Raw genomic sequence first — 72,089 nt, forward strand, 5'->3', positions numbered from 1 at the left:
ATATTGTAGGAAAACTTGTCCTCTACAACTTTCAATAAAAAAGTTCCTAATATTTTCGCATAAAATACATGTTTTGTCCTTATTTGAAAATTTTGTTTTTTTAACCTACTAAAGCTATTTTCTGGTAGGTGATAAGTAGTATAGATAAGTTAAAGTATACGTAATCAAGTAATTTAGTAAATAAAAGATCTTTATTTAACAAAAGCTTTAGAATAGTTGTAAAGTTAAAAAATTGAAATTTCAACAAAAAAAATTTTTTGGTTTATTTCACGTGAACGATTCTGTTTTTTGAGAGTACTTGCTCAATGTCAAATAAATAATTTTTAAACAAATAAACTCAAAAAAACGAAAAATAAAAAAAAATTTTAACAGCATGTATAAAAATACATTTAACTTTTCGCCCCAAGGTACATTTTTGGCTTTAACAACAAATATAAAAAATCTGACTAAAGATATTTAGTAAATACCTTCAGGTATCTCTTCAGGAGACCCAAATAAGGATCTAAAAAAATCGCGATGAGAATAAATTCAAAAAATATACTTAAAAGTTGATATTTTCTTTTTCGAAAAAATTTTCAAAAGTAGGTTGAAAAAAAACTTTCAATATAGACACCACAAAAATGAACAGAATTGCACACAACTCCGGACATTTATTTAGGGTGATAACACTCTTCTATAATTAAAATTACAATGCTCTAACTATTTCCGTTCGAAAGATAATGAATTTTAACTGTTTTCACAATTTAACTTTTCGCCCCAGTCTCCCCTACTATTCCAACACTTCAAGCAAAACATAATATTACCTTAATATTAAACAAATTATTAACATAATGTTACACGTAATATTTTTTCTTAAACTGAAAAATTTAAATAAAATAAGAAAAAATGAAAATAAAAATCCATTGATAATTTTTTGGTGTTAGAAAAACACAAAGTATCTTAGTTCACTATGTAATATTACCTCAATATCAACGTATAACATTAAAATTATTATTTTAATGTTATACATGCTGCTTATTTTAACATATAGTAATGGACAAAAATGAAAAATAATTAAATTTTCAATGAAATTCAAAACCATCTTAAAAGAAACCTCGATCAAATACATATCAAAATAAATATAAATTTTAAATTCATCAATGATTCAAAGAGAAAAAATGTTAACAATATGAACTAGGGGAGAGTGGGGCAAGACGGGGTACTTAAGGTTTAAAGCGCAAAAAAACGAAAATTATCGAATATATACTTTACTATTATTTTTAATTATCATCTTTGGGAATCAGTCTTTCGTAAAAAAGCCATACAAAGGCCATCTGTTTCTTAAAAAAACTTATAATTAATAATATTGAAAAAATTGCAAATCTCCCCATCTTGCCCCACCGGCAAGTAAGATAGGGTACCTTTAGGGACAAGATGGGGTACTAAAAGAAACAACCTATTTCCGTCGCCAAATTTCACAAGTAAAGGTTGCATCTTCATCTTCATGCATAACTGCAGTGAGCCCATTGGCCGCAGACAAAAAAAGCAGCCCAGCCTTCATTTGAGTCTAAATAATACCCAGTGGGCACAAGGACAAAAAACGTTCTTTAAACGTCTGTAGAACGTTTAATGTCTGACAATTTACGTTCAAAGAACATCCGAATGTTCCGAAACATTTTTGGAACAGTCGGACGTTCTTAAAACATAAATTGGCAGACATTAAACGTTCTACAGACGTTTAAAGAACGTTTTTTGTCTTTGTGCCCACTGGGTAACCATTACAATAGAGACAAGGTGTATTTTCCACTTTACCATCGCTAATTGATGATTTAACCTGAAAAGCTTTTTCTTTTTGGTCACTCTTATTTTATTCAGTCTTGATTTTAGTAGTTTTCTTAACTTCTCTTATTTCTCTTTTTTTTTGCTTAATTTGTGAACCCCATCTTGCCCGCACCTACGAAATTGAATAAAACGATTAATTACTACAATTTACGATTCAACAAAGAAAAAAAGCTTCCCTTCTTCTGTAACCTTTGACAGTTAGAAAAAAATTAATACAGTTCATTAACTGTTATTATTAAGTAATAAACACCTCCTAAAAAGTGAAAAAATGACAAGAAAATCGTCAAAAACAGTTTTTTTTAGTAAAACAGATACCGTCAACAGGGGTAATTATGGAACTAAAGAACGCGATTTTTTGAGTTTCTTCTTCACTAAAAATCTAAAGTGTACAAAAAAATTTTATTTGCTATTCAAATATATTGTGAACATTCTTCTGAAGAACTAATTCTGATTCTTTAAAACTAATGTAAAAACTAATGTTGATTAATTAATAAATTAATTTAACAAATTCATTAACTGTTACTCAAAAAAATATAAAGATTGATTATGTTTAAATTGTGTACCTACTTTTTACTTACTAGTTAAATAAAACAGAATTAACTTTCATTATAACCAACTCACGAAAAATAATACTTATTTTTTACAACGATAACAACTTACTAAATGTAATATATCAATTAAGAATAAATTAAAACAAAAAATTAAAGAAATAAACAATCCTCACATGACTAAAATATGAAAAAAACAATTTAAAAACTAATTAACTACTTAACAATAAACGTCCTCAAAAAATGTAATTATAACGATTTTGTCAAAATCTTGGTAATAAAATCAAATTAAATTAATATTTTGACTATATTTTATTTCACATTTCTAAAATTTAAGAGAAACTATCTCTTCTCCATAAAAAAAATTCAATACTTCAAAACCGTTGGTTGAAATAATATTTTAAGTTTTGAAAAATTTTAGACTCCGTTTACACCTTAAATTCAGCCCATGTATTTCACATAAGTCTGTCCTTGTTTAATGGGGCTGACTCCGTTTAGGCACCTTAAATTCAACCTCGAAAACAGGCTAAAAGTAAAACTTTTTTTTAGTGTGTATTTGAGTACTTTTTTAGATTTCAGCCACTAAAAGCTACTATATCTGATTTTTTTAAAGTTTCACTATGGGAGCGTTCACAAATGATGTCACGTTTTTGGGGGTACGGGGGCCCGTCTCTACTAAACGTGACACAATGTATTTTTACATGTGAAATTGCGTGACAGGAGGGGGGTCTAAAATCCCGAAAAATTGCGTGACATCATTTGTGAACGCTCTCTATTTTAAATTCCCTAATACTATAAATCAAAAAACTATTCTCAAAAATTATAATCAAATTCTTTAAAACGATTCAATTATTTTCGAAAAATATTCGTAATTCAATTAATTTCAATATCTAGTATTTTCATAAAGTTTAACAAAAGAATTCAATTATTTAGAAAAAAAATTGATAAAATTCATCCAAAATTCAATTATTTCCATAATGAATAAAATTTCCACATGAATTCAATTAATTTAGAATAGCATTTTAAACAAAATTTAGAAAAATCAATTATTTACCAAAACTTTTGTACAATTCTTCACAATAATTTAATTGTTATCACTAATAATAACATTTTTCCTGAAAATTCGATTTTTTAAAAAACATTTGATAAAATTCTAAGCAAGAATTCAATTATTTTCATAAATAAAGTTTTCCACAAGAATTCAATTATTTAAAATAAAATTTTCATGACATTTATTATATTTCGACAAAAATTAATTATTTAAAACAATGTTTATACAATTCTTATGAAGGATTCAATTATTTTCAAATATTTTAATAAAATTGTTCGAAAGAAATCAATTTTTTAAAATACAATTTAAATTAAATTTTTTTGAATAATTTAATTATTTCTTTTAAATTTTAATAAAATCCTTCTTAAGAATTCAATTATTTACATAAATAATTCTTTGAAACACTTCAATTATGTCGATAAACTTTAAAGCATTTAATTATTTGTGAAAACTTTTCAGAATTAAATGATTATCAACATCTACAGAATTAAATTATTTAAAATTTTTTTGTAAAAATCTTCGTAAATATTCACTTCTTTTCATGAATAACAAAAATTTCTCAGGAATTCAATTATTTAATTTAGGATTTGCATAAATTGAGTCGAAAAAAATTAATTAATTAAAAATTTTTATAAAATTCTTAGCAACTATTCAATTATTTTTATAAATACTTTGGACGAATTCGATTATTTACAAAAATTTTTGGATTTTTTAAAAGGAATTCAATTATTTTTAAATATTTTAAGGTACTACTACACTTTAGAAGGTCAAAAAACAGCAAATTTTTAAGAATTATTTTCTCAGCTCCTTTATTAAATATTAAAGTAAAACTTTTTTTAAAACATTGTTACATTCGTCGAGATTACAAAACTACAAAATTTTTTCGATTGTACATTTTTCTCTATTTTATAGAGGGCGCTAAAATTAAGTCGTTGAAAAATCCTCGCCGCATTGCGGACAGTTTATCTCAGGATTGGGTGGTTCAAAACAAAAAATTCAAAAAGCTTCTTAAAGTGGAAGGTTTCTCACATGACAATCTACCACAATTAGTAAAAAAATCCATTAAAAAAAAATGCGAAAGTTAAAAAAAAAAGTGTAAAATTTGACCTTTTTTTCAGCTGTTTTTTCTTGCTAAAAATTTTTTTTTTGTTTATTTTGGTCAAATCGTGGTAGATTGTCACACAGGACGTGTTAACAAATCGAACGCATTGTGAATCATAAAAATCGGTTCAGCCAATCCAGAGATAAACTGTCCGCAATTTGAGAAAACGTTATTTTGAGAAAAACGCGTTTAAACTTATATGTATCGTTAGAGGCCATCCATAAATTACCTAAAATTCTTTTGCAAATTGAAACCCCACCATTTTTTTTATTTCAGACACTGTTACATACATTAGCACCAATGTTTCTAGTGGTCGTAACAAAAAGCTGGACCCCACCATCCCCTTAAAGACTTACTTAATTTGTCAATAACTTTTTACATTAATTGAATATTTTTTGAAAAATTTACTTTTATTTTTTACAATTGGTTATAAATACTTTAGGAGGTGTTTTCTGAAGTCATAAAGAGTTAAAAAATACAATAAAAAAAAATAAAATTTTTTAAAATTCTAAAGTGTAGTAGTACCTTAATAAAATTGTTCAAAAGAAATGAATTATTTTATATACAAGTTTAATTAAATTTTTTTGAAATAGTTCAATTATTCTTTTAGATTTTAATAAAATTCATGACAAGAATTCAATTATTTTTAATAGTAATAAATTTTTTTCTAGGAAATCCAATTATTTTTAAAAAAAATTCTATAATAGAATAGTTCGCAAGAATTCAATTATTATAAAAAATTTTAATTGAATTCTTTGTAAAATTTAATTATTTTTAAAAACTTTTTACAATTTAGTAATTTTTGATATCTACTATTTTCATAAAATTTCAAAACAGAATTCAATTATTTAACATTTTTTTTTTTGTAAAAATCTTCGTAAGAATTCAATTTTTTTCATAACTATAATAAAAATTTCTCAGGAATTCAATGCTTTAAATTCGAAAAATTTTATAAAATTCTTCGCAAGAATTAAAATATTTTTATAAGTATTTAAATTCTGTCATGAATAAAAAAATCCTTTGCTGGAATTCAATTTATTAGCAGGTTAAGAAAGAAGTAAACATTCTTTTTTTGAAAATTAGGAAAAAGTCAAAAAAATAAAATATAGAATGGGATTTTTGTCAGTTTTGTTAAGTATCTAAAACGAGTTTTTTTGATCATCAAGTTCAATTTTTCGATGGCTAATTTTTACTACTTTTTTTTAGTTTAAAAGATACTTTTTATTAATTTTTTAAAATTAATTATCGAGTGCAAAGTCTGTAAGTGTTTTCGTCTTTAACATGGAAAATAAAAATTTTGTAATGAATAATTTACTATTATTTAAACATAAATTGAAACATCCACTCATTAGTGAAATGCAAATTTTTCAGGGAAATTTTTTTAAAATCAGGAAAATGTCAGGGAATTTGGAAAAGTAATTCTTATAATAACCTTGTTAATTATTTAATAAATGTAAGGAATAAAAAAATTTGAATTTATCACTAATGAACAATATCCTTCTCAATAGAACCTTTTAAGAAACCAATACTTACCTTCTCTTCAATAAACTTTAAAAAATGTATTAAAACAGCATGAAATTAATTTTATATTATGTTTATACTCTAAAATTGTATTTATTATTTACCCTTTAAAATTTTAACATCAAAACTTACATTCATATTTTTTACAGAATTATACTTTTATATTTAAAAAAATGAAAAATTTAAATCAAAAACTTATTATTAATAAACATTAAATGAAATAGACTTCAATTTACATTTCTTCCCCCTCTTCCTTCAGTAGAACCTCGTCCTCTTTGACCATTTGACTGTCGTCTACGTCTTCCGTCTTCTGGTGAATTAGGCACCACCAAATTTCTGAAAAACTGAGCTAAAACATTTGCTCTATCATTCTGAGCCTGTCTCGCTCGTCTATTTCTCACAGCATACCCAGCTCTTACACTATGCCCTATAAAATAAATATCTTAATAACATAATATGTTTATTTAAAGAATAAAATTATTTTAGGGGACATTCCAGTTCAAAATGTGAAAAAATAGATTTTTTTATTTTCGGATTTCTTAGTTTCAAGAATACTCTCCTAACATTTTATTGCAGAACCAAATAAAATAATTTAAATGTTTTCTTATTTGCATTTTGTAAAAAAGACAAAAATGTATTTGAAGTTACTAATCATAAATTAAATATGAAATTTTCAAAATTCAAAATGGCGGATCCAATATGGCGGCCAACTTTTTTTTAAATCATCAGATTTGCTTGAAAATCGGTACACGGGGGTTTATAGAGTTATTGATTACGAATCTAACGTCAGTTTTTAAAAATTCAAAATAGCAAATGCAATATAGCAGACGATAAAATTTTTTTTATTTTAATTCTATTGTCCACCATATTGCATTCGCCATTTTTAATTTTGAAAAAATAATGTCAGATTCGTAATTAGCGACCCCAAATCCCCCCACTAACGATTTTCAAACAAATCCGATAATTTAAAAAAAAATTTCGACCATATTAGATCCGCCATTTTGAATTTTAAAAATCTGATACCATATTCGTCTTGCCATAAAAATGGACATTTTTGAAAATGGAATATATCGCCGCCAATTTAAAGTAAAAATGAAAAAAAATTTGTTTGCATATTCTTAACCCTTTAACGACGAGATATGCTACTTTTCAACATGAAATTCAATCTCTTACAATTAGTAGAAAAAAGCCATAAAAGTTTTTAAAAGTCCATACCCTACTATTTTTGGGGTCGCTCTTTCGAATGGTGTGGTCAAAATTTTCAAAAAATGATATTTAACCCTTGTTTTTTCAAAAATACTAAAAAAAGTCAAGTTTTGTTAATGTAATTTTTTTCAAAAGAATTTTTTTCTGTGTCTTAACGCTTTTCAAATAGAACAAAAAGTATCAAAAACGTGTTACCGATAGTTGTACTTGAAAAATATTCATTTCTAAATTTTATTTTTTTCGATTTTGAATTTAAAATGGCGCTTGAAGGACAAAAATTTTTTCTTATTTTACGTAAGATGACAAACTTTTTCAAAATTGCTCAAATCTGATTAAAATTTGTTGCTCAGGGGTTTTCGTGGTCGCTGATTACGAATCTGATGTCCATTTGCCAAAATTCAAAATGGCGGATCCAATATGGCGGATGACTTTTTTAAAAAATTGATCGAATTCGCTTGAAACTCGTTACTCAGGGGTTATCGGGGTCGCTGGTTACGAATCCGATGTCAGTTTTTCAAAATTCAAAATGGCGGATCTAATATGGCGGACGAAATACAAAAATTGTTCAGATTTGCTTGAATCTTGTTACTCGGGGGTTTTTGGGGTAGCTGATTACGAGTTTGATATCAGATTTTCAAAATTCAAAATGGCGGATCCAATATGACAGATGACTTTTTTAAGAATTAATCGGATTCGCTTGAAATTTGTTACTCTGCGGTTTTTGGGTTCGATAATGACGAATCTGACGTTAGATTAAAAAAATTCAATATGCCGGATCCAGAATGGCGGACAAATTTTTCAAAATATCTCAAACCTGATTGAAACACGTTACTCGTGGGTTTTTGGAGTTGCTGGTTGCGAATCCGATGTTAGTTTTTCAAAATTCAAAATGGTGGAATCGATGAGGCAGACGAGGTGTAAAAAATATCCTTACCAATTCTTCTAGCTATTTTATACCAAGCATTTTGAATTTTTAAAAACGAACATCGGATTCGCAATCAGTGGACCCGACTACCCTAGAGTAACAAAATTCAAGTGAATCCGACTAATTTTTTAATTTCGTCTGCCATATTCGTTCCGCCATTTTGAATTTTGAAAAACTAACATCGATTTTCTCATACCATAGATCACTTTTAAATTTTCCTGTCACATATTGTGAAATATAGATAAGTTGATACTGGTAGAGTCAGAGCAAAAAGAGTATAATAATTCCGCCATTTTGAATTTTTGGAATGTGACTTCATATTCGTAATCAGCCACCCTAAAAATACCACACTAACAAATTTCAAGCAAACCTGAGTAAATTAAAAAAATTAGTCTTTCATTATACTTTGGCCACTTTGAATTTGTTGAATCTAACGTCAGATTCGTCATTATCGAACCCAAAAACCGCAGAGTAACAAATTTCAAGCGAATCCAATCAATTTTTAAAAAAGTCATCTGTCGTATTGGATCCGCCATTTTGAATTTTGAAAATCTGATATCAAATTCGTAATCAGCTACCCCAAAAACCCCCGAGTAACAAGATTCAAGCAAATCTGAACAATTTTTGTATTTCGTCCGCCATATTAGATCCGCCATTTTGAATTTTTAAAAACTAACATCGGATTTGTAACCAGCGACCCCGAAAACCCCCGAGTAACGAGTTTCAAGCGAATCCGATCAATTTTTTAAAAAGTCATCTGCCATATTGGATCCGCCATTTTGAATTTTTGAAATCAGACTTCAAATTCGTAATCAGCGACCACGAAAACCCCTGAGTAACAAATTTCAATCAGATTTGAGCAATTTTGAAAAAGTTTGTCATCTTACGTAAAATAAGAAAAATTTTTTGTCCTTCAAGCGCCATTTTAAATTTAAAATCGAAAAAAATAAAATTTAGAAATTAATATTTTTCAAGTACAACTATCGGGAACACGTTTTTGATACTTTTTGTTCTATTTGAAAAGCGTTATGACATAGAAAAAAATTCTTTTGAAAAAAATTACATTAAAAAAACTTGACTTTTTTTAGTATTTTTGAAAAAACAAGGGTTAAATATCATTTTTTGAAAATTTTGACCACACCATTCGAAAGAGCGACCCCAAAAATAGTAGGGTATGGACTTTTAAAAACTTTTATGGCTTTTTTCTACTAATTGTAAGAGATTGAATTTCATGTTGAAAAGTAGCACATCTCGTCGTTAAAGGGTTAAATAAATTATTTGTTATATGAAAAAGAAATTTTACAAATAATTGTCAGTTATTTTAATAATATATACTAAAAAAGCCGTATTTTTCCTTGTTTTAAACTAGAATGTACCCTTAATTAAACAACAACTACCTCTATCTCTTGCATTTGAATTTTGCCCACTTGTCCCAGGATTATTATTTCCATTTTGCGGTATCTAAAAAAAATTATACATTACACAAATATTTTTAAAAAATTTGCACCAAATAAATTTTTCGGGTTTAAAATACTAATAATTTTTTTATTTCTGATCAAATTAGATTGAATAGATCAATGAAAATGTTTTTTAATGCTATACAAGTTACTTATGAGACATTTTAAGTTACTTCTAAACTTTTAAAACAGTTTTACTTTTTAAAATCTTAAAGTATTTGTCGTGCAACTAGTCACTCTCAAAAGTGTGTCTCCGATGACTACTTATGAAACGTTTATTGTAGTAACGTCGCAAATTAGGCATATGGCCGTCTTTAAAATTTTGCACTGAAAGTATCAGGCAAAATGTTTGTATTTCTTAACACATTTACACATTTACAAATTTGCCTCTCATTTACAGAAAATGTTTCAATAAACGATACGAAACAAAATTTTTATTTTTTTTATAAAAGTTCACTTTAGTTCAATAAAAAAACTTTAGTTTTTCTTAAATCTGACGATTAGTATAAACGCAAAAATTAAAAATTGACACGACAAATACCTTAAGTTTTTTTATAGATAAAAGCAATTTTTCCTGTAATCTCTCCAGATAAAAATATATGAACATAAAAAAGAATAAGTGCATTTTTTGGAGAAATATCTCTAAATTTAATTTTTCACAAAAAAATTTGACTGCGTTGTTCACTAAATTCTTTTGACTAAATAAATGTGAAAATACATATTTATGTTATTTTAACACATATGTATATAAAACTGTAAGCGTTTTAAGAGGAGAACGTACATTGGTTTTGTTATGCTATAACTATTAAAAATGAAGTATTTTAAATTTTAGCTGCTATAGCTAAGCCAACCGTAGCCATAGTTAGGCCGACAGGCGCTCCAATTATGATTGCAAACTTTTTCAGTCATCGTTAAGCTAACTTTGGATGAAAATATGTACTAAAGTTAGGCCAACTATAACTGTCGTAATTAGGCCAATCATGGGTGTTCTACATGTTTTATATCAATTTCAAAACAAGTCTAAAAATCACAGAATCAAAACAAAATTAAAAAATACTTTTGTTTTGATTCGGATATGGGTATCAGAATCAAAAGTAGTCTTTATTTAGTTTCGATTTACATTACCGAATCAAAAATAAATATTGTTTATGTTCTGATTCCTATATCAAAATCAAAATTCCACCCTGCTTAGTTTTAATTCCAATATCAAAATCAAAAGTATTTTCTTTTTAATTATGATATGAATATCTAAATATTATTCAATACCAAATCAGAAGTAGAAATTCGAATCAAATTCTGTTTCCACAAGAAAATCGAATGTAATTTGAAGTAGACTTTTGTTTCGTTACTGTATCAGAATCAAAATAGAAAGTGACTTTTGTTTCTATATTAGCAAACAAAACTAAAGTGAAATGGACTTTTGTTCCGTTACCAAATCAAAATCAAAATACATTAATAATTTCGTTTTGCTATAATATATCATAACGAAATCAAAATTCGATTTCCGTGAAAGTCCCTGCTAAAAACAACAGTCTATTTAAAAATTCGTTTTTAATAAAAAAAAATTAAAAACACACATATCTTTAAACAAATATTATAAAATTTTTACCTGTTGAGGGGGAACACTAGATGTTGAAGAGCAATTCCACGCCAAGTGATCATAAGAATTTTCGATGATTTTAGCAATATTAAAAATACTTTCAGAATTTGTTCCTTTTTATACATGGAATAAAAGTGTATAAAATTTTTTTCAAAATTTTCAAAATTTTTTGAGTTACCTCTTACTCAAAATTTTGGTCGGTTTTTCAAAAAAGGCACATAACTTTTTTTCTTGTTAACCGATTAAGATAATTTTTTTTGGAAAATACTCATAATAAGAAGTACTTTAAAGAAAAAAATAAAAATTTAAAAAAAGAATTTTTTTTGCCCGAAAAAAATTTCAAAAAATTTTTTGAATTAAAATTTTGAAAAAAATATATCTTCGATTTGAAATTTTTTTTTTGGTAAATATTGTCAATAAAGTAAAGAATACTTCCTGTGAATTTAATTATGGGACAACAATAACTTTACGAGAAAAAAAATAAAGTGTCCAGCGCGGCGTGCTGGGACTTGTGCATGTATTCACATATGGCGGCGCAAGTTTCGTTTCAAATCACTCTACAGGTCACAATTCTTTACCAAAACGCTTTTTCTTTTTTTCTAAATCTTCGTAATTAAATTCTCTATCGATCTCTCGAGCCTTATTTTTGAATTTTTGTTTTTAAACATTTTTTAAATAACAATAAGTATTAAAATAATCAAAAAATCGTAAAATATATTTTCCTTAGTTTTATTGATTAAAAAAACTATTTAAAAAACCTATTAAAATAATGTTTGATTGATAAAAAATAAAAAATTATTTAGTTAAAAATTGTTATACAATAAAAAGTTATTATTTTGTTATAAACGGTACTTAGGGTTAAAAATTTATATTTTTTCTGAATTGTGCAATTTTTCGTGAGTAATACATCTACTGATGATAAAAAAACAATTATTTATTAAAACATTGTTTAAACAGTTTATAGTTACTATTTTTTACATAAAATATTTATACTTAGGGTAAGAAATTTATATTTGTTTCTTATGTAATTTTTTTAATTTTTTCATAAGTTTCATTTGGGTTAGAAATTTCTAATTTTTTCTAAACAATTAATTGAAAAGTTGAAAACTATAAACTGTTTAAACAAGGGTTAAATAATTAATTTTTAGTTTTTCTTTTATACTTGAATACTTTACTTATGAAAAATTGCACAATTCAGAAAAAATATAAATTTTTAACCCTAAGTACCGTTTATAACAAAATAATAACTTTTTATTGTATAACAATTTTTAACTAAATAATTTTTTATTTTTTATCAATCAAACATTATTTTAATAGGTTTTTTAAATAGTTTTTTTAATCAATAAAACTAAGGAAAATATATTTTACGATTTTTTGATTATTTTAATACTTATTGTTATTTAAAAAATGTTTAAAAACAAAAATTCAAAAATAAGGCTCGAGAGATCGATAGAGAATTTAATTACGAAGATTTAGAAAAAAAGAAAAAGCGTTTTGGTAAAGAATTGTGACCTGTAGAGTGATTTGAAACGAAACTTGCGCCGCCATAAGTGAATACATGCACAAGTCCCAGCACGCCGCGCTGGACACTTTATTTTTTTTCTCGTAAAGTTATTGTTGTCCCATAATTAAATTTACAGGAAGTATTCTTTACTTTATTGACAATATTTACCAAAAAAAAAATTTCAAATCGAAGATATATTTTTTTCAAAATTTTAATTCAAAAAATTTTTTGAAATTTTTTTCGGGCAAAAAAAATTCTTTTTTTAAATTTTTATTTTTTTCTTTAAAGTACTTCTTATTATGAGTATTTTCCAAAAAAAATTATCTTAATCGGTTAACAAGAAAAAAAGTTATGTGCCTTTTTTGAAAAACCGACCAAAATTTTGAGTAAGAGGTAACTCAAAAAATTTTGAAAATTTTGAAAAAACTTTTATACACTTTTATTCCATGTATAAAAAGGAACAAATTCTGAAAGTATTTTTAATATTGCTAAAATCATCGAAAATTCTTATGATCACTTGGCGTGGAATTGCTCTGAAGGAAAAACGTCATTATTCCTGGAAACGGAAGAACTGGCTTGCTGCATCTAAAATATAACAAAAAATAAAAATTAATTTTACAAAAAATTTGTCATTATAATGAATATATCTAAACAAAAATAAAAATTAAAAACACATATATATCTTTAAACAAATTTTATAAAATTTTTACCTGTGGAGGAGGAACACCATAATTCATAGGAACGGAAGAACTGGCTTGCTGCATCTAAAATATATCAAAAAATAAAAATTAATTTTATAAAAAATTTGTCATTATAATTAATATATCCAAACAAAAATAAAAATTAAAAACACATATATATCTTTAAACAAATTTTATAAAATTTTTACCTGTGGAGGAGGAACACCATAATTCATAGGAACGGAAGAACTGGCTTGCTGCATCTAAAATTTAACAAAAAATAAAAATTAATTTTATAAAAAAAAATTGTCATTATAATTAACATATCCAAACAAAAATAAAAATTAAAAACACATATATATCTTTAAACCAATTTTATAAAATTTTTACCTGTGGAGGAGGAACACCATAATTCATAGGAACGGAAGAACTGGCTTGCTGCATCTAAAATATAACAAAAAATAAAAATTAATTTTATAAAAAAAATTTGTCATTATAATTAACATATCCAAACAAAAATAAAAATTAAAAACACATATATATCTTTAAACAAATTTTATAAAATTTTTACCTGTGGAGGAAAAACGCCATAATTCCTGGGAACGGAAGAACTGGCTTTCTGCATCTAAAATATAACAAAAAATAAAAATTAATTTTATAAAAAAAATTTGTCATTATAATTAACATATCCAAACAAAAATAAAAATTAAAAACACATATATATCTTTAAACAAATTTTATAAAATTTTTACCTGTGGAGGAAGAACACCATAATTCATGGGAACGGAAGAACTGGCTTGCCGCATCTAAAATATAACAACAAATAAAAATTGATTTTACAAAAAATTTGTTATTATAATTAACATATATAAACAAAAATAAAAAGTAACAAATTTCAAGAAACCCAAAATTTAAAAAACTTTACTAAACAAGAAAAAATCATAAAAAAAAATTTAAAATTGTTTCTTTCATTCAAAGAACTATACTTTTTAATAAAGTTTCTAAAATTTACTCTAAAACAAATAGAAACCACATTTTTGCTACATACCCTAACAAACTGTGATCGCTGAACGATCACTGCTACGGTGATGGGCGGTGATCTGGTACTATATATATAAAAAAACATGGCGGATCTGTCAGTGGAACAGTAGAAATAGATTACAGCGCCAAAGTGGTAGCTCATTACTTACCGACATGCAATAGATCTAGAATTAATTGTTTACAAATAAAGACGATAAAGCGACTATATTTTCGTAATTGTCTATTAATAAGACTAATTAGACAATAAAACTTGTAATTATGTTAAATGCCAATAGTAAAGTGATATTAAAATAATATCTACTTTACCAACAACTCTTTCTATTTCAGCAGTAGAAGGAAACTAGAAACAATCAAAAGTCCCTATAACTACAGATTTTCTCGTGCGGCGTTTGTCGCAATATGCTATAGTATGTGCTGTTTTCAATTATGACAGAGAAATAATATTTTTATATCAAAGTTACTTTTTTAAAAAATTAAATATTCTCACCTTTTTTCAGTGCACGCAACAAATAAAATAAATGCGTTTAGTAAAAAGGAGGAGTGTAAAACTTATTTTTATTAGCCAAAAGTCTCCTTTTTCTCTTTAGAGGTTAACACACAACGTTATGTTTCTTAAACATTAAATATTCTGACAAGTTTTTTAATAGATGAAAGGAATAAAAAAGTTGCCTTTTGTAAATAGAAGGAGTTTAAATCATACTTTTATGTGTCAAGAGTCTTTATTTTATTTTTAGAGGTTTAATCTAAAATGATCCTTTTTCAAAATTAAATATTTTCATCAATTTTTTCAATATTGACACAGCGCATAAAAAATTGTGATTTGAAAATAGGAGGAGATTAAATCTCATTTTTGTATAGGCAAAGATCTTTATTTTCTTTAAGAGTTGAAACTAAATTTATCATTTTTAAATATTGAATACAGTGAAACCTCGATTATTCGAACTAACCTAGGCAAGGCTGGGTTCGGATAATCGAAAGTTCAGATAATAGAAATGTTAATTTTGCTATAATTTATTAAGTAAAAAAATTGTACAGTTGAACTATATATATTTAATTTAATAAATTTTTTATGTAAATACATACATTGATTCATAATAATATATTAATAAAACAGAAAATTCAGGGTATTAAAAAAATTTGTTGGCATAAATTTCGTTATTTGGTTTTGAAAGATTCGGAAGGCCAAAAAAAGTTGGGATACAATGGTTTTCGGTTCGGATAATCGAGGTTCCATTGTATTCTTACCATTGTTTCCAATGAACGCATCGAATAAAAAATTGCGTTTTGTAAATAGAGAAGAAGTTTAAATTATATTTTTATTTCACAAAAGTCATTATTTTGTTTTTAGGGGTTAAAACTTAAATTCGCTGAGTTATGGTTAGTAGGAAAATAGGACAACACCTCGAATTTTAGTGGAAAAAGAGGACACCTCGAAAATATTCATTTTACATAAATTTTTGTTTGGAGATAAATGTGTATTGTATTTATTGAAAAACTAAAGAACCTATAAAGATAACATGTTAAATGCTTTAACACAAAAACTCATAAAACTGCATTACACATGGTATCGCCAAACAAAAATTGCAATAATTCATTTAAAATTAATATTTTCGAGATCCTTTTCTTCGACTATAAAAAGCGAGGTATCGTGTGATTTGAAAATAAAAGGAGATCAAATATTATTTTTATTGGACAAGAATCATTATTTTCTTTTTAGGAGTTGAAACTAAATTTGTCATTTTTAAAAATTGAATATTCTCACTACTTTTTCCAATGCACACAACGAATAAAAAAATTGTTTTTTTTATCTAGGAGGAAATATTTAATTTTTAAAAAATAAAACATATAGTCCCAACCTCTTTAGAAAAAATGTTGCTTCAGACCAATTAAAATAAGATTCAAACTCCTCCTACTTAAAGAAAGCAATTTTTTATTCGTTGATTTAGTTGAACAAAATGGTGAAAATACTTAATTTTTAAAAAATAATACATAATTATTCTTCCAACCCCTAAATAAAAACGGATGTTTCAGATCAATATTCAAAAAGGTTTTAAACTCCTCCTGAGTAGAAATTTCCCTAGCATTGCTTGATAATAATTAATTGTGGGCCATGCATGCAAGCTGTCCGTGGCCCATGTCAGTTTTGTAACCGACAATGATTTTTTGTCATCAATGTATGAACTTGATTGTTTATGTAAACCCGAAAATTAAATTATTAAAATAATATCTGTTTTAAATTTTTTGTGTCACGGATTTTCCAGAAATTTCAACTTAATTAATGATTTCTCGACTCAGAAGCATTTTGATTTTTTTTTATAATGGCTTGCATTAATATAACATTAGACGCTATTTAAAATATATTCCAAGAGGATCCAAGATGGGGAAGGGAGTAATTTTGAATTTTTTGTCACGAATATTCCCAAAACGCAGAATTTCAAGTAAATTGTTAATTACTCGACTTGTAAGTAATTTTTTTCTTTTAATAATTTTTTTTTTATTATTAATTATTCTTTTTTTCTTTTTAACCCTCCGTCACACACATGAGAAAAAATTACGACTTTACACACGTTTAGAGGGAATTCCTCACCACATTGTAAAATAAGCAATATTACAACATAAACAAAGGAATCAACAAAAATTTAGTTTTAACACAAACTTACAAATATGTAGTAAATTATTCTAAATTATAAAATTAATAAAATTAATTTTCGGTCTCAAAAATAAAAATTAATTACACGAATGCACATCGATACCTCAGTGTGATACAATCCTATCTTCTGGTAATACTTTAAACTGTCCCATCTCGAGGTGATGTTTTGTATCGTGCTATCTCTAATTTGACAGATTGTGGTGTGAATAAATAAAATAAATTACGGTACTTAAAATATTGATTACATTCAAAACAATAATTTTTTTATATTTTAAGAGATACTTTTTATCATAATATATAAAAATTTAGTGTAAATTAATAAAATTTAACCACTTAAATGCATTTAGAAAACAGCTAATACATTAACCCTACTTTTTGACAGCACGATACAAAGTATCACCTGAAGATAGGACTGTACAAAATATTACCAGAAGATAGGACTGTATTACACTGAAGTTTCGACATCATCTTCGAAGGAATTCCACTTGACATGTAAAAATAATGTAACATTAACAAATAAGCAAAAATAATCATTAAACAATTCATTTTAATTATATTTATAATCTAATTTTCCCATTAACCAACAGTGGAACAAAAAATGTTTTGAAAACATTATTTTTTTATTTAACATAACCTCACTTTTTCGAGTTTTTTCTTGTTTTGAAGCTTCATAATTAAATATTAATTATGTTTAAACTAAATGTTTTTTTAGAAATGTGTTGAGGAGTAAATTGTCGAAAGGTATATAGAAACTGATTTTATTTTGCAATGAGGAAAACAAAAGTTATTTAAGAAATACTGAAACCGTAGAGGGAATCCCTCCCTTGGTGTGTGACGGAGGGTTAATAATTATTTATTTTAATCTCTAAAGCCCTTAAAAAATTCCCAAGAGGTTCAAGTCAAGAAAAGGAGTGATTTTGATTTTTTTGTGACGGATTTTCCAAAAAGCTAAAAATTTCAACGTAATTAATAATTCCTCGTTTTTAAATGGCTTTTGATATTAAAATAAATTATTATCAGAAGAAAAAATTTGCTTTCGAGGCGAGAAATTATTAATTAAGTAGAAATTTTTTTATTTTTGAAAAAAATACGACAAAAAAATTCAAAATACTTTCCCCGGTTTCGATCCTTTTAGAATCTTTTTTAAATAGCTTCTGACATTAAAATAAATAATTTTTAAGAAACAGTCAATGTTCATACTATTGTTTAAAATAAATATTACAATTTTTTGTAATTTACTATTTTTTAATTGGAGCCGCATCCATTCGGAATTGAAAGCAATTTTTCGTAAATTAATTGGTCAACTTTTATAAGAATTACATAAAATTTTGTAAAGGGGACATATCCCTGGTTAAAAAACCGGACAGATTTCGGACTAATCCGAAATTTGTCCGAAACAATGCGGTTTATGGTCAGGTTTTTGTCACCCGAAATTAATCCGGAAAAATCCGAACTCCATACGGTTTGTGAACAACTAGTGAAACCGGAGTTGGTCCGATAAAGTCCGAAATTAATCAGTTAATTTTAACTAGTGAAACCGGAATTAGTCTGAAACAGTCAAAAATTAGTAGTGAATGTTAATAAAAAAATAATTATACAAGTTACACATATTAATTATTATTATTACTTTATGTTACATTCAACATATTTTTTGATTTACCTATCGCAATTTTATTTACATTAACTTAAATTTTCTAACGCTTGGGGATTCGAACCTACACCTATCTAACATTATATCGCACCGAAATCGAATACACTAACCACTATACCACGCTCGCATGGGAGTTCAAATTCATAATAGAATTTATGAAGTGCCACGAAAAGAAATGACAAGAAAATAACACATTAGTGTTAATTTTAATATTTAAACAAGATAACTAATAATACTAGTAAATTTGTAAAAACAAATTGACTGTAGAATTAAATATTTTATTTACCATAAGTAAATACCCTGAATAAAAAGTGGGACCGATTTCGGACTAATCCGGAATTTGTCCGCAACAGTTCGGTTTATTGTGGAGTTTTTTCACACCATGAATTAAGTTTGAAATCAATATTGTTTTTATAACTATTGAATCGGTAATTAGTCTGGTTTAGTCTGCAGTTAGTCAGATCATATGCGACTAGTAAATGCAAAAGTAATCCGGTTGGTAGTTAATCCGAAACAGTCTACTCATGAACAGGTTTTTGTCGCTCGGAATTTGTCTGTATAAATTCAAACTCAATGCGGTTTGTGTATAACGAGTGAATCTGGAATTAGTCTATCTAATCCGAAGTTAGTCTGATAATACGCAACTTACAAATATGAAATTATTAAATCCGGAATTAATCTGGTTTTTGTCAGGTTTTTGTCCTACGAAATTATAATTATAGTTTGAATTTAGCTGCATTTAATACAAATTGTTTTTAATATACAAATTCAATATTATACCAAAATCATTCTGGATTAAGTCTTTGAATTGGATTGAATATGGATTGTTTTGAACTGTTTCTGGATTGTATATATATTTACAAATTCTTATAATAATAAGACTTATTTTCGGGCTGGGGTGTTTTGATAGGATATTACTCGGATTGACGCTGACTATTACCGGATTCTTTGCATTCTTGATTTTGGATTTCTCCATACTTGATTCGGATTAAATTTTTTAACTGGATTAAATTCGGATTATTGCGCGGACTGAAGTCGTATTCTTTACATATTGATTTCGGATTATTTCGTATTTATTTTAGATGAGTTTTTTGACGGACATAATTTCGGATTTTTGCGTAATAATTACGGACTTAATTCATAGACATTTAAGATTACTCCAGACTGATTTTTAGGATTCACAATTGAAGGGCTACATAAAATAAGGGGACGAACGCATGGTTGAAAGGGATAATATCAGTCAGGTAGCAGCGAGCGGCTCAAGGCTTGTCACTGCTACCTGACTGGTAGTGTCGCTTCCAAGCCTCGCGTTCGTCCCCTTATTTTATGTAGCCCTTCAATTTCACTCGGATTGATGTTAGATTAACGCGGATCATTTTCGTACAATTATTAAACTATCCACACTAATATACCCGGATTTAATCCGGATTAGTCCGAAATTTTTACCAGGGATATAATATGATTCGGGTGGCCGTCTATTTCCGGATTCTTAGCATACATATTTCGGATTGTTTTGTACTTCTTTCGGAATAGGATTTTGCCACACTTAATTTCAAATTGTTGCGGATTAATACCGTATTTCTTGCTTACAGAGTTCGGATTGCTCCGGACATTTTGCGGATTAAGTTTTTTTAACTAGATTAAACTCGGATTGTTGCAGACTAATTCCGTATTCTTTACATATTGATTTCGGATAATTCCGTACTTATTTCAGAAGTATTCTTCACGAGCCATAAATTCAGATTATTGCGGACTAATTACGGACTAAATTCGTAGACATTCAGAATTACTCCGGAATGTTTTCGGATTTAAGTTTTCGTTCAGATTGATATCAGACTAGCACGGATCATTTTCGGACCTTTTTCGTACAATTTTAGGACTAATCCGTACTAATCTGTCCGTATTTAATCCAGAATTAGTCCGAAATTTTTACCATGCGGCCTTTATAGGTTCTATACCTAGATTTTCCCTTTATTAACTTGGTCCTAGCTTGTTTATCCTTATTGGCCCTAGGTTGAAACGTCACGTTGAACGCACGACCCTAACATTCGTAAACCGATAACCTAACAACTTTACTTAACCACGCTCGCTCGTTACGATGCGTTGCATGATACTTCAGGTTATTCTTGTCATCATAAGTCATATTAACTATTCTATTATAAATGCCTCAAAATAATAAAACTGAAGTCAGTAACATTTTCGTTGACGCAAAATGAGAAAAGAATTTTTTTAAAGATCAAGATGCAAATAATTTCTGATAAAAAGAACTTAATTGTTCTTTTCATTATACATCCTACATATATTTTTAATCCAATCGAGGAGGGAACGTCAATTGTTGTTTAAAAATTGAAGTTTTTATCTCATTTCGTTGACGTAAACGTTGGAAACTTCAGTTTCATTCAAAAAATATGATTTTAACAGAAGTTAACAAATTCGTAAACATTTTTAAAAATTTAACTTGAAAAAATTTTTAAATATATTTATAACTTATAATATAACAAGAAGTTCTAGCTATTACCAAGCTAGGGACAGGTTAAGGTACATTCCAAGCTAGGACCATTATAGACCCAATAATTAATATTGGCAAACCTTGGCAATTTCTACACGGGACTTTTGAAAATAATTAAATTTTATTTCTGCAATCATTTGTAATTTCTCTAAAATTGTCCAAATTATATCGTACAATCCCCGTACACGATCTTGTGTTCAAAATCTTGAACAAGAACCTGTACACGTAAGCTTTTTTCGCTTTTGAATAAAGGTTCATGTCCAATTTTTTGCACGAGATCCTGTACATGTACAAATTAATTAATAACTTTAAAGGCTGCGCAGTAGTTTTCTACGGCTTCTATGGCTTAATGCAGACAGTCTTTAAAGACAATGTTAAAAATTTTCTTATATTTTGAATAAATAAAAAAATTTATAAACGATAATAAATATTATGATTATCTATACACAAGAACTTGTACAGGATCTTGTACAAATACACATTCTTGTACATGATCTCGTACAAGAAATTAGACATGAACCTTTATTCAAAAGCGAAAAAAAGTTTTCGAACTGGCCGATTTGAATCGTATGCGCACCGAGTCAAGTTGCGCTATTCGAAATTCGAAATTTCGATTTTCGAATTGGTCGATTCGAGTTTTCTATTGTCGAGTTGATTAATTTTCGGTTCGACTCGTTTAAATGCAAACCTCTACTACAGCGAATTTTAGGTTTAACCCCTAAAAACAAAATAATGACTTTTGTCAAATAAAAATATAATTTAAACTTCTCTATTTACAAAACGCAATCCCAGGTGCGAATTTAGGTTGGCCGCCAGAGTTTGAATGTTGGACCACGGTTGGCCCAACTTTGGCATGCAAAGTTTCGGTTGCCAAGGTTTGCCCAACTTTGGCAAGTGCTAGTGCCCACAGTTGGCCTGACTTTGCAAGCCAACCATTACATGCAGAGTTTAACCAACCGTCGGGCCAACTTTGGCGACAAAGGTTGGCACAACGATGGGGAACGTATGTCATAGGACTTACAAATTTAGGTTGGTCAAACTCGGCCACGGTTGGCCCGACGGTTGGCAAAACTCTGTGAAAAGCAGTTTCATTGACTCAAACTTTCTTGGTCGGCCGAACTCTGGGCCACGGTTGGCCCGACTGTTGCAGCTTTAATATACATTTTGCGTTATGCACTCCCATGTGAGCGTAGCGTAGTGGTCAGTGTATAAGTCTTCGGTGCGTTAGGTTAGGGGTTCGATCCCAGCGAGCGTTAGATATTTTCGAAAATGTATGTATGAGATTGTGTTTAATAATAATAGGTAAAGGTTATATCTGATGTTCCCGCTAATAATAACGTGTTAATTGTTTAAATAATTTAGTTTTTAATAATTTTTTACCTTTGGCTGTTGAAGTTGGCCAAACTTTGAAAATTGTGGTTCGCCCAACTTACGCATCTAAAGTTGTGCCAACTTTGGCGTCAGTCTTTGGACCAACCATTGAAATGTATAGTTGGCACAACATATGCATTGTAAGTTGGGCCAACTTCCAGGGTTCGGAACGTAAATTACTCGATGTAGTCTACATAGTTGTCTACACGTATATTACCTGGTAATTTACGTGTCTAGTTCTCTACGTAGTTTACGTCCCTTAACAACATAACCTCTAATGTCACTTTGTTCATGTTGATCATGCTCACAAGCGTAGAGAAAACACGAAAATATTTATTATTTGGCTTTCAGTTTCAGTTCAATTAAATTTAAAAGAAAATTAAAAATATCAAAAAGTAGTAGTGGTGCTGGTGACAGGCCCAAATACGAAGTTTGTGATAAATTAAATTTTACTTTATCAAGAAATGAAAATGGCAAACATATTATATTTATCAGAAATTTCCGTATTTATATTAAAGCAAAAATTTTAATTTCGTATAAAAAACAATATTTATTTATATAAAAAACTTAAAGTTTTATTAATACATATCTGTGGCCAACAAGTCGCATGTAACTTGTATTTTTTAAAATTTTTTTACAAATTAAGCACTTTGCTACCGTCTAATCTTCAACAGTTTTAATTTTTTCAAATTTCATTTCGAGCCACGAAATTTCTGTATATGTTTATTTAAAATTGCTATTTTCATTTTTAGAAGACATTGGTTAAATAATACAGCAATAAAAATAAGTCAAATAATAAATGTCAACAAATTCTGCGTTTGTTGATTTTAGACAGTATCTTTGCATTTCGTTGTAACAGTTGAAGTTGTCTACATACATTACGTATTCTACGTAAATTACGTAGAATATGTAATTTACGTAGACAACTCAAAGTTACGCGTAACTTCCGAACCCTGCCAACTTCCTTATGAGTTGTCGGGCCAACCATCGTCGCCATTAGACGGCCGCCGTTATCATCTGTATGGTTGGCCCAACCTCTGGCACGAGAAGTTGGACCGACTTTGTCAAAGTTGGCCCAACTATGGGCCGACCAAAAAATCGCACCTGGGATTTTTTATTCGATGCGTGCATTGGAAACAATGGTGAGAATACAATGGAACCTCGATTATCCGAACCTCTGTTATCCGAACCGAAAACCATTTTATCCCAATTTTTTTGGCCTTCCGAATCTTTCAAAACAAAATAACGAAATTTATGCCAACAAATTTTTTAAAAACCCTGAATTTTCTTTTTTATTAACCCAAGTGCGAAAACCAACGCGGGCCAAAACTGGTCCAGTATTGGCAAAGTTGACAACGATTCTTGTCTAACAATATTGGTCCAACTTTGCGCCGACTCTTGGGGTGTTAACCACAGTTAGACGTCGGCGGCCGACAACCGGCAGCCATTATTGGCCTAATATTGGTTACCATTACTCCCCAAGTGTTGCAAAAAATAATAAAAATATAATATTTTTTAATTAATTCACTATTTACTTTATAATATTTATATGTCTCATTCTCTTGAATTAAATGCAATCTTACAAACATTTAAAAAATCCTTACCACTCTCGGAAATCGATACCTTAACCTGATGCACCAAAGCCTAACGCTCTGACCACTCTGCCTTGAAGTCTAGTAAGCAAAAGGGTTCTTGAAAGCTAAACTATTTGCCGATACTGTGCCATTACTGGGCCAAGCTACGTCCCATTATTGTCAATTATAATTTGTCATCAATGATACAAAATTTTAGCCAACAATAATTGAATTTTTCTTTTTCTTTTATTATATTTTTTTTATTAATTGGATTCTTTTGAGAACTTTTTTTAAAATAGTACATTCTGAAAATATTTGAATTTCAACGAAGAATTTCATTATATTCGTCTTGAAATGTCAAGACCAACAAAGAGTCTTGTCTCGAAAAAGTCTCGTCTTAAGACGTAGAATCTCGTCTTGCCTTGAAGTCTCGATATTTTTCAATTAATAAGTCTGTTACATGTTCGGAAAACAGGAAATAGAATAAATTAATAATTATTAATGCACTAATAATGTAATTATTTGGTAATAATGAATAGTAAATTATATGCGCTGTTTATCGAATTTTGAAATTTTAGGAATTTGATTATATGTTTAAGAATTTCTGTCAAGTTTTGAGCTCTACTTCGTGGTTTTCAGGGTTTTCAGAAACCAAATGTTGTTATTTTACCGCAAGATTTAAAAATAAGTTACATTTAACCTATAAATTTGAAATGACGTTTGCGTATATCTTAGATAGTAAAATTAAATATCCAAGATACTTGTCTTACAGTTCACTTTCATAGATATTGAATTTTAACATCCTGGATATTATAGGTTAATATATTCTGTCCAATATATTTAGATAGTGAAATTAAATATCCAAGATACTTGTCTTATAGTTCACTTTCATAGATATTGAATGGTAATATCTAGATAGTAAGCCTTAATATCCATTTTTCTCAGTGTGGAAGTAAATAGATAGAAACCTTTTCTCTTTTAATCCCTTTCTATTGCTAATATAGAAAGAGATATGAATATTGTATAACTTTTAATCTCTTACCTATACTTCTTTATGCCTTTCTATTCCTACCTTTATCAACTTGTTCGCTATTTCTTTTAATTACCTTTTTTGAATAACTTTTAATAGCCTTTTTAAACCCTTCTATCTCTTTTTATATACAATCTTATTGCAACTTTTTGTTATCCCTTTCAATCACCTTTTCTCTATTACTTTTAAAATCCTGTCTATTTCCTTGTATCTCTTCATGGAGTAGTATAAGGAGACCGAACGCCCGTGATGAATCCGCGTCAAACGTGGCCGCATTTTTCATAACAGTGATTCCTCTAGGCTCACTTACATCGATAGAAGAGCCTCTCGCGGAGGAGAAGATCATTATATTTAAAAACAAAATAAGACACGACATAACCTCTAATTTTGTTTATAAAAGTGATTGTTAGTTCAATGAAGCATGTAAAAAATAAATTGTGAGTGAAAATGCCTGCTGCTGTCTGTGTAGTGAAAAATTGCAATTCTTCTCTCTTAATTATAGAGGGAATTTTAGTAACAATTAAGTTATGTATATAAACAATATTAATCGCAACAATTCTCACATATACTTACTTATTTATCTCTTTTCACTTCCAACCGAGCACTTTCAAAATTAATATTGAATAAATAATAATATATTATAACTATAAGATAATTATTAATGATAATTGTCAACTATTTCCAAACAACACTAACCTATAAAAATACCAACTGCACTGTACAATAACAATTAGCAGACGATTATTAGTGACATTTTTCCCCGTTGGGGGCGCTTCTATCGATGTAAGTGAGCCCAGAGGAAACACGGTAATGAAAAGTGCGGCCACTTTGCGTGAGTGGCGTTCGGTCTCCTTATACTACTCCATGTATCTCTTTCAATGTTAGACCTTATAGACACTATTCTTTATACCTATTAATAACCCCAGTAGCACGTAATATTACAGCGATATTGAGAACATTGCCTTAACATTACCAATATTGCCTCAATGTCGTGGCATATTGCTGGAATGTTCCCAATATTACGTGCTACTGGGGAACCTATTCTCAATACCTTTTAATAACCTGTCTATAAACTTTTATCTCTTTTTATGACAGAAGTTCTTGATAATCTTCTTTGTCCACATTTATAACCTTTTCTTAATAACTATTGATATCATATTTATACCCTTCCATCGCTTTTTATGTAGGACCTTATTAACACTTATTTATTCCCATTATTAAGATAGAAATGCGAGACTGCAAAACTTTAAACTTTTTCTATTCCTTTTTATCATTCTTCTTTTCCGAATGGTATTCTTTTTATCTTTTTTCAATCCCATATTCTATCTCCTTACTTCATTTAGAAGAGATATATAGGGATAGACAAGAATATGGGGATTTGAGGAGATATAATAAGTTTAACTCTTCTAATCTACTATAGTATATCCCTTTCTATATACATACTCATAAAGATATACGCGCAAGCGTCAATTTTCCCAGCTGTTATGTGTCATGGCGTCGGGTCAGTAGATCCGTAGATCAGAAAGCGTGTGTTATGCACTGTGCGATTTTACGTTTTTGTTTGAGTTTAACTTTCATATTTTTGTAGTTTATTGTAAATATATTTAACCAATAAATGCTTATCAGTAATAGACAACCAAAATTAGTTTTAAACTCATACAGCACCGAAACTTTTCTAAAAATATATTAAAGATTTACTTGCAAATTTTTTATAGTTAATAGTAATGAATTTTAGAACAACACGATTAAGAAACTCAATTAACAACAATAGTCTATAGAGAAAGTTTTTAATTGAAATTAATCGATTTCTTCTATAAGGGATATCTCTGTTTTTACTTTCCTGTGGATTAGAAAGGATGTGAAAATGGATAGAGAAAAAAAGCAATGTGTGAATAGAAAGAGATAGAAAAGTTCTATCTTCTTTAATTCACCACTTTGCATCCCCAATTTTTTATCTCTTTTTATATATTTTTTTCTATATATTTCTATATCTGAAACTGTATATAAAGAGATTAGAAGGGATAAAAAGATATATGGGTAGTTCTACAAACGAGGGAATATATGTTGTCCAAGGTTATTTTTTACATTAATTTTAAAAAAAATAAAATTATTTTTAATGAGTACACGGGAAAAAAAAGTTCCCAGATATTTCAGGAATTATATCCTAACTCTTGGATACGTGGTAACAGCTCTGAACTAGCGACGAACATTCAATGGTAATCAATGAATGTTTGAAAAAAATTCGGGAACTGTATTAGAAAAAGCTATAAATAGTCCATTAGTCTCTTTTTCATTACTTTCTCATGTAAAGTTCATGGCACTGGCCGCAACTGTTTCTGAAATTTTCGGGAACTCGTCAAGGAATCTTGGTGCGCAGAAACCCAGTGCGCACCAGTCTCAACAAGTCTCACAGTCAGTAAGACTTGCGTGCCTTATATATTTATTTTATGCTGAGGTATTTAACTCGCCTGTTTAGCTCAGCTGGATAAGACGCCGGACTTCTATTCTCGGGTACGCGAATTCTGTTCCAGCCGCCGTCGATTTTTCTCTAATATGGTTTTTTCTATTTCAGAAACTTAATAAAAAATAAAAATTGTATGTGACCTTCAAGGATGTGTGCGGACGTGTCAAGGAGGGGAAGTGGGAGGGGGGAAGCAGAATCCATTTTTTCTTGCATTCGCCTAACTTTTCGATTTTCTTGAACAGTTCCCGACTTTTTCAAGAACAGTTTGCCGAGAAGTGGTGAAATAGTTATAATTTGTAGAGAAATAGTAAATGACATATTTAAACGAGGCAACCTTTAGTTATCTGTGTACTACCCGCCGTATCCAAGAGTTAAGAACGAAGTTCCCGAATAATCCTCGAACTTTTTTTCCGTGCACTTGGATAATAATTTCAAATAGTTTTACTTCACAAAGATTTAAATAATTGTTACAATACTTGATATTTTATTAAAAAAATATTATCTTAAATTTTGTCCCTGGAATTAATTCTCAGTTTCCTGGCATCATAAAAAACGTTAAAATTATTCAGAATTTTTATTTCGATTAATTCAATATTTTTCACAGCGCTTAGTAAAGGTTAACTAAATATGATATCACTTTCATTTTACTTAACTTGCAGTTCAATTAACTAAAATTTTGTACTTTGTGATCGAAATGGGCATTTGGTCAGATAAATTCTCAGTTTCCTGGCACGCATTTAAAAAAAAAATATTTTATGTTTTTATACTTTTGTTGTTCTAGGTGTCGTAGAACCTTATTCCCTGTTGACCAGTATTCCGAATTTTGTTATTAAGCCTTGTTTTTCAATTTTTTAGACGAAAAATGACCAAATTCTCAGTTTCCTGGTTCTCAGTTTCCTGGCACTTTCTGACAAAATACACATGTGCTTAAGATGTAAAATTTAAAATTTTATTTTTTTGACTGGCCACTTTTAGGTAACTTTGACAATACTTTTAACTTGAATTTAACCTACTTTTTAAAACCTGAACGTAAAAAAAATGTTGTGCCAAAAATTTCTTCATTTTCTTCCTTCGTTTGTAGAACTACCCATATAAATATAAGGTTATAGAAAGAGATAAACAATTTGTATCTCTTTTAAGTATCCATTTTGCATCTCCAAACTATTATACCTTTTAATCTTTCTTTATCCCCTTTTTTTAATCTCTTTGTATCTCTTTACTTCCAGCAGGGTTGACATAAAATGTCCTGCATATCCCGGAAAATAGTTAAGAACCCAGTAAAAAAAGAAGTATTGAGTGGAGCGTTTAGGAATTGAGTGAAGCTCTGAGCCAATACGGATTCGAGTAAAAACCGTATTGGGACGTTTGACTCAATCTTTTTTTCATCCACCGAATACGGTCTTATTTTAGCATTAAATTAAAATCACATGAGCAGAGTACACATTATAAATTGAAAGCACAATTGTCCTGGAATGTAAAAATGCCGATTTCGATAAGAAACAGTGAATATTTGTTAAAAATTGGTTAAAGCAAAGTTTGACAAGCGCGACTGAATTTACCATGTGAATAAATAAAGTGGTAAGTTTAAATGGACGAAATGGACCAAAAGAAATCTACTTTTACCGACAAAAAGTTCCTAGAGAATTGTGGTAAATTCAACAAAACAATGAAATTTCATTGTTTTACAATTCTCTAGGAACTTTCTGTCGGTAACAGTAGATTTCTTTTGGTCCATTTAAACTTACCACTACATTTATTCACATGGTAAATTCAGTCGCGCTTGTCAAACTTTGCTTTTACCAATTTTTAACAAAAAATAAAAAATATTCACTGTTTCTTATCCAAATCGGCATTTTCACATTCCAGGACAATTGTGCTTTCAATTTATAATGTGTAGTCTGCTCATGTGATTTTAATTTTAATGCTAAAATAAGACCGTATTCGGCGGATGAAAAAAAGATTGAGTCAAACGTCCCAATACGGTTTTTACTCGAATCCGTATTGGCTCAGAGCTTCACTCAATTCCTAAACGCTCCACTCCCCTATTGAAAACACCCACATGGGATCCTACATAGGATCTTACGTGGGTTCTTATACAAAAACCTGTATAAAATCCCAGGTCCCACGTAAGAATCCTCATGGGATCCCATGTTAAAGTACATGTATATTTGGGACACGATTTGGAGTAGGAATTCATGTGGGAATTTAAGTTTGTGTGTCTACATAAAAATCCACATGGATTCCTATGTGAGAACACATATAGGATTCTATAAAGGATTTCATATGGGTTTTCATGTTACGTATATAAGATTTAACATAGGATTTCACAAAAGATTTGATATGTGATTACATTAGGGATCCATTGTGAGAATTTTCAAAGCTTTCAAAATTATTTAATTAAAAATTAAATAATAAATTGTACTAGCATTTCAAATCATCAGTAAGAAAAAAAATTCGATAATTTGAAACACTTCTTCTGAGCTGTAAACTCTCAGTTATATAGTGTTCAAAAATCATGTTAACAGGGGGAGAAGTCGCACTCGCCACCTGGCGATAAAAGTATGTAAACTGTGGTATTCTGTACCATTAATAAAAAAAAACCACGTGAGATCCTATGTAAGATCCCATGTGGAAAATTATATTGGAAATAATATACGATCTCACCTGGGAATTCATATAATTTTCATTCCTGTGTAAAATCCCACGTAAGATCCCATGTTATTTCCCGCAAATGAAACCATGTATGGGATCTTACGTGGGATTTTACACAGGAATGAAAATTATATGAATTCCCAGGTGAGATCGTATATTATTTCCAATATAATTTTCCACATGGGATCTTACATAGGATCTCACGTGGTTTTTTTTTTATTAATGATACAGAATACCACAGTTTACATACTTTTACCGCCAGGTGGCGAGTGCGACTTCTCCCCCTGTTAACATGATTTTTGAACACTATATATAACTGAGAGTTTACAGCTCAGAAGAAGTGTTTCAAATTATCGAATTTTTTTTCTTACTGATGATTTGAAATGCTAGTACAATTTATTATTTAATTTTTAATTAAATAATTTTGAAAGCTTTGAAAATTCTTTATACGTAACATGAAAACCAATATGGAATCCTTTATGGAATCCTATATGTGTTCTCACATAGGAATCCATGTGGATTTTTATGTAGACACACAAACTTAAATTCCCACATGAATTCCTACTCCAAATCGTGTCCCAAACATAGAGATATTATAAATAGAGTGGGGAAGGTATAGGCGGCAGCGTGTGGGGGAAGCGTCCTGCCATAAACAGAATGGGTTGGAGGGAGAAAGAAGATTTAACACCAGTATCTGTCCTTCAATGAGCTCCAGCGCAAGAGAGACACCTACTGGTGCTAAATCTTCTTTCTCTTTCTATCAAGCGGACGCATACATGCAAACCATCCCCACTCTATTTATATTATCTCTATGGTCCCAAATACACTGAAAAAAAAAGTTCATTGAATCAAGTAAATGCATTTTCTTGACCTGATTTATTTGAAACAAACCCATATTTTCTTATTGGAAGAAATTTATTTTCTTGTGTCAAGTAATTTTGAGCATTGATCAAAGTTATTGAAATAAGAAAATATGGGTTTGACATAAGTAAATATCTTACTGTTTCAAACGAACTGTTTTACATGCGCCAAGTCTCGAAAAAGTATTGAATCAAGAATATCATGTTCTCACGTCAAGTAATTTTCCTTGAGTCATTTGGTATCTTGAGTCAAATAATTTTTTTATTTCCTTTAAAGCAACTATTTATTTCATCCAACACCCATAGTCTTGAGCCAAGAAAATGGGAAGATTAATACAAGTTAATAATTGTTTCAACTCAATTAAAAATTATTTTGTTTCAAAGAAATATATTAATTAATCTAAGCATTTCTTTTACTTGAAGCATTTCTATATTCTCATGTTTCAAAATCATTAATTTCTTGCGAGAATGTTATATTTTCTGGAATGAAATATTTTATTTATTCAATTCAATTAAGTGTAAGATCTTGAATTAAATCATTCTTTTGTTTCCTTTAAAAAAGTTTTTACTTAATTCAACGCTCATATAATCCTGATTCAAGAAAATACGAAGGTTAATATAAGTAAATATTTGTTTCAAGTTGATTAAAAATTATATTCAATTAATCCCATATTTATTTGAAGAAAGAAATTCATTTTCTTGTGTCAAGTAATTATTAGCATTGAACAGAATTCTTGAATTAACAATTTAGTACTTGGCAGAACTCAATATGTAATTATTTCAACCGAATATTTTACTTTTCCGAAGTACCAAAAAGTATTGAATCTAGAATATCATGTTCTTAAGCGAAATAATAAAGTATTGTGTGGAGAATTCATGTTTCTTGAATCGAATCATTTTATTTATTTGCTTTGAAACTTTTTTTTATTTAGCACAATGCCGGTGTTCTTGATCCAAGAAAATATTTCTCTTCAAATGTATATGCAACTTAAATATCAGTTTTTGAAAACTGTCCATTGAGGCTAGGATGGCATAGTGGTAGCGTGACGGCTTCTGGTGCGTGCAACCCGAGTTCAATTCCTCCGACCGTGGAAATTTTTCTTTCAAGGTATATTTGTTGTATTTGTGTTAAGTAATAATTAAATGTAAATATATATGTAAAATAACAATTATTTAATTATTTAAATAAAAAATATAAATGTTAATTAATTAAATAATAAAAATGTTTGACCTAAGTATTAGAAAAGATGGGATGGGGGTAAGGGGGGGGGGTAATTTAAGTAAATAATTTACTTGTATTGAGAAAGTATTTTTTTGATTGAAATCTATAAATTTTCTCAAATCAAGAAAATATTTTCTTGGACAGAAAACATACTTTCTTGATTTGATACATAAATGATTTTGAATTAATATATTCTGCATTTCTTACATGCTACTTAAATTCTTGGTCGAATTCCATATTTTCTTGGATCAAGAATATCTGTTCTTCTCACAAAATAAATGTTTTCTTCATTTAAATCTTGAATTACTTGAACGAACGTTACAAAAAATTGAATGAATCAAATAAAATAATTCAATTAACTATATATATATTCTTAGAACAAGAAAATATTTTATTCATTTAATACATTTCATACTTCGTATAAGAAGACTAACTTCTTGGTCGAATTCCATATTTTCTTTTATCAAGAATATATGTTCTTCTCCCAAATATCCTATGTCAAGAAAATCGTTTTCTTGAATCAATACTTTAATAGTCTTGGCCGTATTCAATCCCACGATTTGCTTCAACCAAGAAAAATTTTCTTGGTTCAATACTTTTTTTTTCAGTGTATACATGTGCTTTAACATGGGATCCCATGTGGATTCTTACGTTGGACCTGGGATTTTATACAGGTTTTTGTATAAGAACCCACGTAAGATCCTATGTAGGATCCCATGTGGGTGTTTTCAATAGGGTCAATACTTCTTTTTTTTACTGGGAATATCCTGCATCTACAGGTTAGCGCAGTAGCGTAAAAGTGTGAGAGAGATAGACTTCGTGATATTTTAAGAAAAATTCAATTGTCAGAAAAATATGTGATTTAATGTTACAAAATAAGCATAATATAAATATGTAAATGTTATAAGACGCGAGCTGTTTTAATTCCACTCCAATTTACTCCTACGAATTCCCTGTTCCTTTTTTCTTGTGGCAAATGACCTTTTTTTTACTAAATGATATAAATAAGCGGGCGTCCCGCATTGCCACTACATATTTTCATATGGTCACTTTATGCATATATTATATTTAGCAAATTACAGATTTATTTACTCTATTGATTCAGTAATTCGAATAACTTCGAAATTTTCTAATTATTAATAGTTTTTTTAGTATAAGTCAAAAGCTCGAATCCATTCGAGTACTCGAATTGTTTTATTAATAGAGAGTTGAAACAAGAAAGTTAAAGTTAGTTAGTTTTTAAGTTTTTTTTATTACAGTGAGTTCTCGCGAGTCGTTCAAACTCGCTAGTCGTTCAACAGCTGATCAGTGTCCGATTCATGAGTCGTTCAATTTCTAGTATGCGCGCGCCGGTGCTTAGTACTGTGTAATTTAAATGGACCAAAGCCATTGAATATTGTGTCTTTCGGGGCGATAAATATGTACATGGGCAAAAATAACGCATGGGATCAGCTGTTATGTTTGCCCCTTGGGAGAAAATGGACGCCATTTTCATATGGTCGAACAAATGAGTGACTTTACTCCCTGTCGTCAGCTATCTAAAAGCGCCATTTTTGTGCATGTGGGATAAAAAAGCCTTTTTATTAATTCCAGCCTTTTTTCGTTCCGTGTGCTGAGTCAACGCAGCGACTAGCGAGGCCGAGGCTTTACAGCCGAGACGATCCGAGCTTTGCCGAACTGATCCGATGTAGGACTCACTACATACTACACTCAACGTCGCGTCGCCTGTCCTTCTCCCTGCCCATCGCCGCCAAGAATTCTCTCCGCTTTTCAGTTTTCACAACAAAATCACTCGTCTACAATTGAGCAGTCCGAAAATAAAACCACGCATAAAATTTCCACAGGCGTTTGAGTTGGCCTCTGATGGTTGAAAAAATCGATGGTCATAAAAATTTTTGAAATCATTTCCTTATTGGAAATTTGATTCCGCATATTTTTGCTTCTATAAAAAAATTGGTAACTCTTACCATTTTCGGGAAACATGCAAAAAAACTGGATGTTTTGAAAACACATTTTTAATAGAATTTTTGACTTTAAGTTTAACTCGCTCTAAAATATAAAGTTTTGAATATTTTTTTTGATATTTATAGGAAGTATAGTTTAAACTATACTTAAGACAACAAACTTTGACAAAAGTAAAATATTTTGTGCAACACCTGCTGGAAAAGAGATACTTTTCTTTAACATAAATGCAGCACAAAGTGGTCAATTTCTGCACATTCAAAAGTGTGCAGGAAAGTGTACTTTCCTGCACAGTTTTGATTACTTTTACGCACACTGTACAGGAAAGTGTACTTTCCTGCACACTTTTCTGTATACAGTATAATATACACTATAATCAACATAAAACTATATTTATTGATTAGAAAAGTATAAAAATTACTTTTTTCGGTAAACAGGTCTTGCACAAAGTACTATGTGCAACACGTACGAAAGAAGATTTTCCAACTTCGTGCAAACTCGTCGGAAAACAGCTTCTTTCTGTACTTGTTGCACAATATACTATTGTTTAAAAAAAGTTTAAAATTTGTTTCATACACAGTGGCAAAATTATTATTTACAATGTTCGAGGGCTTCGTTTATCTGAAAAATTGTTAGTGATCAAAAACTTCCAGTGAAAAAAATGTTCATTAAGGTATAATACATACTTGTGCCAAGTAGTTTTACTCTAGAATTAACCGTTTAATAAATATAAAAAACTATTTTCTGTCAAAACGCGCGCGGCTACGCAACCTTGAGACTTAGCATTGACAACTTAACACATACGCTAGACTCCTGACTCGCGCGCATTTGTCAGAAAATAGTTTTTTAATAGGTAATATTTAGTAAACGGATAATCCTATAGTAAAACTACTTGGCAAAAATATTTATTATACCTTAATAAACATTTTCTTCACTTGAAGTTTTCGATTACTAAAAATTTTTCAGATAAACATTGTATAAATAATAATTTTGATACTGTTTATGAAAAAAATTAATAACTTTTTTTAAACAAAATATTTCACTTCTTGACAAAGTTTGTTGTCTTAAGGATAGTTTAAACTGTTATCAATTTTTTTATAGAAGAAAAAATATGCAGAATCAAATTTCCAATAAGCCGTAGTAGAAATTTGTCATCCCAGGCGGAAATTTCCCACTGGCATGGTACCGCGCCAGTACAAACGTCGGTAAGACTGTACTGGCATGGGTCCGTCTGACGACCGGAGCGGTGCAGACTTTGTACTGGAACCTGACAATGTATTGTAGTGGCTGCGCGCCTGGCTCGGTACAGATTTGATGCCGCCAAACATCCGGCGTTGTACCGGCATTCGTCCGTCTGGCAACCAGGACGGGCCAAATTTTGTTCCGAAACATGACTTTCTACTGGCGTTTCGAATGACAATTCGTCCGCCTAGCAAGCGATGCGGGCCAAATTATATTCTCTATTGAAAATAAAATAAAAAAAAAATTTAATTAACTACGCATGGTGCATGTTAATTAACATTTATTTATAGGTCATTTGAAGCATTTTTTACACATTTTACATTTTTTTACACATTAAAATTCTAAACGCTCGCAGTGGGATACGAAGCCCAAGCCTATCCTAATCTTCGCACCGAAGTCTAATACGCTAACCACTACGCTATTCGCTCGCTTGCGGATGAGAGCAAAACAACGCCAATATACAATACCGCCGGGAAACAACAACTTATATAAAGTGAATGATAATTTTTACTTAAATATTTTTCAATATTTTTGCATTTTATTTATATTATGCAAATAAATTTAAAGTTTTATTATATTTTTATTTAATCTTCAATGTTTTTAATATTTATCTTTATTTTATTATTTAAAAATAATTAGTTGAACACTTCATTTTTTAGCTATATATTCGAAATCAATACAAAATTAACTAAAATAAACATTTGTAACTTACTGCGTTTCATTTATACTTTATAACTGTTTTTAAAAAAGAGAAAAAGATGAATGTAATTAATTTGAAATAAATATTAAATACTAGCTGTCGTACCCGTCTTCGACGGGTTGTAGTTTCTAATAATGCATTTAACAGTGAAACTACCAACTTAGAAAACCGGAAAATAGGCTGCAATTTGATTTGACAGGGAAAAAATAATAATTAGTTACCATTGTCTATTTCATTAGGAACATATTACTATTTGAAACAGTGACCGACTTTTTATTATCAAATTAGTTATTTTTAACTAATTCAAATGCAGAAAACAATATTTCTCAATTTGTAGTACTTCAATCAATATAATGTACTAAAATCAATCTAAAATTTCCTCCAGTTTTTTGAGTTATAGTACAGTCTAATTTGAACTAATTGTACAGCAAGTAGATCCAGTTTTTCTCGGTTACATTAAATTCCCTGATATTTTACGTCTTTCCTGGTTGGTAGACACCCTGTTAAATGTATTATTAAAAAATCCCGTCAAATAAACCAGGAAAAATTTGGACAAAGCCGGAAATTGTTTTAAACCAAAATAAACACCGTGCTTAACTTTTGTCTTTACATTGATCAAAATATCTCTAAAAGTTAAATCAGAGAGCCCACAAATACTACTGAATTAAGCTTCATAGCAATTGGTATCAATTATAATTTTATCAATTTTTTGATATTCAAAACATTTTTATACTTACATCTTCGTTATAAGAAAGTATTTTTGAAAAATTATGCTAAAATGTGACTAAATAACATGTAATATTCAATTATATAAAGTTTAAAAAGCTATCCATTAAAAAATGTAAAATTTAGAAATTTTCGATTTTTTAAAAATATTTTTATATTTCCATTTTAGTTATAAAGTAGTATTTTTTGCAAAATTATGCTAAAATGTTAATAAATAACATGTAATACTCAACTATAGAAAGTTTAGAAGCAATCCATGAAAAAATATAAAATTTAGAAATTTTCAATTTTTTTAATTTTTCGAAAAAATTGAATATCTCCCGTTCTAATTAATATTTTTTTTTACTCTCGAGTAACTGTACTAATTATATAGTCAAATTTAATAAAATAATTATTTAGCCTAAATACTTCTTAGGACTCATATGCTTGGAAATATAATCATTAAATTCTTACAATTAAATTAAAATTTGAAACCTACGGGGATCAAAACCCAGTCACTGACTTATTTTATCTAAATGTATTTTATTTGTTTTTATTAACTACTTTATTTGCATTAAATAAATTATTATACTTAAAACATAAAATGAATTGTGTCAAATAATTTTTATTTATACCAAATATTCAATTAGTTGGTTGAAATAAATAAATTCCTCTTTTTAAATAAGTTATTTATTTAAAATAATTTTTATTTATGTCAAATATCCAATTAACTGAGTGAAATAAATAATTTGTTTTAAAATAACTCATTAGTTAAATAAATTCATTTATTAGAGTCAAGTATTTATTTAATTAATCCAATTAAGATTTATTTGATTCAACTAAATAAAATTATTTAAACGAAATAAATTCTTATTAGATCGAAATAAAAACTTTTTAAATAAGATATTATTTTTCAAATAATTATAATTACTTGAATCATATAACTTTCTTTCAGTGTAGCTATAGTAAACTAAAAGTTATTAATGTGAACGAACATTATCTATTTTGTAGAATAATGAAAAGGCCTAGATACGAACATTATCTATATTAATAAAATCAGACTACTATCTGTACATTGCTCCAAACTTGAAAATTTTTATATATTTTTTCGTTTTGAGACATTAGAATTCTAAAAATGTAAAAAAAAATTCTGTCTGTCTGTCTGCATGCAAAACTTTGTTCGCGCATCAATTGAAAACGGTTCAACCAATTAAAGTGAAATTTGGCAGTCTATTATAGGTATTAACGTAACTTACAATCATAGCCTTATCCGATTAAAAAATATTAACTTGAACGAAAGTTATGACATTTTTCCAGAAAATTCGAAAAATCAAAAAAATGCAAATTTTCTATCTTTTGTAAAATGAATGCAAAACTATCCTTAGCTAACTTTTTCAGATAAATACAACCCATTTCTACAATAAAATTTTTAAAAAAGACGTATTTTGAAATTTTTTTTCGTTTTTTTAGATCAACTTTTTTCTAAGAAAATAGTGATTTTTAATCTTTAAGCAAGCTTTTCAGAAAAAGTTATTAAAGTTTTTTATTTAAAGATCAGTATGTAAAGTAAGAAATTTGCTACATTAAACAAAAATAATGAAGCTAAATGCCATAAAAAAGAAGGAAAAATGTTGAATTTTAAGAAATTCGGTTTTTTGAATTTTTCCTAATTTTCCATAATTTTAGATTTTTTACCAAAGGGTGGAGACTATTAAATAAGTAAAGTATTTTTGAAGAGCACAAAAATAATGAAGCTTAATGATATAAAAGAGAAGAAAAAAATGTTAAATTTTAATAAATTCGGTTCCTCGAATTTTTGGTAATTTTTGATTTTTTGCTAAAGGGTGGAGACTATTCAAATAGTATAATTTATTATACTACCGAAATAGCTAATGGTTACTAATTATTAATTTTCCGGTGAAATTAAATTCCCGGCTATTTTTGATTTTCCAGATTGGTAGAAACATTGTTAAATGTATTGGTAGAAACTAAAACCCGTCGAAGACGGGTACGACAGATAGTGCTATATATTTTTCAAAATTTTTAAAATTCAAAATTAATGTTTTGAAATAATTATTGTCATCAATTTTACTTAAATTTGATATAGGGTTAATTTTAGTATTTTTTATTAGAATTTAGTCATCAGAATGAAATTTGAGTTTTTCATTTTTTGATCATTAATTAATATAATATAATAGCAATTTTGAATTCTGTGCAATATACTGACAAAAGTCTCATATTAATTATATGGATATTGTTAATATTCTGACCTAATAGAATTCTTTTAAGAAAGTAAACTTATGATTTCAACAACAAATTTTTATTGTTGACCTAAGAAATACAACCGTATAAAAATTAATTACAAAAAAATTTCAATTTTTAAACTTTTAATTTTTTAATTTTTCAATATTTAAATCTAACATTTTTTATTTGTTATTCAAGATTTTAATATTTTGACGATTAAACCTTAATAAGAAACACTAAAATTAACCCTGTACCAAGTTTAAGTACAATTCACTAAAGTATATGAAAAAACTAAAAATTTCGAATTTTCGAATTTTTGAAAAAATGGCATAACTTTCGTCCATATTAATATTTTTTAATCTACTATCGCTAGGATTTTAAGTTAGGCTAATGCCTAAAAGACTGCCAAGTTTCACTTCAAACGATCGAACCGTTTTTCCGTGATACGCGGTCGAAAATTTGCGGACATACATACACACATACACACACACAAATACACATACACACATAATTTTCTTTATAGTATTCTCGCATTCGTTAGAGTGTAAAAAGAAGGAATATAATAGAAATTTTGAATTTTATGCAATGTACAGACAAAAGTCTGATTTTATTAATAAGGATTAATTAACATTCACCTTGCATAGTTAATTAAACATTTTGCAAATTTTAATTTTTAATAAAGAATAAAATTTGGCCCGCGCTGGTTGCTAGACGGACGAATGCCAGTACAACGCCGGGTGTTTGGCGGGCTGAAACCTGCACCGAGCCGGACGCATTTTGCAATAGAATCACAGTGTGAATGTACTTTAGGCTCTTTCAAAATTAATAATGCAAAAAATGTTTAAAGCATGATGGATTAAATTTATTATTATTATTATTAATTTTTATTATAAAAAATAAAAATAGCAAAACTTGTCAGATTTTAAAAAATATTTGTGGTAAGATTTTTAAAAGCGAATTTATAAAAAAAATTATCCTATATAAAAATAAAACTAATATGAAAACTAGTAACAATAATTACTATATTCTAAGCATATTCTTATTAATAAATCAATTAATTAATAATTTTTAATTCACTTATTTATTGATTTATTATCAATAAATAAACAAATAAGTAATATTAAATAAATCCAATCAAATTTATTTAATATTACTTATAATTTATTTATAATAAATCAATAAGTAAGTAAATTAAATTAATATATTAATAATAAAATAAGTTATATAGTTCTCAGTCGGTAGAATGCCTGTACCGCTCGGGTCGTTAGACGGACGAATGCCAGTACAACGCCGGTTGCGATTCGGTATAAATTTTGATCCGGCAGTTGGATCAAATCTTGTACTCTCTAAATCTGAATTAGTAGAATTCTACTAAGAAATAGTAAAATTTGACTAATTTTTAGTAGTTTTCATGGACGACTTTTCCCCTTTTTAATTAGTAGAACTCTCCAACCGGCATTCGTCCGACTTTTCCGCCTGGAATGGAGCCACTCGATTGTTCAAGTTACTGGACAGTTTTTGTCGCGGACGCTGATTCTAGGCGGACTGGTAAATAACTGTAAAGTTACTTACCAACGCTCTTCGTCAAAGATTCAAGTTGAATTTGATATTTGCTAGACATAACTTCTGTCTAGTTTTTTTAATGTTACTTTAAAGTACTCCTAGAAATTATAGTTCTAAGTTTGTCGTGTCGATGACACTGCAATAATGTCTAATAACTAGACAGCTCGACTGATTATTTGCTATAGAGATAAATTTGTTCTTATTCTTTCCAATATTTTATAACTTTTCATTTTAATTTGTTATTAATTAAAAATTTAATTAATTTATTATTATAAATTAATAATATTAATTAATAAAATTAACTAATAATAAAAAATATTAATAATTATTAATAAAATTAATTAATAATATTAATAATTAATAAATTAAATTATTAATATTAATTAATAAAATTAATTAATAAATATTTACAATCATTTATATGTAATGAATATAAAAATAATAAAATTAGTTAAAAATTAATTTTTTTAAATTCCATTTTAGTTTAATTATAATTTTCTATTAATTAAAAATTTATTGAATTTATTATTATTAATTAATAATCAATTAATCATATTAAATAATAAAATTAATTAATAAATATTTATAATAATTTATAATAAATTAATAAAAATATTTAAAAATTTAATTAAAGTAATCAATTTGTTTATTAATTGTTAACGTTGCAAATTAAATTACTAAAAAGTTAAAATAATTAAAAAATCATCTACAGTGAGTTCTCGCGAGTCGTTCAAACTCGCCAGTCGTTCAACAGCTGATCAGTGTCCGATTCACGAGTCGGTGCTCAGTACTGTGTAATTTAAACGGACCAAAGTCATTGAATATTGTGTCTTTCGGGGCGATAAATATGTTTCACACATCCCTGAAATCGCCTTGGAGGCGTGGTTTATGCGTTGAACGACTCGTGAGTTTTATGATCTTGAAAATTTTCGAGAATTGAACGACTCGCGAGAACTCACTGTAAAATGTTTCATTACATAGAAAATATTAAAAGTAGGTATATACCAATGCTTAAAATCTCTAGTTACGGCACTGATATAGCCCATATATAAAATTCTTCCCAAATGACTTCTGTAAGGTATTTTTCATTTTATTAAATCATCGAAAGATATTATTTTTGTGTCAATGATTAAGCTAACTAGCAAATTAAAAATGGTTAGCCAACTACAGTTGGCTCATCTTTAAAATAATAGTAATACCACAATGAAAAAATAATTTAAAAGTTAAGTTATTTAATCAACTAGCACATTATTCTGACCTAAGCGTGATTACATTTTTGACAAATATTTTACATTTCAAACGAATCCTTTTATACTTGTAAAGCTAGCATATAATTTTTAAACATATTGCAACAAGTTCGTACATAGAAACTAAACATTTTCCCCTTTGGAGCTTTATCTCTATAATTAACTGTTTCTGAGACATTCCATTTGTAACAACTGCACTACTAAAAAATTAATTGTTAACACAAAAGAAATTTTTTTCCAAAGCGGGGAAGGAAGTAATTATTTTGAATTTTTTGTTACATTTTTTCCAAAAATCAAAAAAATTCAACTTAATAATTTCTCGTCTCGAAAGCAAATTTTTTTCTTTTGCTACTGATTGATTTTTAAGTCAGAAGTCATTTTCAAAAATTTAAAGTGGATCCAAGTCGAGGAAAGCAGTGATTTTGATTTTTTAAATAAAATTCCAGGATTTTTGGAAGATCTACGACAGAAAATTTCAAAATCACTGCTTTCCCCGCCTTAAATCCTCTTGGAATCTTTTTCGAACGTCTTCTGATAAGAAAATAAACAATTATAAAAAGAAAAAAATTGTTTCCGATACGAGGAATTATTAATTTAGTTGAAAATTTGAGGTTTTTGGAAAATCCGTGACAAAAAAATCAAAATCACTCCTTTCGTCGACTTGAACCTCTTGGAATTTTTTTAAGGACTTTGCTTAAAATAAATAATTATTCAAAAAAATTGCTTCCAAATCGAGGAATTAACAATTTATTTGAAATTCTGAGTTTTGGGAATATTCGTGACCAAAAATTCAAAATCACTGTTTTTCCCGACTTGGATCCTATTAGAATCTTTTTTAAATAGCTTCTAATATTAACGTAAACAATTATCAAAAGAAAATAATTGCTACCGAGTCAAAGAATCATTAAATTGAAATTTTTGGAAAATTCGGGTTTATTTAAACAAACAAGTTCATGCAATGATAAAAAGAAATATATGAATAAATGATCTGATAAAAATTTTAAAAGTCGGGAAAAAGTCTGCTGACGGTTACAAAACTTGGATGGTTTGCATGTATGGCCCGCAATTAAACATCGGGCAAATCCAGGTTGTTTTCGGCGTTCACCCGGTATTAACACCGAGTTCACGAAAGCCCAATCATTAATAATATTTATTAACATTCTGTTGGAACCATCCAATCAGGATTAACTCGGTGTTAACACTGGGTGATCGCCGAAAACAGCCCCAGAGAACTTTCTACTTAGGAGGAGTTTAAACCTTATTTAATTTATCTATAACACCCATTTTTTTTAGAGTTAGGAGAATATGTTTTATTTTTTTTAAATTAAAACTTTTCTTCATTTTGTTCAACTGAAGCAACGAATAAAAAAATTGCTTTCTTTCAGGAGCTTGAATTTTATTTTTATTGGTTAATAGAAATCTTTCTTCTTGTAGGAGGAGTTTGAATCATAGTTTTGTTGGTCCAAAACATCTATTTTTCTTTAAGGGTTGAAAGAATATTTTTTTTATTTTTTAAAAATTAAATATTTTTACCTCCTGCTATTTACAAAAAAGCAATTTTTTTATTCGTTGTGTCCGTTGAGAAAAATTGTGAGAATATTTAATTTTTAAAACTTATGTTTTATCATAATAACCTCTAAAGAAAAAAGGAGACTTTTAGCAAATAAAAAAATAACGCTTTGTGTCAACCTCTAAAGAGAAACAGAAGACTTCTGTTAAATAAGTGTATGATTTAAACTCCTCCTATTTACAGAATCCAATAAATTTTTTTATTTGTTGTGTACACTAGAAAAAAAGGTGAAAATAATCAATTTTTAAATACGTTAAATTTAGTTTCAATCTTTAAAAAGAAAATAAAGATTTTTGTCCAAATGAAAATAAGACTCCTATTTTCAAATCAAATTTTTTTATACCGTATACGTTCTGTCAATTGAAAAAAATGATGAGAATAAAAACAAAATAAACACTTTTATCGAATAAATGTGTGAATATGTGATTTAAATTTTTATTTATAAAAACATTTATTTTTTAATTCGTTTGCGTATCCAATAAAAGTAAGATTTAATCTCCTATTTTTGTCAATTTTAAAAATACTGAGAATTTTTAATTTTTAAAAAGGATAATATTTAATGTTTAAAAGACATAACATTTTGTCTTAACCTGTAAAGAGAAAAAAGAGACTATTGTCTGATAAAAATAAGATTTACACTCTTCCTTTTTAATAAACGCATTTTTTTTATTTGTTGTGTGCACTGGAAAAAAGGTGAGAATATTTAATTTTTAAAAAAAGGAACTTTAATAGAAAAATTTTATTTCTCTGTTATCCTTTCTGTCATGATTGTAAACAGCAGCAGCACACACTATAGCAAATTGCGTCAAACGTCTTGCAGGGAAATCTGTCGTTAGGGACTTTTGATTTTTTCTAGTTTCTTTCTAATGCTGGCTAATGTTGAAATAGAAAAAGTGTTGGTAAAGTAGATATTATTTTAATAATTTACTGTTGGGCATTTAACTTAATTAGAATTTTTATTGTTTAATTAGTTTTATTAATAGACATAATAAATATTTTTACGTTATTTTCCAAATGTAAATTAATTTTTTCCTTATTTACCACGTTTTCATAAGTATTTATGAAAAATAACCTTGCTTTAAATTTTTAATGAAATCTTTGCACGTTTTGGCGCTGCTATCTATTTCTACGATTTCTACTTTCCCACTGACAGTTCCTTTATGTTTTTGATACATATATTTCCATAATCCTGACCCATTTCACAATTTACATTATTTTTACAAAGAAAATAATATAAATTGTCATTTGGCTTTTCTTGAGCATAAGTATAAAACATTTACTTTTAATCGTAATGTTTTTCAGCGATAAACTTTGTTATTTTGTAATTTTTTTGTAAATCACTGCTCATCACCGTATCATCGCCAGTCTATTATTTTTCATTTTTTTAGTTTTTTAATATTAATTCACTTAATTTGGTAATTTCTTTTATATACAAACATTAACAATAGTTACTTATACAAATGTCATAAGTTAAACCATCATTTTAAGTTATGTTAATGCGGTTTTTTAACAAAATACAAAAAAAAACAAAAAATTCCAGTGATCGCACAGCGATCCCCGTTTGCTAGGGTACACAACATAATGTTGTATTATAAAATTAAAGTTTATCTAAATAACATGATACTTTAATTGTATAAAAATTATATAAGTAATAAAACCTCAAACTTTTATATTAGGTTTCTTATAAAGTCTGTAATCTAAGGTGTCTAGCAAGAATTGAGAAAAAAATTCAATAATCCTTTACTAACTTTATTTATGCTTTCTTGAAACAAAAATATGTTTATTAACATATTTAACAACAATAAATAAGTATCTAATAATAGTAACAAATAGTAATAAAAAATAAACAACAATTCTTGTTCGATTAAACAATTTCATAATTAAAGAAAATGTACATTCTTTATAAATTTATAAAAATTTCTCTGGCTTTGAATAACCTGACCGCTGGACACACTAGTAATCGAACGCTAAACATACTAAGTTTGATAGAAATGTCTGTCAAAGTGGTTTTCGGTGTATTTTCGTGCAGACCCGGTAAGAAGCGAGGAATAGAAAAAGATTAAATTTCCAGAAATATTCTGTTAAACGAGGATTTTTTAATCTTTCTGAATAGGCGAATTTCCAAAAAAAACCCAATTCCTCGGTGAACAGCAAAATATCAGAAAAATTAATTCTTCTTTATTACTCATGTTAATGAGATGATAAAAAAGAATTGAGAGTTTCTATTTTTTTGAATGCGCAAATATTTTTGTTTTTCAACGTTCAACAAAAAAAATACAGAATCCTATCCTTTTGAATCGACAGAGTAAACTTGTGAAAGCGAATTGAAAAAAATAAGAAATAGCTATTCTCTTGAATCGACTTTAAGCGATTCTACGTAATCAATTCAAAAGAATAGAAATTGTTTATTCTTTCCAATTGACTGCTTCGAATTTCAGAGACGCATTAAAAGGGATAGAACTTTTGCCAAACAATTTGAAAAAGCCTAATCTTTCCAATTGTCTGTAGGCGCTCCTCCAGTTATTATCTCAAAATAAAACGCAGTGACAGCAATGTTTCGCGTCGTGTGAATTTCATTGTGATTTCAGTCCCAAATTATTAAAATGAAATACTCAAACTAGTGAAAATATGATTAAAAACGCACAGTGTTTACGATAAAAAATAAAATGCTCTTATAGAAAGAAATTTTCAAGTGTTCAATCTTTAACGTCAAGTTTTGAAACCTAACCTCACTTTCTAGTGGAATCTTAAGTGGTAGCGAATCAATTCAGTGGAATAGAAATTTCTACAGATTTGTTGTACTCTCTCATTCTTTTGAATGCGCGTTTCATATTTTGGTGAAGTCAATTAAGAATAATAGATTTTGCTATTTTTCCTTGCTCCACCGGGGAATTGGATTATTTTGGAAATTCGCCCATTCAAAAGAAATTAACTTCTGAATTCTTTTCAATTCCTCGCTTCTTACCGGGGGTGTCTACAACTAATCTAAAAAAAATTTCCCTGACAATTCCAGGTTTTCTAGAATTTATAAAATTTTTTCCAGGTTTTAAGAATAGACATACACTGGAATCTCCTAAGAGCGGTCTTCCGAAGAGCGGACGAACTATTTGCGCTATTTAAAAAGGGTAAGGGGAAGAGATGGGCGGAGACAGAAAATAGAATGTCTCAGCAGTAGCGTCTATTTTAAGTGTTCCTATTGCGACGCGTGTTATGCGTATTCATATTAAATCAAAAGCCGCATATGTGTAGTTCACTGTACGGCCCTGGAGTGTTTACACTTTTCAACGTCAAGGACGATCTCCGTAGACCGGTCCAAGAATATAGCCGTCCGCTCTTCGGAGGTTCCAGTGCAATAAGAAATTACAAAACATGTAATACTTTAATTTTATTTAATAACACTTATAAATGACATGAGTAAAATTCACGTTTGTCATCAAACATTTAAAGCAAAAAACTGTTTTTACTCAGAAATCAATATTTTACGTTTACAAAATTTAATTTTTTTAAACTTATTGTTCAAAAAACATTGTAAAAGTTTTAAAAGAGAATCGCACCTAAATTTTCAACTAATATCTGAAAACATAGTTCAAAAACAAAAAAAAATTTTTGTTATTTAAATGCAAAAAAAATCTTATATCTATTCCTTTTCAAATATTATTTTTAGTAAAAAATCGATAAAAAAACAAATTTTTTACGATTTTCTTCTTCAATTTTAACACTGTAACTTTTGATAAAATTTAAAAAGTATGCATGTAAAGCATTGAAGTTGTAATTATAAAAAATGAAAAGTTACTTAATTATATTAAAGCATTATACATATTAAGTGTGCGATATTTTAAATTATTTACAAAAAATGCTTCACAAGCTTAAAATTTTTCTATGGCTTTTGTTTCTTTCAGTTTCTTACACTATCTTTTACATTTTCGGTAAATCTTTACATTTCATGACCCCCTGATTCCAAAAAAATGGTTTTTAGAGAAGTGTCTGTCCGTCTGTCTGCCTGTCTGTAGAAAATTTTGTCGTCACGATAACTCGAATAAATTTTTATGAATTGATTTGCAATTTGGGGGACTTTTTTAGTCTATAAAAATGAAGCCTGAGTTCGTTGGCCAGCTCATTTCGTCAAAAAACAACAAAAATACAAAATTTTGTATTTTTTGCAATTTTCAAAAAAAAATTTTTTTTTATTTTTTCCTTAAATTTGGTGCAAAAACAAACAACTTTTCCTTTAGACACTTTTCAGTACAACAAAAAACAAAAAAGTTATGAATTTTTAAATTTTTTAAAAATTTGCTATTTAATGCTTTTTTGGCCTTTTGTCCAAAATTTGTCCTATTAGGGCCGTGTTAATAAAAATTAGTTCATATTATGCTAATACACCTTTCATAACATTAGAATCAACAATTGCATCTCTTACACAAATTTAAGGAATTTTTTTCCAAAAAAGTACAAAAAATTGAGATTTATAGTGAGTGAAGCATTAGCCGAAACATGAAAAAACATGAAAAACATATCGAAACCTTCCTTTTTTTCTTTTAGATGCCAAATATAGGTAAATATACAAAATTAGGAACAAAAAAGAACTCAAAATATGCCAAAATTTTGCTTTTTTAAAATTTTTTCGTAAAATTTGCTTTTTACATTCTCATCAAAAATGAGAAAGTCTTGGATTTGTGCGATTCCGAGCAATGTCTAATTTTGGTAAATCTTTACGTTTCATGACCCCCTGATTCCAAAAAAATGGTTTTTAGAGAAGTGTCTGTCTGTCTGTAGTAAATTTTGTCGTCACGATAACTCGAATAAATTTTTATGAATTGATTTGCAATTTGGGGGACTTTTTTAGTCTATAAAAATGAAGCCTGAGTTCGTTGGCCAGCTCATTTCGTCAAAAAACAACAAAAATACAAAATTTTGTATTTTTTGCAATTTTCAAAAAAAAATTTTTTTTTATTTTTTCCTTAAATTTGGTGCAAAAACAAACAACTTTTCCTTTAGACACTTTTCAGTACAACAAAAAACAAAAAAGTTATAAATTTTTAAATTTGCGATTTTGAGCAATGTCTAATTTTGGTAAATCCTTACGTTTCATGACCCCCTGATTTCAAAAAAGTGGTTTTTAGAGAAGTGTCTGTCCGTCTGTCTGTAATCTGTCTATGGAAAAATTTGTCTCCACGATAACTCGAATAAATTTAAATGAATCGATTTGCAATTTGGGGCACTTTTATATTCCATAAAAATGAAGCCTAAGTTCGTTGGACAGCTCATTTCGTCGAAAAACAACAAAAATACAAAACTTTTAAATTTTCAAAATTTTCTATTTTTTACAATTTTCAAATAAATATATTTCTTTATTTTTTTCCTTAAATTTTAAGCACAATTAAGCAACTTTTCATTGAGACACTTTTTTGTACAACAAAAAACAAAATTATAAATTTTTTTGAAATTTTAAAAATTTTGTTTTTTGACAATTTTTTTAAATAGACAAAATATGTCTACGCCTGCTCGACGCGAGGTTTCAGTAGTGTATATGCTACTATTCTGAATAAAAACGTCAACTCATTCTGTCCTTTTCACTTGGGTTTTCTTTTTCGTACTCTGGAATAGTCTTATTTGCACTCCGTACGAACAAGAGCTCTTATGACGCTCTGTTCAAGAAAAGGCAGTTTTTTACTTATTTCCGGAGTTACAAAAAACGCCATTTTTATGACTGAATTATAAAAAATTAATTTCAAAACCTTTTGAAAAAGTCCAAAAAAATATTTATCGTTAACTTTAACCACAATTTTTGAAAAAATGAAGTTTTACGAAAGAGAATCTTATACATTCAGAATTTAAGCCTTAACTTAAACCGATATAAAAATTTCTAGCACGTCAGATTATATACACCGAAAACTATTCTAACATCTAATAAAAAAAAGAAAAAATTGTATTTTGTAAACCTATGTTATATTCTGCTACACAGTGCAACAGCATTTTTATTTTTGAGATTGTATAGGGTGATTTTATAGATTTTTTGATATTTAAAGCAAATTCGTTATCAAAATTGTTCCATCACCCTAGATTTCCAAAACATTTGACCTTGAAAATTTAAAAAATGCCGTTTTTGAAGTACTTTTTGGTTTTTTATTAGGATGCAAAAATTTTTTTTCGGTTTTCATTATATGCATACTAAAGCTCACTTCCTCCTCAGTAATTATCAATTTCAACCTTTTAAAAATATCTATTTTTTATGTTATTCTTATTTGAAATTCGCGTCGCAACATTTCTCTTTTACTTATAACATTTATATACAAATTAGGTGGGTTCAGACTGATTAAAATTAGCAAAATCATAGAATGCAGTTGTAAAAATATATTCACTGTACTAAAATTACCATCTTGGACATAATTTATTTATTATAAACAAAATACAACAATTTATTTAAAAAGTATTGTTACACAGTTAGCAGTCAATTTATTTTTAATTTGTCTAAGAATCTCATAGAATCTTTAATGAATCATTGATTTCTGCTTGAGATTTAATGCATTTATATTTTCTCTCACTATTATCTCATTTCACGCTGCGTGCGAAATTCAAGCAAAGATAACTCATCGAAAAATAGATTCTTTCAAAAAGTCGAAATTGGAAATTGTTGAAGAAGATATGAATTTTCGTATGCATATCATGAAAACCCTCACAAAAAATTTTTGTACCGTGTGAAAGAAAAACAAAAAGTATCCAAAAAGCATTTATTATATCGCACTTTATTATAAATAAAACAAACGAAAATATAACTACTCTAATATTAATAAGTAAAATATTTGTGTTAATTTAAAAAAATATATATATTATGCGATTGTGTATTACATAATGTAATTATATTTAAAATAAAGCAATGCTTTTTCATTTAATAGTAGAAAATATTTACCACACAAGAAAGCTCAATAACATTAGAAAGACTACAATAAAGAAAAGAATTTCTACACATTTAATATACAGTGGAACCTCGATTATCAGATCTAACCTAGGCAAGGACGGGTTCGAATAATCGAGAGTTCGGATAATAGAGATTTTAATTTTTTCATAATTAAACCTATAAAAATTAGACAGTTGAATTATATATATTTAATTTAATACATTTTTTTATATATACATAACTATATGTACGTAAATATATATTAATTCATAATAATAATATTGATAAAACAGAGAATTCAGAATTAGTTTGGAAAAAATTTAAATACTTTCCTTTGAAAGATTCGGGAGGCCAAAAAAAATTCGGATAAAATGATTTTCGGTTCGGATAATCGAGGTTCCACTGTAATTTAACTAAAACAAAAGCACTGTATACTATGGTTCACAATATTAAGAACAATTTGTATAAAAACAAATAAAATTAACTATATAAAAACTAGAATCTTAAAATTTTTGTAAGAATTCTATTAATTTTTTAATATAATAATTTTCCTAAACATCTAATGTTTTAATTATATTAATTCACATAAATTCGACCCAAATTCTTACTAATAGGAAAAAACACCATCATTTTTCAGAAACAAACATTTAAAATATAACAAAAAATATTAAATAATTAAAAAAACATAATTGAGGGACTAAATGATATAATATATACGCCATTCACTTAATACGGCACATATCCTTTTATAACATCCAACCCGTCAATTACAATTAACATTACCTGACCAAGTATAGGTGGTCGAAGAAACGGGACTGGAAAAACAGGGACAGTTGAACTCTGAAATAACCCTGGAGGAGGCTGTAAGACAGGCATTGCAGCTGCTACATTTGCTAAGTTAAAATTTCCTGTCCCTCCATTTTGATATTCAGACGAATTTCCCTCTTGAGACTAAAAAAAATTCATAAAATATTAAAATGCAACAGGAATGGACAAGAATGGTACACCAAAATTATAGTTGGTGGAGTCGGGCAATGAGGATGAGAAAATGGATGTGATGAAAGTAAAAGGAAATGTGAGAAGAATAGATGAGGATAGAAATTGGAAAGAAAGAAGAATTACATGGTTTTTGAGAGAAAGAGCATAGACTAAAAGAGTGAATGGAAACCATGTGTTTACAAGGAGAGTAAATAAACTACATATATATACTTAAAAAATAAGCTTATCACCTGTGTTCCGTTCCTAGAAACTACTGAATCTTCTTCTGGTACATTTTCACCCTACAAAAAGAATTGTTTAAATATTTAAAATGTAACTACTTCAAAAATAAACTTTTTGCTTTTTATCTTAATTAAGTAAATAAATAAAAATAATGTAATAATATGTTAAAAAATTGGAAAAAACGATCTTCAAAAGGACATGTCAATTAAAAAATTTTTCTTCTCAATTTGACGTTTCAGAACTAATTTAATTAACATATCCTTTTGGAGATCGTTTTTTCCAATATTTTAAATAATTAATAAAGAAGGACGTTATCAAGATCATTCCATAGATCTATATTATTAATAATATGTTATCCTTTCTTAAAAAAGACATGGAGTGGAAAGGTCGAATGTATCGAAAAGTATCGAAGTAAAGAATGGGCAATGAGAATGTAAAATCTTAATAGAAGGGTGTTTTTAAAATTGTTTGTACATGTGAAGGTGGCGCTGCACTCGTATGTTATTTAAAAAGAGCGCGAATATATAAATTTTATTTTTGTGAGGAGAAAGTACACATAACAAATCTTATTTTGCATTGTCAAAAAAACGTCAATATTTAAAATATAAATAAGCAAATTATTAACTGAAAAAATTTGAATATTATTATTAATGAAATAATGGACTTGGACAATGGACATATAAAAACTAGCACCGTAGACGGCCGCTTGCGGCCGTCGGAGGAGCTAGTCTTTAAAAAAGAATATTAAATTTAAATATATTTATCGAAAATTACATACTAATTTATCTAAATATCAAAAAATTTATGTTCTTGTAACATTCCCATAATTATCTTCCAATAATATACGTAAAACCATTTTTGACCCTGTGAGCACTGGGGCATAAGATTCCTTTAGGACGTCTATGTTCATTCGAAAGACATCCAAAAGACTTTTTATGTTCTCACAATATTTAGGATGTAAGATATATTTTGGACATCCTTTAAACAGATATAAACATCCAAATATGTGTCAAATAAATTTTTGTACGAATTTCACAAAACTATTTTCTAAAAAAATTTTATTGATTGATTATACTTCGAAAATAAAAAAAGTTCATATTCTTTAAATCTCTTAATACTCAAAATTTAAACAAAACATAGTATATAAAGATATAATAATAAGTATTCTTACTATTTCTTCAATTACATAAGTAATTTCCTCCGTATCTTCTACTATAGGATGTACAAAATCCCCAAAGGAAAGTCCACTATCAGAAACATTCTAATTAAAGAAATTTTTATTAAAAATAGTTTTAAAATAATATTTCTCCGTCTAACAACAATATAAATATCAAATGTCTATCCTTTTTTGTTTTTTTTAATTAAATTATTTTTTTACAAAAGAGAATGTTTAATTAATAAAAAAAATTAAAAAACTTATTTAGAAGCTTTAACACTCAGAAAATGTTTTTATTTAAACGAACCAAACACTTGGGGCAAACCGGATATTTTATCTATAATATTGCGTTTGTATAATCTACAATAACAGAAAACATAAAGAATCATGTGAACAATAGTTGTAATAATGTAAATAATAATATAGGATTATATTTTAATTAAATAAATAATTTTTTTTAATAACAAAACAAAAATGTTTGAAAATATCAGGGAAACAATATTAAAGGGTCTATACTCTTATTGGAAGATAATTATTTTTCATTGACAGTAAATATTTTAATGAAAAAAACATTCTAATTAATAATAATTTTCGTGAAAATCTGATACAGTGCAAATATCCTATGGCCGGTTTGCCCCACAGGTCCATTTTGAGAAACGTCAACTCATTCTGTCCTTTTCACTTGGGTTTTCTTTTTCGTACTCTGGAATAGTCTTATTTGCACTCCGTACGAACAAGAGCTCTTATGACGCTCTGTTCAAGAAAAGGCAGTTTTTTACTTATTTCCGGAGTTACAAAAAACGCCATTTTTATGACTGAATTATAAAAAATTAATTTCAAAACCTTTTGAAAAAGTCCAAAAAAATATTTATCGTTAACTTTAACCACAATTTTTGAAAAAATGAAGTTTTACGAAAGAGAATCTTATACATTCAGAATTTAAGCCTTAACTTAAACCGATATAAAAATTTCTAGCACGTCAGATTATATACACCGAAAACTATTCTAACATCTAATAAAAAAAAGAAAAAATTGTATTTTGTAAACCTATGTTATATTCTGCTACACAGTGCAACAGCATTTTTATTTTTGAGATTGTATAGGGTGATTTTATAGATTTTTTGATATTTAAAGCAAATTCGTTATCAAAATTGTTCCATCACCCTAGATTTCCAAAACATTTGACCTTGAAAATTTAAAAAATGCCGTTTTTGAAGTACTTTTTGGTTTTTTATTAGGATGCAAAAATTTTTTTTCGGTTTTCATTATATGCATACTAAAGCTCACTTCCTCCTCAGTAATTATCAATTTCAACCTTTTAAAAATATCTATTTTTTATGTTATTCTTATTTGAAATTCGCGTCGCAACATTTCTCTTTTACTTATAACATTTATATACAAATTAGGTGGGTTCAGACTGATTAAAATTAGCAAAATCATAGAATGCAGTTGTAAAAATATATTCACTGTACTAAAATTACCATCTTGGACATAATTTATTTATTATAAACAAAATACAACAATTTATTTAAAAAGTATTGTTACACAGTTAGCAGTCAATTTATTTTTAATTTGTCTAAGAATCTCATAGAATCTTTAATGAATCATTGATTTCTGCTTGAGATTTAATGCATTTATATTTTCTCTCACTATTATCTCATTTCACGCTGCGTGCGAAATTCAAGCAAAGATAACTCATCGAAAAATAGATTCTTTCAAAAAGTCGAAATTGGAAATTGTTGAAGAAGATATGAATTTTCGTATGCATATCATGAAAACCCTCACAAAAAATTTTTGTACCGTGTGAAAGAAAAACAAAAAGTATCCAAAAAGCATTTATTATATCGCACTTTATTATAAATAAAACAAACGAAAATATAACTACTCTAATATTAATAAGTAAAATATTTGTGTTAATTTAAAAAAATATATATATTATGCGATTGTGTATTACATAATGTAATTATATTTAAAATAAAGCAATGCTTTTTCATTTAATAGTAGAAAATATTTACCACACAAGAAAGCTCAATAACATTAGAAAGACTACAATAAAGAAAAGAATTTCTACACATTTAATATACAGTGGAACCTCGATTATCAGATCTAACCTAGGCAAGGACGGGTTCGAATAATCGAGAGTTCGGATAATAGAGATTTTAATTTTTTCATAATTAAACCTATAAAAATTAGACAGTTGAATTATATATATTTAATTTAATACATTTTTTTATATATACATAACTATATGTACGTAAATATATATTAATTCATAATAATAATATTGATAAAACAGAGAATTCAGAATTAGTTTGGAAAAAATTTAAATACTTTCCTTTGAAAGATTCGGGAGGCCAAAAAAAATTCGGATAAAATGATTTTCGGTTCGGATAATCGAGGTTCCACTGTAATTTAACTAAAACAAAAGCACTGTATACTATGGTTCACAATATTAAGAACAATTTGTATAAAAACAAATAAAATTAACTATATAAAAACTAGAATCTTAAAATTTTTGTAAGAATTCTATTAATTTTTTAATATAATAATTTTCCTAAACATCTAATGTTTTAATTATATTAATTCACATAAATTCGACCCAAATTCTTACTAATAGGAAAAAACACCATCATTTTTCAGAAACAAACATTTAAAATATAACAAAAAATATTAAATAATTAAAAAAACATAATTGAGGGACTAAATGATATAATATATACGCCATTCACTTAATACGGCACATATCCTTTTATAACATCCAACCCGTCAATTACAATTAACATTACCTGACCAAGTATAGGTGGTCGAAGAAACGGGACTGGAAAAACAGGGACAGTTGAACTCTGAAATAACCCTGGAGGAGGCTGTAAGACAGGCATTGCAGCTGCTACATTTGCTAAGTTAAAATTTCCTGTCCCTCCATTTTGATATTCAGACGAATTTCCCTCTTGAGACTAAAAAAAATTCATAAAATATTAAAATGCAACAGGAATGGACAAGAATGGTACACCAAAATTATAGTTGGTGGAGTCGGGCAATGAGGATGAGAAAATGGATGTGATGAAAGTAAAAGGAAATGTGAGAAGAATAGATGAGGATAGAAATTGGAAAGAAAGAAGAATTACATGGTTTTTGAGAGAAAGAGCATAGACTAAAAGAGTGAATGGAAACCATGTGTTTACAAGGAGAGTAAATAAACTACATATATATACTTAAAAAATAAGCTTATCACCTGTGTTCCGTTCCTAGAAACTACTGAATCTTCTTCTGGTACATTTTCACCCTACAAAAAGAATTGTTTAAATATTTAAAATGTAACTACTTCAAAAATAAACTTTTTGCTTTTTATCTTAATTAAGTAAATAAATAAAAATAATGTAATAATATGTTAAAAAATTGGAAAAAACGATCTTCAAAAGGACATGTCAATTAAAAAATTTTTCTTCTCAATTTGACGTTTCAGAACTAATTTAATTAACATATCCTTTTGGAGATCGTTTTTTCCAATATTTTAAATAATTAATAAAGAAGGACGTTATCAAGATCATTCCATAGATCTATATTATTAATAATATGTTATCCTTTCTTAAAAAAGACATGGAGTGGAAAGGTCGAATGTATCGAAAAGTATCGAAGTAAAGAATGGGCAATGAGAATGTAAAATCTTAATAGAAGGGTGTTTTTAAAATTGTTTGTACATGTGAAGGTGGCGCTGCACTCGTATGTTATTTAAAAAGAGCGCGAATATATAAATTTTATTTTTGTGAGGAGAAAGTACACATAACAAATCTTATTTTGCATTGTCAAAAAAACGTCAATATTTAAAATATAAATAAGCAAATTATTAACTGAAAAAATTTGAATATTATTATTAATGAAATAATGGACTTGGACAATGGACATATAAAAACTAGCACCGTAGACGGCCGCTTGCGGCCGTCGGAGGAGCTAGTCTTTAAAAAAGAATATTAAATTTAAATATATTTATCGAAAATTACATACTAATTTATCTAAATATCAAAAAATTTATGTTCTTGTAACATTCCCATAATTATCTTCCAATAATATACGTAAAACCATTTTTGACCCTGTGAGCACTGGGGCATAAGATTCCTTTAGGACGTCTATGTTCATTCGAAAGACATCCAAAAGACTTTTTATGTTCTCACAATATTTAGGATGTAAGATATATTTTGGACATCCTTTAAACAGATATAAACATCCAAATATGTGTCAAATAAATTTTTGTACGAATTTCACAAAACTATTTTCTAAAAAAATTTTATTGATTGATTATACTTCGAAAATAAAAAAAGTTCATATTCTTTAAATCTCTTAATACTCAAAATTTAAACAAAACATAGTATATAAAGATATAATAATAAGTATTCTTACTATTTCTTCAATTACATAAGTAATTTCCTCCGTATCTTCTACTATAGGATGTACAAAATCCCCAAAGGAAAGTCCACTATCAGAAACATTCTAATTAAAGAAATTTTTATTAAAAATAGTTTTAAAATAATATTTCTCCGTCTAACAACAATATAAATATCAAATGTCTATCCTTTTTTGTTTTTTTTAATTAAATTATTTTTTTACAAAAGAGAATGTTTAATTAATAAAAAAAATTAAAAAACTTATTTAGAAGCTTTAACACTCAGAAAATGTTTTTATTTAAACGAACCAAACACTTGGGGCAAACCGGATATTTTATCTATAATATTGCGTTTGTATAATCTACAATAACAGAAAACATAAAGAATCATGTGAACAATAGTTGTAATAATGTAAATAATAATATAGGATTATATTTTAATTAAATAAATAATTTTTTTTAATAACAAAACAAAAATGTTTGAAAATATCAGGGAAACAATATTAAAGGGTCTATACTCTTATTGGAAGATAATTATTTTTCATTGACAGTAAATATTTTAATGAAAAAAACATTCTAATTAATAATAATTTTCGTGAAAATCTGATACAGTGCAAATATCCTATGGCCGGTTTGCCCCACAGGTCCATTTTGAGAATTAATATTTGTTTAAAAAAACGCTTTGCAAATTTATCAAATTTTTTGGTGGAAAATATTCCTGAGGTGTGTCAAAATTTCCTTAAGAAAATTCGTAAAAGTATAGAAAAAAACAAAAAAAACATTTGTTCCCAGCGTTGCACAAACAATAGTAAAAAAAATGTCAAATTGGAAAATAAGGTATACTACACATGGTTGTTTCAAATTTCTAAATAGCACTTTTGATAATTTCGCCATTTCGGAGATATTGACACCTGACCAGTTTACCCACCGGGCAGTTTTACCGATAACATAATAAAAAAGAAATCAGTAAATGCAATACAAAATTGGAAAATTTAACAAATAATACTACAAATATTCAAAAATAATATTTTTACTCTGATCCTGATTCAGAACATTTCTTTCTTTAACTAATTTATATCAAACTTTTAAACATTGAATACCTTGCTTATAAATAAAATGGTGATAAAGTTTTCAGAAAAAGGTAAACTAGCCCAGTTCGGATGTCTTGAAAACGATTTAATTAGAATTTCTTAAAACAGTTAAATTTTAAAGAATAAAATTATTACTTTTAAAAATAATTGAATTCTTATGATGAATATTATTATTTATTAAAATAATTGAATTTTGCAAAGAATTATTTTAAAATACCACAAAATAATTGAATTTTCGGGAATAATATTATTTAAATCTAAAAGAATAATTAAATTATTTCAAACAATTTAATAATTAAAATTGTATTTAAAATAATTGATTTTTTTCAAACAACTTTATTAAAATATTTGAAAATAATTAAATTGATATAAAAAATCATAAAATTTCTCTAAACAATTGAATTCTTCCAAAAGAGTTTTAAAAAGAATTGAATTTCTAAGAAGAATTTTATTATTTATTAAAATAATTCAATTATTACGAAAATTTTTATTAAAATATTTAAAAAGAATTGAATTTTTGTGAAAAATTTTGTTATTTTCGAAACTAATCGAATTCTTCAGAAAAATTTTATAAACAACTGTTTTAAATAATTAATTTTTTCGAAATAGAATAAATACGAAAATTGTTTATTTAAATAATTGAACTTTTGTGGAAAACGTTATTTGTGAAAATAATTGAATTTTTCGATTAACTAATTTAAAATAGTATTTAAAATAATTGAAATTTCTTTTTTAAATTAAACTTCTATGAAAAATGTATTTAGTGAAAGTAATAAAATTATTGTGAAGAATTGAATAAAACTTTTGTTAAATAATTTATTTTTTCGAAAATGCTATTCTAAATTAATTGAATTCCTATAGAAATTTTATTATTTATGAAAATAATTCAATTTTAAATGAATTTCGTCAATATTTTTTAATTAATTGAATTCTTTTACGATATTTTATAAAAATACTAGATATTAAAAATAATTGAATTTAGAAAATATTTTTTGAAAATAATTTAATCGTTTTAAAGATTTTGATTATCATTTTTTGATTTCTAATATTAGCAAATTTAAAGTAGTGTAAATATTTAAAAAAACAGAAATAGTAACATTTAGTGGCTGAAATCTAAAAGAGGTACCCAAATAGAAGCATAACGTAAAAAAAAGTAGTAAATAGTAAGTTTTAGTAAATAAGTTCGAAGTCTGCTATTAATTTTATTTTTTTATTACACGGTGTGTCGTATTTGATATACAGTTAATATTAATATATAAACAATATATTCTAAATTTGATATGTGTAAGAAATAAATTTAATGTATCTATTAAAACTATACTAAAAAATCAACGAATCATAAATTAATTCAAGATTAAAAAGAAGAAAATTTCAAAATACATATTACTGGATCAACAAAATAATTTTTCCTTAAGAAGTATCCATGAAACTTTAAGGAATAAATAGAACATTTCTGTGATTAAAAATGAAGGTGCTCAAAATGTAATATAATTTTTTTAGGTGGCTATTTCGCCTGTCAACAAGCAAAATAAAAGAAATAGTTTAGTTCGCCCGTCAGTGAAAATGCATGGGAAAAAAGACGGGCGAAATAAAAGAAATTTTTTATTTCGCCCGTCAGTGCAAACGTTGAACTCGTTACATTTCATTAATCGTAATTTTTTGTATTTGCAAATATTTGTAAATTTTTCTCTGCTTTTATTTGAAGAAGGAAGGAATCATCCATCTTGGTTTATTTAGATTTAAATAATTAACAAAAAATATCACAATCATCTCTTCAATCAATTAAATTTTGATAAAATAAAAAAAATAAATTTCCAACCAAAGGTAAACGACTCCTTTCTCTTTTAAATAATAGCAGAGAAAAATTTACAAATATTTTTTTCAATTAGTAATCATATATTTTCACTGACGGGCGAAATAAACTATTTCTATTATTTTGCCCGTCTTTTTTACTATGTATTTTCACTGACGGGCGAAGTACACTGTTTCTCTCATTTCGCCCCTTAATGGGCGAAATAGCCACTTCGAATTTTTTTACTTGATCTAAAGTATGTCTTTACACATATTTTAAGAATATTTATATTTTGCTTTAAAGATTCGCAAATAAAAAAACAGATATTTATGAACAAAATAAAACTAAATTTAAACAATAATTCTCAATAAAATAATTGTAATTTTTTTAACTTACTGGAGGATTATTCGACGATGAAGCCATTCTGCTAGCTCAGAAGATAAAGATCGATGAAACATAAACTCAACCGCTTGTTCGTAACCATAAACCAAGAAGACTATAGAGGAGAGCAAACTTCGTTCCAAATGTATAGAAAGTAGTGAGTACGCCAACCCTGATCCCATCTCTTATGCTGATTCCACACTTACCCAGTGCCACGGAAAAGCGGAGCGACTGGGTAAGTGTGGAATCAGCATAACGCAGAATAAAACAGTAACGTGAACGTAAGCATGTGATAGAAAAGGACAAACCTACTTCTATCTTTTTCTATCTCATGCTTGCGTTCCGTTCCCGTTTTATTCTGCTCAGGGCTTTACACCTATTCAACTTCTCTTGATACCCCTCCTGTATATAGTCTTCTTACCATCAACCTGGGTTGGGCGCGTAAAATACCTCAGGTAAATTACATGGATTTTTACAGTAAAATACCTCGTATTTTACTTCAAAAGTTTTATACACAATGTATTTTTTGGGGGAGGGGGGTAAAATACGTATTTTACCTATGTAAAAAACCAAGTATTTTACGTCAAAAACCTCGAGTGACGCGTCACTTTCCAACACTGCCATCAACCAGGCTGTTTACGTTAAAGATGCATAATTCTCGGTAATTTAAAATCCGGTTATATTCTCGAGAATATTCTCCTTCCGGAGAATTTTCTCTACATTTAAACGCATGCGCGCACTTATCTGTTTTAAAATAAAAACAAAATAAATTAAAATTGATAATAATTAATGAAATAATTAACATTTCATAATATTAGTAAATAAAATAAATAATTTCATAACAATATAATTTCGTTAGAATAAATAAATAAATAACTAAATATTTTTGTAAATGAAAAACCTATGTTTCCATACCACTGAAAAAACAATAATTTCAATAAAATTGTATATAAAATAAAAATTAAATTGGTATAAAATACTTAAAAGTAATTTGAATAAAATAAATAATGTTTTTAAGTTGATTGATAAATTTAGATTTTTAGGTTATGCCTGGATCACATTTTCGTATTAGGTTTGTTGTAAGTCCATTATGAAAAAAGAGTACTGGATTGAGTATTGGGAAGAGTACTGGAATGAGTATTGGAAAAAGTACTGGAGTGAGTACTGGTTTGAGTATTGGAAATCCAGTACTTTTTTCGTCTTTACCTAGAATTTATTTTAATGAATGGGCGTTTGACATATATTTATTTTTTCTAAAAATCTCAATAATATTCACTAATATTAACTGCTATTTCACATAATTCACAATTTACTGAAAACTTAAATGTCCTATTTTTTATTTTACCAATTATTGTTCGTTCTTCAAAGTATTTAAGTTAAAAGTTTGTCATTTAACATGGTTAACCTATAAAGAGTGCATATAAATGGCACATTTCTTCTAATAACGCTTCTAAAATTTTCTATAGATTGTTTTCAAAAACACATATATTATAAATGAATATTTGAAAAATTTAGAACAAAAAGATTTAACAATATTAACCGTTTCAATTGAAAGATATAATATAATATAATATTCTAACCTGACTAGTATACTTGTGTCTGAGTGTGTCTGTACATAGGGCTGACTATGTATTCAGTACAGTCTAAGCAAAAATATGCTACAGTAACTGCACCATACTATAGCATTTTATTAAAATTTACTTTTGAGAGTGACTGTCGCGAGCGTACTACCTCAAGAAAAAAATATTTTTTTTATTTATTCTGCCCTTCATGGCGACAAAATGATGGCTGAAGTGATTGTCCGGAAAAAATGATTGACACGATATCTCTGCTTCAAAATGTAGGAAACAAAAAATTTTCTTAAAATATATGTCAGTGGCTATAGAATAAACCACAACCAACATTCTACATACATTTTTAACTCCATTTTTTTACCGTTTTAGGGGTGAAAACAGGGTTAAGAAAATTCAAACCGACGCTATTTTCTCATTTTTTTTGGTAAATATAATAATGAATTTTCATTTTAAAAAAAGAAGAATAATTGTATTTTTTAGCCGAAAAACAGATATTTTTTTTCAAAAAAATGCTATACAAATTATGAAAATCAATTTTTTTATTTCAAAATTTTTTCGTGGATTCAAAAACATATTTTCTACAAAATTACGGATGGATTTTAAAATCCATTAATTTTTAAGAAAAATAAAAATTCAAAAAGGGTCAAAATATTTTTGACCGATTTTATTTTATGACCATTAAATTCCTCACAAAAATTACTTTAAAAATAATTTTGTTGAATATTTAAATTATTTCTTTAATATAGTTGAAAATATAGGTGTACCCTCCCCTTAAGAATATTCAAAATAATTATATTTATGAGAATAATTTTATTATTTTTTGAAAGTAATTAATTAAATTTTCATATAGAATTTTTAAAAAATATTTTGAGAATAATTGAATTATTTTTAGAGAATTTTAAATTCATGTTGAAATTGAATTTTATTGAAATTCTTGAAAATAATTCAATTCTCTCGTGAAATTTTATTTAAATTGGATTAAAGATAATTTAATTCCTGCAAAGAATTTTTAGTATTTATTAAAAGAGTTGAATTGTTACGAAAAGTTTATTAAAATTTTAGGACATAATTAAAAATATTTTAATTCTGCCGAGTAATTCAATTAAAATTGTTTTAAAAATAATTGAATTCCTGCAAAGAATTTTACTATACCTATTTGTAAAAATATTTAAATTCTTGTGCAAAATTTTACTATTTAAAAAATAATTTAATTCTTTCGTGAAATTTTATTAAAATTTTGGATTATTATTTATATAAAAATAATTCAGTTCTTGCAAAAAATATTAAAATTTTGATAATATAAACAATAATAATTAATTTTCTACTTAATAAGCACAAAGTAAATAATAATTTAAAAATTTTTGATTATATTTGATGAGAATGTAAACCTTAAAGTCGTAGTAACTTTAAGACAAGTAAATAATTTAATGGTTTAAAAGATGTATGTCGTTTCTGATACGTAAGTAGTCTCTGCTAAGTAAGTTCATTCCACAACGAAATATTTTTACATTCTCATCACATGAGAAAGTATTAGTTTTTGTAGAAAATTGACTTTCGCTAATTTCATGAAATCTCAACGTTGTGGGGTCCCCTGAGTCCGAAAAACATAGTCTAAAAAAAGTGTCTGTCTGTATGTCTGTCTTCGTGTCTGTAGACACAATGGTGTCCCTACAATAACTCTTGAAAAACTTATTGCAACTACTTGCAACTTTGCATGCACAAAGTTAGTGTTAAAATACAGATCAAGTTCGTTAGCTAGCCATTTTCGTCGAAAACTACACAAACTACAGTAGTTTCAAAATTTTGAAAATTCAATTTTTTCAAATTTCAACATTTTTAATTTTATTTTACTTTAGATTAGAAAAATACAAACAATTTTTCTCTACAACATTCTTTCATTTTTTTTGAAAATTTTTAAAGTTTTCAGAAAGTTTGCTGCAAGTTTGTTACAACTTTTCTGCAAGTTTTCTGTGAAAACTTGTAGCTCTATATATCATAGAAAACTACTGCGCAGACATCTTAAATTACCTTGCCACGCAAGTTTTCTGCAAGTTTGCTCCGCAAACTTTACACAAGGCGGACATTTACCAATTTACCATAAATTTGCTGCAAACTTGCCATGCAAATTTTCGAAGTTTGCAATGAAAATTTGCTGCAAACTTGTGGAAAATCGTTGTGCTATCTGGGAGGAGACAAACGCTTTAAGAATATTTTAGCTGCTTCTGTAAATCATGTTTCTGCTAAGAGAGTTAGTATAATTAAAAATAACTTCTTAATTTTAATCATCAAGACTAAAAATATACATTTAAATCCACTTAATCTCGCAATTATCAGCAAACAAAAACACGTGATGAGAATATAATCCTTAAAGTCGTAGTAAGTTTAAGAAAAAAAATGTTTTATAAAACATATAATAAGAAACAAGAACAAAAACACAAATAATGCACAATAATTGCTGACAATCGCGAGCGAAGCGAGCCATTTGCGCGCGAAGCGCGCAACAAAACACGGAGCGCGAAGCGCGACGATCAATATTCGCGCGCCCCGAGGCGCGCTGAAACTTGCGAGCCCCCGCGCGAAGCGCGGACGAGAATGTGTCCGCGCTTGCGCGGACAGATTTTTTTGTATAATGATCGCATAATATAGGCTCAAAATTTTCAAAATAGTCCTGTTTTAACTAAAAACCATAAAAACTTTTCAGTTTCTTTATTTTTAAAATATTTTTTTAAATTAAATAATAAATAAGTTTTTAAACTGTTAATTAACTTCTTAAATGTTATTAAAAATTAAATAAATCTTAAATTTTAAAAATCAGTAAGTGTTATATATGATAAGTAACATCGTTTCCTGTCATTTTCCCGAAAGGCCCTATCCTGAATGTCTAATTTATCAAATGTCTAAACTCCCGAATACTTTTATACCAAATTTTACATAAAGATGTTTCCGTTGTCAATTGTCAATTGTCATGTTTCCCCCTTAAGAAATCTGGGGGTTTAGGTTTGGTCAATCTAACTTCATAGTTGCAATTGGTGCAGAGCCATCTATATTTATGTATTTCGTTGAACAAGGCAGTCTCAATAGCTTGTACGACAGTCACTTTCAAGCGCATCTTCTTTTTTTTTAATTTTAGATTAATGTCATACAAATATTGCATGAAATGATCCCCATGTTGATGGTAATTGTCCACATTTGATGGATGTGTGGCATATACCAAAATGTGGATCATTTCATGCAATAAAGTTTCCTTGATCCTCCTCACATTCCATTTTTTCTTCTCTTCTATATAGTGGTGCTTGAGGCTTATTGACACTCTGTGGATTCTCGTGTCCGTAACACCGCTCCATTTTCTGAGATCGGTGTACGCAAACGTGAAACCCACAGGTCTCAATTTGGAATCAAACAACATCACATCAAACTTGCAAAACAACTTGAATAAATCAGGTCTACCAGCTTCAGGATATGTCTTCTGATCCCTAGGTTTATTCAAGATTGGATTTTTTAATGGCTCTGGTGGCCCACTAGAACGTGTTTGACGTTGTTCACTCATGATGACCAAGCATATACTTAGAATGTGACACTTTATTTAGAAGCAACAAGTGAGACGATGAATTTTTCCCGAAAAGCCAAGAGGCAGAATGGTCAACTCAAGAAGACTAGAGACAAGAGGGATAACTCGGGTAGTGGGGATGGCTTGGTAGATGAGGACAATGGGGGAAGTAGTAATATAGAAATGTAGTTGGTGCAGAAACGCAAAATAGGTTACTGCGCAAGTAGTGGAAAGAGATGAGAGAGAATAGCAGACGTCAAAATATAGAAATGTCATATATTATATTATGAAGAGGTTATTTTAACGATTATGATTCTTTGACTTTGAAATTCATCGTCATAATAAAGTAGTAAATTGAAAAAAATTTGATAAATTGCAATCCCAAACTAATGTCGAAAAAATATTAGAAATTATTAATAATTGTATTGATAAAAGTTGGATGTTTATTTCATAACCTCAAAAAAAACCTTGGTTTGTATTCATATTATATTGATAGAAGGTGGACGTTTATTTCATAACTTTAAAAAATAACCTTGGAAAATTAGTTGTAATACGTAGTAGGTAATTAAAAACAACTTAAATTGTTTTCATAAAAACTTTGCGGTATTTTTTTCAGATCTGAAAATACAGTTTTTCAGATAAGAAGCTATAAATTTTCAGATCTGAAAATACTACTTTTCAGATGAGAAGTTATTATTTTTCAGATGAGAAGCTATAACTTTTCAGATCTGAAAATACTACATTTCAGATGAGAAATTATAACTTTTCAGATCTGAAAATACAGTTTTTCAGATGAGAAACTATAACTTTTCAGATCTGAAAATACTGCTTTTCAGATAAGAGTTTATAACTTTTCAGATCTGAAAATACAGTTTTTCAGATGAGAAGCTATAACTTTTCAGATCTGAAAATACAGTTTTTCAGATGAGAAATTATAACTTTTCAGATCTGAAAATACTGCTTTTCAGATGATAAATTATAACTTTTCAGATCTGAAAATACAGTTTTTCAGATGAGAAGTTATTACTTTTCAGATCTGAAAATACAGTTTTTCAGATGAGAAATTATAACTTTTCAGATGTGAAAGTACAGTTTTTCAGATGAGAAATTATAAATTTTCAGATCTGAAAATACAGTTTTTCTGATGAGAAATTATAACTTTTCATATCTGAAAATTCAGTTTTTCAGATGAGAAATTATAAATTTTCAGATCTGAAAATACTGCTTTTCAGATGAGAAGCTATAACTTTTCAGATCTGAAAATACAGTTTTTCAGATGAGAAGTTATAACTTTTCAGATCTGAAAATACAGTTTTTCAGATGAGGAGCTATAAATTTTTAGATCAGAAAATACTACTTTTCAGATGAGAAGTTATTATTTTTCAGATGAGAAGCTATAACTTTTCAGATCTGAAAATACTACTTTTCAGATCAGAAATTATTATTTTTCAGATCTGAAAATACAGTTTTTCAGATGAGAAATTATAACTTTTCAGATAAGAAGCTATAACTTTTCAGATCTAAAAATACTACTTTTCAGATGAGAAGTTATAACTTTTCAGATCTGAAAATACTGCTTTTTAGATGAGAACTTATAACTTTTCAGATCTGAAAATACTGCTTTTCAGATGAGAAGTTATTACTTTTCAGATCTGAAAATACAGTTTTTCAGATGAAAAATTATAACTTTTCAGATCTGAAAATACAGTTTTTCAGATGAGAAATTATAACTTTTCAGATGAGAAGCTATAACTTTTCAGATCTGAAAATACAGTTTTTCAGATGAGAAATTATAATTTTTCAGATCTGAAAATACAGTTTTTCAGATGAGAACTTATAACTTTTCAGATCTGAAAATACTGCTTTTCAGATGAGAACTTATAACTTTTCAGATCTGAAAATACAGTTTTTCAGATGAGAAATTATAACTTTTCAGATCTGAAAATACTGCTTTTCAGATGAGAAGCTATAACTTTTCAGATGAGAAGTTATTACTTTTCAGATCTGAAAATTCAGTTTTTCAGATGAGAAGTTATTACTTTTCAGATCTAAAAATACTGTTTTTCAGATGAAAAATTATAACTTTTCAGATCTGAAAATACAGTTTTTCAGATGAGAAATTATAACTTTTCAGATGAGAAGCTATAACTTTTCACATCTGAAAATACAGTTTTTCAGATGAGAAATTATAATTTTTCAGATCTGAAAATACAGTTTTTCTGATGAGGAATTATAACTTTTCAGATCTGCCAATACTGCTTTTCAGATCAGAAATTATAACTTTTCAGATGAGAAATTATTATTTTTAAGATCTGAAAATACAGTTTTTCAGATGAGGAATTATAAATTTTCAGATCTGAAAATACTGCTTTTCAGATGAGAAGTTATAACTTTTCAGATCTGAAAATACAGTTTTTCAGATGAGAAGCTATAACTTTTCAGATCTGAAAATACTACTTTTCAGATGAGAAGTTATTATTTTTCAGATGAGAAGCTATAACTTTTCAGATCTGAAAATACTACTTTTCAGATCAGAAATTATTATCTTTCAGATCTGAAAATACAGTTTTTCAGATGAGAAATTATAACTTTTCATATCTGAAAATTCAGTTTTTCAGATGAGAAATTATAACTTTTCAAATCTGAAAATACAGTTTTTCAGATCAGAAATTATAACTTTTCGGATCTGAAAATACAGTTTTTCAGATGAGAAATTATAACTTTTCAGATCTGAAAATACAGTTTTTCAGATGAGAAATTATAACTTTTCAGATCTGAAAATACTGCTTTTCAGATGAGAAATTATTATTTTTCAGATCTGAAAATACAGTTTTTCAGATGAGGAATTATAACTTTTCAGATCTGAAAATACTGCTTTACAGATCAGAAATTATAACTTTTCAGATGAGAAATTATTATTTTTCAGATCTGAAAATACAGTTTTTCAGATGAGGAATTATAATTTTTCAGATCTGAAAATACTGCTTTTCAGATAAGAAGTTATAACTTTTCAGATCTGAAAATACAGTTTTTCAGATGAGGAGCTATAAATTTTCAGATCTGAAAATACTACTTTTCAGATGAGAAGCTATAACTTTTCAGATCTGAAAATATAGTTTTTCAGATGAGAAGTTATAACTTTTCAGATCTGAAAATACAGTTTTTCAGATGAGAAGTTATTACTTTTCAGATTTGAAAATACAGTTTTTCAGATGAGAAATTATAACTTTTCAGATCTGAAAATACAGTTTTTCAGATGAGAAATTATAACTTTTCAGATCTGAAAATACAGTTTTTCAGATGAGAAGTTATAACTTTTCAGATCTGAAAATACAGTTTTTCAGATGAGGAGCTATAAATTTTTAGATCAGAAAATACTACTTTTCAGATGAGAAGTTATTATTTTTCAGATCTGAAAATTCAGTTTTTCAGATGAGAAGTTATTACTTTTCAGATCTAAAAATACTGTTTTTTAGATGAAAAATTATAACTTTTCAGATCTGAAAATACAGTTTTTCAGATGAGAAATTATAACTTTTCAGATGAGAAGCTATAACTTTTCACATCTGAAAATACAGTTTTTCAGATGAGAAATTATAATTTTTCAGATCTGAAAATACAGTTTTTCTGATGAGGAATTATAACTTTTCAGATCTGCCAATACTGCTTTTCAGATCAGAAATTATAACTTTTCAGATGAGAAATTATTATTTTTAAGATCTGAAAATACAGTTTTTCAGATGAGGAATTATAAATTTTCAGATCTGAAAATACTGCTTTTCAGATGAGAAGTTATAACTTTTCAGATCTGAAAATACAGTTTTTCAGATGAGAAGCTATAACTTTTCAGATCTGAAAATACTACTTTTCAGATGAGAAGTTATTATTTTTCAGATGAGAAGCTAAAACTTTTCAGATCTGAAAATACTACTTTTCAGATCAGAAATTATTATCTTTCAGATCTGAAAATACAGTTTTTCAGATGAGAACTTATAACTTTTCAGATCTGAAAATACTGCTTTTCAGATGAGAACTTATAACTTTTCAGATCTGAAAATACAGTTTTTCAGATGAGAAATTATAACTTTTCAGATCTGAAAATACTGCTTTTCAGATGAGAAGCTATAACTTTTCAGATGAGAAGTTATTACTTTTCAGATCTGAAAATTCAGTTTTTCAGATGAGAAGTTATTACTTTTCAGATCTAAAAATACTGTTTTTCAGATGAAAAATTATAACTTTTCAGATCTGAAAATACAGTTTTTCAGATGAGAAATTATAACTTTTCAGATGAGAAGCTATAACTTTTCACATCTGAAAATACAGTTTTTCAGATGAGAAATTATAATTTTTCAGATCTGAAAATACAGTTTTTCTGATGAGGAATTATAACTTTTCAGATCTGCCAATACTGCTTTTCAGATCAGAAATTATAACTTTTCAGATGAGAAATTATTATTTTTAAGATCTGAAAATACAGTTTTTCAGATGAGGAATTATAAATTTTCAGATCTGAAAATACTGCTTTTCAGATGAGAAGTTATAACTTTTCAGATCTGAAAATACAGTTTTTCAGATGAGAAGCTATAACTTTTCAGATCTGAAAATACTACTTTTCAGATGAGAAGTTATTATTTTTCAGATGAGAAGCTATAACTTTTCAGATCTGAAAATACTACTTTTCAGATCAGAAATTATTATCTTTCAGATCTGAAAATACAGTTTTTCAGATGAGAAATTATAACTTTTCATATCTGAAAATTCAGTTTTTCAGATGAGAAATTATAACTTTTCAAATCTGAAAATACAGTTTTTCAGATCAGAAATTATAACTTTTCGGATCTGAAAATACAGTTTTTCAGATGAGAAATTATAACTTTTCAGATCTGAAAATACAGTTTTTCAGATGAGAAATTATAACTTTTCAGATCTGAAAATACTGCTTTTCAGATGAGAAATTATTATTTTTCAGATCTGAAAATACAGTTTTTCAGATGAGGAATTATAACTTTTCAGATCTGAAAATACTGCTTTACAGATCAGAAATTATAACTTTTCAGATGAGAAATTATTATTTTTCAGATCTGAAAATACAGTTTTTCAGATGAGGAATTATAATTTTTCAGATCTGAAAATACTGCTTTTCAGATAAGAAGTTATAACTTTTCAGATCTGAAAATACAGTTTTTCAGATGAGGAGCTATAAATTTTCAGATCTGAAAATACTACTTTTCAGATGAGAAGCTATAACTTTTCAGATCTGAAAATATAGTTTTTCAGATGAGAAGTTATAACTTTTCAGATCTGAAAATACAGTTTTTCAGATGAGAAGTTATTACTTTTCAGATTTGAAAATACAGTTTTTCAGATGAGAAATTATAACTTTTCAGATCTGAAAATACAGTTTTTCAGATGAGAAATTATAACTTTTCAGATCTGAAAATACAGTTTTTCAGATGAGAAGTTATAACTTTTCAGATCTGAAAATACAGTTTTTCAGATGAGGAGCTATAAATTTTTAGATCAGAAAATACTACTTTTCAGATGAGAAGTTATTATTTTTCAGATCTGAAAATTCAGTTTTTCAGATGAGAAGTTATTACTTTTCAGATCTAAAAATACTGTTTTTTAGATGAAAAATTATAACTTTTCAGATCTGAAAATACAGTTTTTCAGATGAGAAATTATAACTTTTCAGATGAGAAGCTATAACTTTTCACATCTGAAAATACAGTTTTTCAGATGAGAAATTATAATTTTTCAGATCTGAAAATACAGTTTTTCTGATGAGGAATTATAACTTTTCAGATCTGCCAATACTGCTTTTCAGATCAGAAATTATAACTTTTCAGATGAGAAATTATTATTTTTAAGATCTGAAAATACAGTTTTTCAGATGAGGAATTATAAATTTTCAGATCTGAAAATACTGCTTTTCAGATGAGAAGTTATAACTTTTCAGATCTGAAAATACAGTTTTTCAGATGAGAAGCTATAACTTTTCAGATCTGAAAATACTACTTTTCAGATGAGAAGTTATTATTTTTCAGATCTGAAAATACAGTTTTTCAGATGAGGAATTATAACTTTTCAGATCTGAAAATACTGCTTTACAGATCAGAAATTATAACTTTTCAGATGAGAAATTATTATTTTTCAGATCTGAAAATACAGTTTTTCAGATGAGGAATTATAATTTTTCAGATCTGAAAATACTGCTTTTCAGATAAGAAGTTATAACTTTTCAGATCTGAAAATACAGTTTTTCAGATGAGGAGCTATAAATTTTCAGATCTGAAAATACTACTTTTCAGATGAGAAGCTATAACTTTTCAGATCTGAAAATATAGTTTTTCAGATGAGAAGTTATAACTTTTCAGAT

General features: G+C 27.7%; 2 protein-coding genes across 2 annotated transcripts; both read right to left on the bottom strand.

Annotated features, from left to right (window-relative positions):
* Positions 1-13,177: 13,177 nt before the first annotated feature.
* On the bottom strand, positions 13,178-51,854 carry LOC122503249 (cAMP-binding protein 1-like). The gene is made up of 8 exons (XM_043613724.1): positions 51,797-51,854; positions 51,351-51,518; positions 14,168-14,221; positions 13,987-14,040; positions 13,806-13,859; positions 13,625-13,678; positions 13,446-13,499; positions 13,178-13,320 (listed from the first exon to the last, which is right to left on the bottom strand). The coding sequence occupies exons 2-8, from the start codon at positions 51,441-51,443 to the stop codon at positions 13,249-13,251; spliced, it is 435 nt and encodes a 144-aa protein (XP_043469659.1). The 5' UTR covers positions 51,444-51,518; positions 51,797-51,854; the 3' UTR covers positions 13,178-13,248.
* LOC122503257 lies at positions 51,686-60,628 on the bottom strand. Its single transcript, XM_043613731.1, has 5 exons — positions 60,602-60,628; positions 56,177-56,227; positions 55,731-55,898; positions 51,797-51,847; positions 51,686-51,715 (listed from the first exon to the last, which is right to left on the bottom strand). The coding sequence occupies exons 1-5, from the start codon at positions 60,626-60,628 to the stop codon at positions 51,686-51,688; spliced, it is 327 nt and encodes a 108-aa protein (XP_043469666.1).
* Positions 60,629-72,089: the final 11,461 nt, after the last annotated feature.

The sequence above is a fragment of the Leptopilina heterotoma genome, unplaced genomic scaffold, assembly GCF_015476425.1.
Source record: "Leptopilina heterotoma isolate Lh14 unplaced genomic scaffold, ASM1547642v1 Lhet_251, whole genome shotgun sequence".
NCBI lineage: Eukaryota > Metazoa > Arthropoda > Insecta > Hymenoptera > Figitidae > Leptopilina > Leptopilina heterotoma.

Coding starts and splice junctions, on each gene's coding strand:
- LOC122503249 (XM_043613724.1), bottom strand. CDS start 51,443: ATGCCTGTCTTACAGCCTCCTCCAGGGTTATTTCAGAGTTCAACTGTC. Junction 14,222..51,350: donor GACCACCTATACTTGGTCAG/GTAATGTTAATT, acceptor GTTATATTTTAG/ATGCGGCAAGCCAGTTCTTC. Junction 13,321..13,445: donor ATGGTGTTCCTCCTCCACAG/GTAAAAATTTTA, acceptor GTTATATTTTAG/ATGCAGCAAGCCAGTTCTTC.
- LOC122503257 (XM_043613731.1), bottom strand. CDS start 60,628: ATGGCTTCATCGTCGAATAATCCTCCA. Junction 55,899..56,176: donor TTTCTAGGAACGGAACACAG/GTGATAAGCTTA, acceptor AATTTTTTTTAG/TCTCAAGAGGGAAATTCGTC. Junction 51,848..55,730: donor GACCACCTATACTTGGTCAG/GTAATGTTAATT, acceptor TTCTTTTTGTAG/GGTGAAAATGTACCAGAAGA.